Source organism: Phyllopteryx taeniolatus, chromosome 13, assembly GCF_024500385.1.
Source record: "Phyllopteryx taeniolatus isolate TA_2022b chromosome 13, UOR_Ptae_1.2, whole genome shotgun sequence".
Classification (NCBI taxonomy): Eukaryota; Metazoa; Chordata; class Actinopteri; order Syngnathiformes; family Syngnathidae; genus Phyllopteryx; species Phyllopteryx taeniolatus.
Window position 1 is genome coordinate 14,912,753 of NC_084514.1, and position 72,089 is coordinate 14,984,841.

Genomic DNA, 72,089 nt, shown 5'->3' on the forward strand with positions numbered 1-72,089 from the left:
ATGACAACTGACAACAGGCAGCCAGTGCAGTTGTGTCATCGGACTTTCCAGAGTTACCAACCAGCCTCTGTTCCCGCCCTCACCTACGGTCATAAACTTTATGTGGTGATCGAAAAGACGAGATTGTGGATAGAAGTGGAGGCTGCTAGGAGCTGGGAGAGGTGGCCGGGGACAGGGAAGTCTGGCCATCCCTACATAAACTGCTGCTCTAGCGACCAGGACCTTGATAAGTAGAAGAAAATGGAGGATGAATGGAAGCTGTACCTGTGAGGCAATATGTCCCGCCATATACTGCCTGTAATTAAGCGGCGCCATGCCACACCGACTATCATTGGACGACTTCTGGCAACTTTTAAGAAAGACAATATTGACTTTTTTTTTTAAGTGTGGTACACACATACCGATAATCAGGCATAATTTAAGCATTTTTTTCCTCCTCTGATCAGGGGCCTGATTATAGGATGTCCTGGATGTGTGTTGAGTGAGAGTGAGTTAAACAGATTTTGACATTTGACCATTGTACTGTACCTGTAAGACCCACGTCATTAGAATAGTTTAGTAATTCAGTATTAATAGACTGTGATTGACTTGATATCAATCCCATGTGTACTGTACTGCTTTCCAGTCTGCTGGGATGCAGTCCAGATCACCTGTGACCCTGAACCAATAAAGCGGGGTGCACACGTTACTCGTGGTGTTTGACTCTGCACCATGATAGCCTTGGAGTTGGACTCTGTTTTATCTCAACACCCATCAGCGAAGTCAGCACAAAAGCAGACATCTTCTTATCAAATGCGATCACATAACTTGTAACTTGTAACTTGTAAGTCAATCATTTGATAATGCAGTCCGAATGCTTTTTTTTTTTTTTTTTTGGGAAATCCAGAATGTATAAACACCATATGATTGACTCTACATTCAATTCCATATCATATGCCTTGTATGGCAAGGGCTTGGCAGTATCATGTCTCAGCTGGAGACTACACTCTTGTAGTCGAGCAGACGGAAACAATGACACACCACAATGACTCACACGAGGCTGTCATCCACATGTGCTCCCTCCCTTGTACAGCACAAAGAAGGGCTCTCCTCAAGTTAGATGATAGAGGGAAACCATCAGGCCTGCTTTGTTTCTCTTTTTGGGATGGATTTGTCTGCCTCGGAGAAAGACACAGTAAGGAGGCCTGTGCAGGGTCAAATGGGGGTTGTGAAAATACACACTCACGCTGGGTGCGATGCAAGCTCAAACAGATTTTCTGGTGAAGCGCGTCTTGCCACACAAATACATCATCCTCCTCTCCACGGCCGACGTTGGGAGCCATTTGGGTCGTGTCCCCAGGCAGTTTGAGATTTTCCCATTTGATTCATCTTTGTTGTTGCGGACATCACCCCTGATGGTAATAGATGTCTGCTGATATATATAAGTATCTGAATGAAAGCATCAATCTTGGCAGGAACTCCTAACCACACTAGCTTATCCTGAACGCCTACAGTAATACTTTTACAACATTCAGAATAAATCATAATACAACCAGAATATATCATATCATAGTGACACAAGCTATATATATCATCTTTCCCATGTTGGTCCAGCTAGAGTATTCATCTCCTTGGTTATGCAATAAAGCCCATCCTGTAAAACCTGCTGGCTGTCCGTTGCTTTATTTTGCAGTCTGGCACAAGCAGTCCAATGACAATATTGTATGTTTATCCCATCAGAGGAGGAAACAGCGAGAAATAAATTCCTCTCCTTCACTTGCCATGAGGACAGACTACGTGCCGATCTTACTCCTCTTCAGCCACACTAATGGGAATTAAATGTTCTCATGCTCAGTGGCCCTGAGGTTTGATTTACTGACATGAAACCTACGCCGAATCCAGAAGCTTCGCCTTTAGCAGATGCTGACTTGCCGCTGAAAGATGCTCTAAGATTGCCACTCGCCTCTGTCACATTCAACCTTTTGTCCAACTCGTTCAAAAGCTCTGTGTGCATTTGCCGCACTTAACGAAACTCTCACTGCATTGTCAATACTCCCTCTTAAATTAACCTGTGAGCAGAGTGCTCACCGAATTGACAATATAGGTCAATGCTAAGGGTGCCACAATTAAAAGTAGTTTTTACTACGGTATTAACGCAAATTCAAATGCGTAATCAACCCTTTATATATCAGATTGTACAGTTACAGTTAATTGTTTTAAACTATACATCAGTTATGGTACAGATTCATTTTATAATTATTATTAATGATATGAAAACTCCTCAGCATGCAAACTGCAGATTACTGCTTCTTTGCAAGTGCTAATCTATATGCCACTGTAATGACAATAAACTTGTATCTAGTCTAATATGCATTTTAGGCGGATAAAAAATACATTGCATAGCATACACTACCAGTCCAAAATATTAGAACACCCCAATTTAAAAAAAAAATTATAAATAAGATGGATGGAGTTCAGTGGAATGAAAGCATAGAACACGTAAATAATTAAAGTTACAAAATAAATAATGGAATCAATTTATAAAGTGAAATGTATTCTGAACTTTTGACTCATTAAAGTAGGCACCTTCGGCAGATACTGTGTACTGTAACAGCGGAAACATTTGAAGGCATTCTTTCTGCAACGGAAATCAAATATTCTTCACAAAGTTCCTCCCAACTATGTTGGAGACATTCCAATAATCATGTGGCACTTTTAGGTTGCTCTGCTTTCGGTCTTCTGTCCATCTCATCCCAAACCTGCTTGATGGGGTTTAGGTCTGGAGACTGTGTCTTTTTGTATAATTCTGAAATGTAAATTTTTCATTGATGGGACTTGAATTGCTTGGCTTTCATTCATTCATCTTCCGTACCGCTTATCCTCACGAGGGTCGCGGGCATGCTGGAGCCTATCCCAGCTGACTCTAGGCGAGAGGCCGGGTACACCCTGAACTGGTCGCCAGTCAGTCGCAGGGCACATATAGACATGGACAACCACTCGCACTCACATTCACATTCACACCGTCACTGAGTGGGAAGTGAACCCACGCTGCCGACACCAAAGTCAGGCGAGTGTACCACTACACCATCAGTGACCACAAGATGGGTATGTTCTGTCTAAATGAAGCTACGGCCGTCATGTTAACAGCGCTTGGCAACAAAATGTCACCAGATGGCCACAAAGCAATACTATTTAATTTATGATACTTATTATAATCTCTCAATGGGAAACTCAATTTAGACACTGCTGTATACATGGAATGGGTAGGTTTTCCAGCAAATAACGAAGGATATGTTGGGGAACTCTTGTAAATAGATTCAAATCCCCCAAGAGGAAATGTAACTTACAGTTTGTTTCGTGTTATACACCACACACAGAGCCAGATCACACACATGCTGGCATGCAAAGAGGGATGTTAGATTGAGTGTTGCGCACAAATAGTGGTGAATCTCTTGAGCTAGGTTGGAGGGGGTTCAGTGCCAGGCTCAAGAACACTTCAACAATAGTCACGAATTAGACCAGCAACAAGTTGTTTGGTTTGTTTACTTATTTTATCCACAGTGGGTCTCGGATCAATGATCCTCTGGTTCCACAACCAAACAACAAAGACCATACAGATTAGATACAGCAGGGAAGAAATTGCTCCTACACCGAGAGACGAACAAGGGCCTCCTGGGTGAAATCCAGGAATCCAATGCTCAATTTTAATTGGCAAGCAATTTTCATTCTTGTAATTGTAGTTTGCAGTGGTGATACAACTACCATATACAATGATATTTTGATTGCCTTATTTAGCTATACTTACAGTATCTTTTTTTAATCGGACAAAATCCTCCTGCCAACTCTTGAATCAGGTAATGCAGACACACAGCTCTCAAGAATCTCTATTATGTTGCCAAGCCTGCCATCTAGTGTTTTCACTGTGAAGGTTTTTGTTCAACTCTGCTGCAGTGCACAGCCTGGAGGGGAAATTGAGAACAGCTACTGAAACGTCACCATTTGATAGTTTGCCAAACACAAACATCCAAGAAGGGTGTATGATATACTGTACTTATTGTATTAAATCTTTGTGGGAAAACCGATATGACTAAATTTTACTTCAATCCATATCTGATTGTATCCATTCCTGAGGAAAAGTTAACTGAATTCTAGTCTCACACTGTTGCCATTATAAAACCTTTACAGGCAATGTTTTAAGGAACCTTTCAACATTTTGAACTGAAATACACATTTAAAGTTCACCACTGTACAATACAACTCAAAGAACCTAAAATTACTCTCCCTTTGAAGACACTTGACAGAGATGACGTAATTGATATGTCCAATTGATATTTGATGAATTGGATTGCTCGCAATGGACAGCCCGACACTTTCCTTTGTCACAATAAATTACCTTTACGGTCCAAAGTTTGCCTGTTGCACTTTTGATGTATTTTTCTGTGAAAATGTTAGGTGGACTCCAAATTGTTTGACTTTTCACACATTTGACTTAGGAGGTTCAACGTTATCTATTAAGCAGTGGGAAAAACATGATACTGCTTTTATGACCGGAGAAATAAAGTGCTGGTCTGGAGGATTAGGTGAATGGAATTATGCTGTGATGTGGACTGAGTGGAGTGTATTGAAAATTTTAAAGCAACATTGTCTACAAAGATGATGCTTGATTACTCTTCAGTGATGAATCACATGTGCGTGTTTCCTCTACATACTGTATATCTGCAGGTCAGTCTGCATTCCTTTGGCTCACTGTTATATGACGTGCCTTTGACACATGGATAAAGTTGAGCCATGTGACCATGTGAGACACATCAAATTGAATCGGATCGAAATAGGTAGGTTGTGAATGTTATTTTATTCACTTTCTTTGTAGAAAGGAAAGTCAGCAAAACAATCATGCATGATTTGCAGTGTATGGCAATAACACATCCATCCATCCGATGGCAATAGTCCTTGTCCTCATTAGGGTCACGGGTGCGCTGGAACCTATCCCAGCTGATTGTGGTCCTCCTCGCCCCCCACATCCACATTTAATTCAAAAGCCTCCTGGTCTCTGGGATGCCCGTAGTGGTTCTGTGTATAGGCTTTGGTCTCCAGGTTGTAAAAGACATTCATCTGGAAGGATTTATGCAACATTTAAGTCATAAAATATTAGATTTTATGATAAAATGCTTTCGTGTAAAGGCCGATACCGGTGCCAACGATTATACAGGACACAAATGCACCACAAAAACTATATAACGTGTAGGGAAAGTTGTTGCGTTGTAATCAAGGATTTAAAATCCAGCGTAATGAATTACAGACAGCAAAACAGGTGGAAGGGCTCTGAGATGGAAGAGTATTGCTTCGAAATTGGACAGGATGAAAAGATTAACCTTTAACCAAAGTCTTTTAAGTGGAATCACGTGGAGACACTAATGCAAACAAAACTCGAAACTACAAGATGTGTTCCAGATGTTAATCGGCGGGAGGCCATCATGCTACATTTGCATTTAGCTGTTTTTTTGGTATTAACAATGTAATACATTGTCTCATGCACAGCTGTAGCATTCAGTTGACTCAGGTCATATTCTGGTAATCAAACGATAATTTATGTAGAGTTCAATATGTTGGAAACATTCCCACAATCTGAAGGGAACCTTTTTGGGACATGGCTGGATTCATGGACACGCAAGGATTCATTTGAAGCTGTAAATTGTGAGAAGTGCTGTCATTGTAATGAGAGGACGAAGAGAAACAATACATGATTGCACCTATAATATGGCAAATCCTCTTCCTTCAATGTATATATTTTGATGTATATCTTTGTCAACATTGATCTGAAAATGAACATATCAGGCTAAAAAAAAATCCTACTGTCATATGAAGTATTGTATGCATCATGATACCGTACAGCATATATATATATATATATATATATATATATATATACACAAGTTTGATCATCAAGTCAGCTAGTTCATGATTTTTTTTTTCTCCACGAATAAAAGTATTTTTTTTCCACAAATAAAAGTACATTTAAGTAAGTTTATTGAATGCGTCAAAACAAATCAGAACTTGAAATTTGAGAGTGAAAAATATTTTAGGATTACTTTTGCCATTTTCAGAACTTCACTTATTGACTGATGGATTCACACCATCAACAGGATACATTTGACCTATTATTGATAAAATGTCGACTACAATACACATCAAATGTCGACAAATACACATCTCAGGGTGACAATTGAAAAATGATGAAAAAGCATCACACCACGCTATCACACGTCCATCATCATGTAGAAGAGAGTACCAAATCTCCTAGTTAGAGTGAGGTTTTAATGAACATAAAGGATTTCACGACTTGTTCATGTTAGTTACTAAACTAAATTCAATGGTTTTAGAAACTGCATATTTCGTATGTGTAGTGTGTGTTGCTGTCACCTGCTTGGAAGTCTCCTTGGAAGTCTTCTATTTGGGTGATTTTAGTGCTGCGATGTGAAACTTCAGCCTTGACTCTGACAGGGACTTCGGAGAAGACGGTTACAGCCAGCATAGATGGTGTCCCAGCAGGCAGCCCCTCAGGTCCTGTCAGCACAAATAATGTCCTGGCACAGAGAGCACAGTCAAGGTCAGTGGAACAAGAAAATAAACAGCAGTACAGTACAGTTTTATTTGCAATGACACCATGGATTGAGCATCGTTTTCATGTTACTGACGCGTGAGTGGAGCCAGTTGCAGTGGAACAAACTCCCAAACACACAAGGGCCCAAATGACATCCATAATTCTAATGCCTGCTACAACACAGATCACTGAGTTCTCTGTTTAACTCCCAACTGAAAGTAAATGCCACCAGCAAGCTCAACTGACCTGAGCCTGCATCAGACAAAAGGGCACCTCTTATTCCCTGGGGAGGCTCTCATGTGGTATTGCACACAAGTACCATATGAATGTACCATATAGTCACACAATGGATCTGAGCTCACGCCTTCTCACCATTCTGTTATATGTATGTATATGTATTGTATGTATTATATTATATGTCAAGCCAAGGAATACTGTGAATCTCATGCAAATCTATAAATGAATGTGTTACATTTTGTCCGAAACCATGTCCTGTGGTCTGATGAGATCAACAAACTTAATTGGTTTAGATGGTGTCAAGCGTCCCCTCCTTGAGTGTGTGTCCCAGTGATCCTAGGAGCTAAGTTGTCTGGGGCTTCACGCCCCTGGTAGGGTCACCCATGGCAAACAGGTCCTAGTTGAGGGACCAGACAAAGCACAGCTCCAAAAGCTTCAGGAAGACGTTTTCCCTTGTCCGGACACGGGTCGCCGGGGCCCCCCTCTGGAGCCAGGCCTGGAGGTGGGGGCTCGAAGGCGAACGTTTGGTGGCCGGGCCTGCACCCATGGGGCCTGGCCGGGCATAGCCCGAAAGGGTATCGGGGGTCCCCCTTCCTGTGGGCTCAACACCTGTGGGAGGGTCCATAGTGCAGTGTGAGCTGGGGCGGTGGCCGAAGGCAGGGACCTTGGCAATCCGATCCCCGGCTACAGAAGCTGGCTCTAGGGACGTGGAATGTCACCTCTCTGACAGGGAAGGAGCCCGAGCTGGTGTGTGAGGTCGAGAAGTTCCGACTAGATATAGTCGGACTCGTCTCCATGCACAGCTTGGGCTCTGTTACCAGTCCTCTTGGGAGGGGTTGGACTCTCTTCCACTCTGGAGTTGTCCACGGTAAGAGGCGCCGAGGGAGTTGTCCACGGTAAGAGGCGCCGAGCAGGTGTGGGTATACTTATTGCCCCCCGGCTTTGCGCCTGTACATTGGGGTTCACCCCGGTGGACGAGAGGGTAGCCTCCCTCCCTCCGCCTTTGGGTGGCGGGACGGGTCCTGACTGTTGTTTGTGCCTATGCACCAAACAGCAGTTTGGAGTCCTTAGAGGGGGTGCTGGAGAGCACACTGGGGACTCCATCGTTCTACTGGGGGACTTCAATTCTCACGTGGGCAATGACAGTGAGACCTGCAAGGGCGTGATTGGGGGGAACGGTCCCACCGATCAGATCCCGAGCGGTCGTGTCATCGGACTTGTGGCCGCATGTCTTGGACACTCGGGTGAAGAGAGGGGCAGAGCCAGCAGCTGATCATCACCTGGTGGTGAGTTGGCTCAGATGGTGGGGGAAGATGCCGGTCCGACCTAGCAGGCCCAAACGTATTGTGAGGGTCTGCTGGGAATGTCTGGCAGAATCCCCTGTCAGAAGGAGTTTCAACTCGCACCTCAGACAGAATTTTGCTCACGTTCTGTGGGAGGCGGGGGACATCGAGTCCGAGTGGACCATGTTCCGCGCCTCCATTGCTGAGGCGGCCGACCTAAGCTGTGGCCGTAAGGTACCTGTCATGGCGGCAATCCTCGAACCCATGGGTGGACACCAACGGTGAGGGATGCCGTCAAACTGAAGGAGTCCTATCGGGCTTTTTTGGCCTGTGGGACTCCTGAGGCAGCTGATGGGTACCGGCTGGCCAAGCGGAATGCAGCTTTGGTGGTCGCTGAAGCAAAAACTCGGGTATGGGAGGAGTTTGGTGAGGCCATGGAGAAAGACATCTGGGCGGCTTTGAGGAAATTCTGGTCCACCATCCGGCGTCTCAGGAGAGGAAAGCAGTGCACCACCAACACTGTGGAGATGGGGCGCTGCTGACCTCGACTCGGGACATTGTGAGTCGGTGGGGAGAATACTTCAAAGACCTCCTCAATGCCACCGACACGCCTTCCCATGAGGAAGCAGAGTCTGGGCTCTCCTATCTCTGGGGTTGAGGTCACCGAGATGGTTAAAAAGCTCCTCGGTGGCAAGGCCCCAGGTGTGGATGAGATTTGCCCGGAGTTCATAAAGGCTCTGGATGTTGTGGGGCTGTCCTGGTTGACACACCTGTGCAACATCGCGTAGACATCGGGGACAGTGCCTATGGATTGGCAGTCTGGGGTGGTGGTCCCCCTTTTTAAGAAAGGGGACCGGAGGGTGTGTTCCAACTACAGGGGGATCACACTCCTCAGCCTCCCTGGTAAGATCTATTCAGGGGTGCTAGAGAGGAGGGTCCGTCAGGAAGTCGAATCTCAGATTCAGGAGGAGCAGTGTGATTTTCGTCCTGGCCGTGGAACAGTGGACCAGCTCTACACCCTCGGCAGGGTCCTCGAGGGTGCATGGGAGTTTGCCCAACCACTCTACATGTGTTTTGTGGACTTGGAGAAGTTGTTCGACTGTGTCCCTCGGGGAGTCCTGTGTGGGGTGCTTCGGGAGTATGGGCTTCCGAACCCCCTGATACGGGCTTTTCGCTCCCTGTACGACCGGTGTCAGAGTTTGGTTCGCATTGCCGGCAGTAAGTCGGACTCGTTTCCGGTGAGGGTTGGACTCCGCCAAGGCTGGCCTTTGTCACCGATTCTGTTCATAACTTTTATGGACAGAATTTCTAGGCGCAGCCAAGGCGTAGAGGAGGTCCGGATTGGTGGCCTCAGTATTGGAGCTCTGCTTTTTGCAGATGATGTGGTTCTGTTGGCTTCATCAAGCCGTGATCTCAAACTCTCACTGGAGCGGAGTGTGAAGCTGTTGGGATGAGAATCAGCACCTCCAAATCTGGTCCTCAGTCGGAAAAGGGTGGCGTGCCCTCTCCAGGTCGGGGATGAGATCCTGCCCCAAGTGGAGGAGTTCAAGTATCTTGGGGTCTTATTCACAAGTGAGTGAAGAATGGAACGGGAGATCGACAGGCGGATTGGTGCAGCGTCTGCAGTGATGCAGACTTTGTATCGGTCCGTTGTGGTAAAGAAGGAGCTAAGCCGAAAGGCGAAGCTCTCAATTTATCGGTCATTCTACATTCCTACCCTCACTTTTGGTCACGAGCTGTGGGTCGTGAATGAAAGAACAAGATCCCAGATACAAGCGGCCGAAATGAGTTCCCTCCGCTCAGAGTAGAGCCGCTGCTCCTCGACATTGAGAGGAGCCAGATGAGGTGGCTGGGGCAACTTGTACAACAACATTTCTCTCAATATTTTTTTTATTAAAATTTTTATTAGATTTTATACTCTGCACAATAAATCCATCATAATACACACCATACACTACAATCAAGCATAATACACAGCATAATTTCACAACTTGTTGTGAAATGTATTGCGTAAGTAACTAGTAAAATGTTAGTGTCCTGCTGTGCAAATTGTTGTTCAGTTTAGTTTTTTCGTTTTCAGTTTTAAATGGTATTGCATAGGAAACAGGCCAACAGAAAAGCATGGGGAGTTGACTTTAATTGTAGTGGCACAGACTTACCACGAAGTGGTAGTAGAGACCATGCGAATCATCATTAACCAAAGCTCCATTCTTCCTGCCCAGTGAGCTCAAAGCTAACTTGCTGAATTGTTGCATGTAATAGTTAGCTGAACACCCATATACACTGAATTGACCAATACAAGAGCTGAAATGTCTCTTTTACAATGGTTCTGTCTCAGTATGATGCAGTGCACTTCTACACCACTATAAACTATGACTGCAAAAATAATATTTAAGATTTTTTTTGATACAAACCTTGTGTTGGATCTCATTGAATTGTGCAGATCCACCTAATGTTGTGGCCAGTGAGTGAGCTTCTTCTTTTTCTAAGTTGCTGGGTCGGCTGTCCTCGTCTTTATCTTCCTGGAACTCCTGTTTTGCGCATCCTCTCCCTTCACAGTGGAGCAAATTTTGATGTACATTATCTTTGCAACTTTTCTTTGGGCTTTGGCCCTTCTTTGAGTGTAAGCTTTTTCATCAAAAGTAAAGGCTGAATAAAACACAAAGTCAGGCTTTAATATTTACTTCATATCAAGATTTTATTCCTTTGGTATTAACACTAGTTACCTATTAACATTTTACAATGAAGGTTTGTCAAATATTTGGTATGTACATATTACCACCAGTACAAAGGTCACTTTCACCAAGTAAGAAAGGCATTTGGTGTGTCAGTATTAGTGTGATGGACATCCAAGCGTCTGCTGCCTTGTATATGACCTCCCCTAATGCACATCCCTGAGCATTTAACGCAGTCAAACTTTCAATAGAGTCACTTTTACATTGTGATCATTACCATCCAGGCCTGGACACTTCAACCTTGGATAGTTCACTGCTCCTGCAACCAAATAAGTCCATGTATGACCACAACAGCAGTCAATATTTACAACAGATTCTCAGATAAACAAAGTGCTGGCTTAAGTGCACATTAGGCAATAGCTAAAGGTTTCGGCTAAGCTTTACATATGTCACATGATAAATCATACAGTCAGAAAATAACATGTACACAATAACATCTGCATGCAGATCTGTGGCGAAAGCAAGCTGAAATACAGTACTTGGTGTGTGAGTTAAGTGCCAGTATGGAGACATTCACAGCAAATGTGCTTTACACTATATCAAAGGGCCTGAACCATGGGAATTGTAATAAGGTAACTTTCACTCTGAACACAGTACAATGGCACGTCCTGAATAAAATGAAGTGTATTCATTATGAATGAACGATTCATACATTGTACGCAAACTGAGATTTGAATCACATTTACAAAACATGCAATTAAAAAATGTTTTAATCGACCAACACAATCAAACAGGATTTGACCTTAGACTGCATTATAACTACTTTAATCGCAGAGATAATTTACCTTTTTTTTTCTGGTGTGTTTTTTTCTACTATTTAAAAATGACCTGACAATATTGAGGAAACAATCTGTACCAGCTTTCTAAATGGTCCTGGCAACTTCTGGCATAATTAATGTATTTTAGTATTAAAAACAAAAACAAATGGACTTCAGCGTATCCATCTTTTTTTTCTCTTCGACAGATATCACAAAAATAGTGATCAGTTTGAAACATTCTTTTTGCTTTTTTTCTGTGTCAACATTTTATGTTTTTACAGTGTTACAAACAACTTGGATAAACAATGACATTCAGTATACACGAGGAAAACATTATACTGTATGTCACGACAATGCACGTAGACACCAGACATAGCTTTTTACATGAGCCAGTCTCTACAAAGTCACATTTCTTCACATTGGATTATGTTTTTCTTCACTTGTAAACTTTTTGTGAATAAACCAAGTACCAAGAACAAACTAATAAAGCCAAGCATTCACCAAGCCAGCATCTTCTTGTTATAGTTAGTTTTGGCCTTATATTACAACTCAAGCAACAGCACTGACTTTTAGTACCTTCATCAGTCACATCTCAAAGTGACGATACATGCTTTCCACATAGCTTAGGACTCTTTGCCAGTCAGGACCACCTGCACGCAGCATGTCATCAACAGTCTGTTAAACAGATAGTTTAACAGATAATTAGTCTTTAAGCACCTATGTGTTTGTCATACAGAAGAGAAATTATTTAATTGACCATATATAAACACAGTCAGCCTTCTCAACTGGTAGGGACAACGACCACTCGTCTATTCTGGATCCGTTTCTTACCAAAGATTGGGCAATCCCGACAGTCTCGCCTGTTTTGAATGCGAGACTGAGATTGTGCCTCTGCAAAGAAAAGAAATGAAAAACGATGAACCAGTGGGATATAAAATAGATTCGTTCCATTATTTTAACAACTACAATTGGTTAGGCGATCAGGTGTTGGAAACGGTTTGATTCACCGATTCATTTAGCTGAGCTAAATTACATGATCTGATTCACCCACAATGGATAGTTTCATTCTTTTCCCCCCAAAAAATAGATGAATTCTGTAGCTGAGACTTACGTACAGTGTACTCCGCCTATTCGTGAGTCGCTACTCGCGAGTTTCTCCATTATTTGCTAAAGAAATTGTATATTTGCTATTTTTGTGCTGTTTCTGAAACACCTTAAGATGCTAAAAGATGTCTGTTAATAGAAAAATAGCTTGTTTTTTACTAGACAGGGATTTGGCAAATGTTGAAGTGACAGCTCAACTGAGAGACAAGCGTTGCATGTTGGGAAGGAGCTAAGGTTAGCCTAGGAGGCAGAAGAAGTTACTAGTGCGTCATCGGCGCATTTACATGTGCACTTCGGGTGCATCTATTTGAGAGCAAATCATTTGTAAACCATTTATTTTTAAGTGTAATGTAAGATTAATTTGAAATGATCATAGTTTTCTGCTATCCTGTATTTACGGTTTAAACTATTAGTATTAGATTTTAAAAATCTTTTTTGGGGGGGTGTCCCTATTACTCTACACTCATCAACCACACACTCTCACCATGTCCTGAATAGTATTCCCAAAGACTGAGTTATTGGAGTTGTGTGCAAGGCAACTAAAGCATAAATGTATTTTCAACAACATTATCAACAACATCCAAAAGGACCAAGCTTACCTTGTTGTCTGGACTGAGGCTGCTATAAGGAATATGTGAGGGGAGGTAGGTGTGGTAAACAGCACAAAATGCAAGGCCATCCACCCAGCTGCTGCTAAAATTGGTAATGTCAATATTCTAGAGAAAAAGAAAACGACATGGGAATGCCCAAGTTGATGTGTAATGACGTAGTGTAAAATGGCATAATGGAGAAAAAAACACCATCATGCCCTTGAAATGTAGACAGTCAACTAATATTCAGACATAGCATTAGATATTTCTGCACACCATGTCAATGCGTCTTTTTAAAAAAATCTGTCATGAAAGCGCAGGCTGGAAACTGTGAAGCAGGAGGCAGAAAATACCCAATTTATTATGCCATTTTAGTGAATGAAATGCCTGAAGTTATTTCTAAAGGCAAAAATGGTAAATTTAGTAGAAGGTTTTCTTGTATGCAGGCAAATTTGAAATAGTGAGTGAGAAAATGTCCCCCATACTAAAAAGAAAAAATTGTAATGACGTTTGAATAAGGATGGATACATAATATAATAGCTGGATAATACATCCAGTAAATCCATCCATGTTATAGAGCGCATCTCCTCTTCAACGTTGGAGGGGGGAATGGAGTCTAGCCTAAAGGATGGACTGCTCCTTAGACTGCTCACCACTCAATTTTAGGACAACTGTGAATAATGATTGACCAGGAACAAAACACGAGCGAGCAAGTCAGCTATGTGAACTACTACCCAGCCAAAGGCTGATGATAGGCCAAATACAAATGATTTCAAACTCAAACTCAAATACTCTGTCTGAATAGCTGTAAATGCAAGCTAACAACTTGTAAGGATTTACAATTACAGTATATAGTTGTCCATCCATTTTCAACACTATTGAAACTATTCTAGTTAGGGTCACAGGGCGCTGGAGCCTATCCTAGCTGACTTCGGGCGAAAGGCGGACTATACCCTGAACTGGTCGCCAATTAGTCGCACTGTCCTGTACTACTAAGTACTAGATCGACGAATATTCTACTCCATATCAAAGACAAGTCTTGAGGTTTACTTGGTAGCCTTGGGTTTGGCTCTGACACCAACGTAATAGTGAGTTCCTCTTTGAGCCTCCATGGCGACGCAGGAGCAGGTTGAAACCATCCTGGGACCTGAACGAGACCTTCTAGTTAGTTACATCTTGTTACATCACTTACTCTGACGTAGAAAATAGCACGTGACACAAATGTTTTGGCTTGAATAGTGTTTTCGTGCGTACTCCATTCACCTGGTTGATGGCAGGTCAGAGAGAGTTGAGTTATACTTGTTCAGAGTTTCTTCACGTTTCCCTGCAATAAAAAAGTACTTCATTACCTGACAGGCAATTAAATAATAATAATAATAATAATAATAATAATAATAAAAAAACATCTAAGCTCCGCCACACAGACAGTTAATTTAATTTAATTGAATTACACAGTGCTGAAGCGTGCAGAACAAAACTTATTCTGAAGACAGTCATAGAGATTATGTAAAACATATACTTAACATTGACAAAATAACTTTGAAATTGTCACACCTGAATCAGTGTTTGACCTGCTCTCTTCTTGGTCCAGACTTCTTCGTCCTCTAAATTGTACCAAATTCTTTAAAAAATATATGTATTACTATTATTTTGAAGTATATGTCTTATTTAAAAACTCTATGAAGACAAAGGATCTCACCTTATTTGCTGATTCAGGTGTTGTGGAAGTGGTTGACTGGGAAGTTCCATTCTGTAATGTGAGGGAGTCCGAGTACGCTGGTAATCTGGACAGGCTTCTGTAGAAATGTTTGATCAGATGAAACATTTTTTGTTGTTGTTATAAAGCTATTCCTACGGTAAATTGCACCATGCAAACCGGATTAATGTGGCAGCAACAAACCTTTGTCTTTGGGTATGACACTACACTGCAAACTCCAACCATAAAAATAAAATGATTCGATACAAATTGCAGTTCCTTCACAAATTGTGTGAGATGCTGTCGCTAAGCTAAAACAGCACTGAAAGAAATCCACTGAGGACAACAACATACAATAGCATAGTAATTCCCAGACAAATGCAAATAAATCAGGAAATTTGTGGTTGGTAGATCATTTCTTTGTTTTATAACAATGCTTTTTGGCAATAAACTACTATAGTGCTGGAAAGTCTGTTTATTACCCTTGTAAATGGTGCCACTTTTGTAAGGAACATGTCTTTTTGGGATGAGCAGCAGAGCTGAGTATGTGAGTTGCACCTATGAGCATTGGCCAGATCTTCTCTACCAGTGCCAAACAGTTTATTTTGCTGTGCCATTGACTCTTGTTTTGAGCTTCTGGAACCCCCATGTACTCGTCAGCATGGGTCCTGCTACAGTGGTCAGTAGGTGTGTGCTCCAAGAATACTACATTTCATTGATATGGATAGGGCCTGTGCTTTAGGCTTGTGTTCTGCAAAACCAAGATGTGGCATTGTTGGGAGTCAGCCCTAGTACCAGCTCCAAACTGGTGGGGCGTGTCAGAGACAGGCCATCAAGTGTGCGTCCAAAGATCACACCCCAAGAAGACACCCTATCTACACTGAGGTACCGTAGGCTGTCTTCTACAGAATAGCACTCAAGGTTTGCAGAATGATATGGCCGATGGCTCTCTGCCTAGACAATCAGAAACAGACTAGACGCAGTCAATCTCTGGTCTTAAAGGGCTGCCAGAAGGCCTGCCATGGTAGGCCCATTTGTTTTGGCGTCGGTAACACGTGCACTGGAACCTGAACATGTTATGTTCCGAGAGGAATCCAGATTCTGCCTACTGTAGTTGGATCATAGTTTCAAAGTGTGGAGAAGACGTTGAAAATGCTATGCTGCTGAACTGACAGAGTAACATCTGAAGGCAGCATGATGGTGTGGGGCCACATTTCCTTCACTAGAAAAATGAGGCTTGTCATCATTGAAGGCAATCTCAAGGAAGAGAGAGGTATCAAGATTACATTTTGCAAGCGGTATTACATATTACCACAGTCTGACCGAACTCTCAAGATAACAACGCTCGACCCCACAGAGCAGGGTTTCTCAGAGACGACCTCCAGAAATTAGAAGTAGAAAGGATGTAATGTTCTAACTTCCAACCCCATTGACCACTTGTGGAATCAGCCTGGGCGTGCTGCTTGCAACACAACCATGTTGGCTGACTTGGGACTAATGCTGTTTGAAGAATGGGATGCCATCCCACAGCAGTGTATGACCAGACTACAGTAGTAACCAGCAAGAGGAGGAGGTGCCCGGTTTTTGTGGCTGTGTATATTTCTTCCACACCATACTGAGGCTCCTGTTTGCAAACTTAAATCATTCAAACCACAAAACACCAAATGAGACTCAATGGCAACAGCAAAATATTTATAGTTTGGCATTAGCAGAGACTTTGGTATTTTTCATGGGCGTAATCCACAAACTTACTTACTTACTTACCAATGTGAAACCATTATAAAAAAAAAAATTAAAAACAATAAAAAACTCAGCTCACTGATACAAATGTTACTTCAAGAACCACAGCTCTGTGATGTCAACAAAGAGAATAATTTAATTATCCTAAAACAATGTTAGGCTTAAATTGATTCTTCAAGGGCACCTTGAGATTGAATTTGACTCTATTACGATAGTTTGGGAAAAAACCCAAACTGGTCGCCATCTGACTGCAGGGCACATATAGACAACCAACCATTCGCACTCACATTCACACAATTTGGAGTCTTCAATTAACCTACCATGCACGTTTTTGGAATGTGGGAGAAAACCCACACATGCACGGGAAGAAAACAAACTCCACACATTGAATGGACTGGTTAATGGTGAAGTGCGCCGTGCTACGTGCATCGTGTGAAAAGGCCTTTACTCATCCAGAATGAGCTACACATTTTGTTCAGTGATTCTGTGACTATGATATGCTTTTTTACTACTTGAACAATGTCCATTTACTAACTAGTAAGCACAAATCGAGGAAGAATGTTTGTTATTACCTCAGCATAATGCATTGATTGGTTATATGATTAGCAGAATTCCACAAACCAATACACAACCAAAAATTTGTAGCACACGTACCAAAGAAGAATTGATTATGTTTTGTGAGGATCTGGATGACTATGGGATCCTATCCATGCATTCACTTTTTTCAACTCACAGCACTAGTCATGCAGCTTCACAAAAAAAATTGGGAAAGAGGTAGTGCTTAGGACAAGAAAAATGGATATATTTTTTATGATGAGACTCACAAAAAGGTGTGGATGTAATAATTTATAGTTTGAGTCTCGATGCAACAGAACCTTTCAAAGCATTTAGAAAAGAAAAACAAAAATCACACCAATGACCCTTTTCATCTTGCATCGTCCTCCATGATCCAGGAAGTAGGCTGCTAACTAAATAACTAAGATGGATGGACTGTTTGGCCTTGGTGGAGATCTGACACTTTCAAGGCCTAATTTTCATATAGCTCTTGCATTGGCTCTCAATAGCTAATGTTGTGTTAGGTAATGATGTGTTTAAATGACTATAAACTGTTTATCTCACCTTGACCTCTCAGTGGTTGCTGTTCTTTGTGCCTCATCCAATCGCACGTCTTTCCTCCTCCTTCCCTCATTGGTTACATTTCTCAGGTATTGTTTAGTGACAGCCACACAGTCCTCTCTGACAACACTTTTCACAGTGTCATTCGAACTCCCCGCCACCCGGTACACACCTCTCTCCCTGCCCCTCTGACAACCCTCTCCGCTGTCAGAGTTCTTCAACACTTCGGTCTTCTCTCCTTCTTGGACATTAGTTTTGTCTGGAGTCTGACTCAGAGTAGCCAGCCTCTGCCTGCTCTCCTCCAGCTCCCCTCTCAAAGTGACAAGTTGCATGTCAGCCTCCTTCCGTCTGTGCAGGGCAGCAGCCAGTTCCCTCTCCACATCTTTATGAGCCGTCTGGAGTGCAGTCAGCTCCTCTTCAGCCTCGGCTCTTAGACGCTCAGCCACTGACACTGCAACCTGAAGGTCAGCCTGGAACTGCAGCCATTCCGTTCGCTCGCTCTGAAAGAACAAACATACTTTTAGATTCTTTCATGCTTTCAGATGATGTGGCATGAATCAGCACAAACACTTTTAATCTTTGTTTGATTGTTAACAATCTCACCTTAAATGTACTTAACAGATTTATTGTGGAAGGATGTGGCATGTGCCAAGGAAATAAAGAAAAAAACTAATTTGCTGAAACTATTCAGAGGTAATTCATCTCCTCATTGTTGTCCCGCCCACTAGCTTGTCTCCATGAACACTATGGTTTGGTCATACGCCACAATACCTTTGAACTACTGTATAGCCACTATAGCTTTTTTTTTTTTCTTTCTTAATGGCCAGTTCCAAATTCAGAATCAGAATCAGAATCATCTTTATTTGCCAAGTATGTAAAAAAAAAACACACAAGTAATTTGTCTCCGGTAGTTGGAGCCGCTCTAGTACTACAACATACAGTCAATTGACAGAGAACACTTTTGTGACATAAAGACACTTGACTATCTACACAGATAGAAGTGTAATCTAAAAAAGAATAGAAACAAAAAGGTTACATGCAGCTCACTGGTAAGAGGTGCTTCTTTAAGAACAGCAACACACACAAAAATAGATGCATCTCACTTATTTTTAGAACAGGCCCAAGGGCACCATGTTAGTGACCCCTGTTCTACATTGTCCATAAGTGTGAATATGTGAATGATTGTTTGCCTGGATGTGGCGTGTGATTGTATGGCCACAGGTACAGGATCTACCCAGCCTCAGGATATACCCTGCCTCGCACCCAAAGTAAGATGGCATAGGCTCCAGCTCACCCGTAACCCTAATGAGGACAAGCGCTATAGAAAATGAATGGATGGATGGCTTTGTATTTTTTTGTTTTGTTTAGTTTTTTCTTTTTAAAAAGAAAGTTTGAAAATGTCTTGCACATCTTAAGTAAAGCTCTTTGTTTTTTCTTTACAAACCAGTATTACATTACGCAACCACACAAAGAGAGGAGATCAATGTGAATTCAATGCTGTACTGTACCAAGCCCTGACAGGCAAAATGGGGGGCACATCTTTCTGATATATGAAACCAACTATGCAAAAACTGTCTGTGAAACCACAAAATAAAAAAAGTTTGACAAATGATTAGGAGGAAGGCGAGGAACACATGACGTGTCATTAATACTCCATCTAAATCGGGGGTTTCCTCTCTTTGAGGTGTAACCCATTTTGAGCTACAGGGTTTGACAACAATCATGCTGAAATAGTTTCCGTGTTATGTTTGTGTGATACAACTTTGAGAGCTATCCCTAAGGCGCTCACAAAAAAAATAAAAAATGCCCCTCTTGATATCATGAGCGCACCGAGCAGTGATAAAAAAAAAAAAAAGGAGCAGTCACCAGCATAAAAGCAGAGCTTGAATGAGAAATAAGGGAAGAGGGGTACATATTTAATGGAGGCAGCAGACAGACGGAAGCAATTTCACCCAGATGATTTTGAAGTTCAGTGAAGGAACAGAGGGGAGAAAGGTGAGTAATTACATGAACAACGGACGAAGATGTGGAGAAGGAAGTAATATCGGAGCCAAGTCAACGCTCCTTAGTCTGACCAGTGACTCAGGACCACAGCTGGACCCCATTATACTTTACACACAAATCTCACATTTCTTTTCTCTCCCCCCCACACACATTCCTTACTCGTTTTCCTCACCACCAAACTCCATGATCAACTGATCTGACTTTTCAGTTTTGTGCAGTTTGACACTCTATCCAGGAAACATGTTAAACAACCCGATTAAGACCCAGTTCTATATTAAGTGCAAACAGAACAACAACAAAAAAAACATTGCCACTTGAAGGATTTTCACATAGTCTTGGTTATCTGGGTATGATCACTCCAACTGGAGCAAGTCTGTTTAAGGAAACAGGAAGGGGCGCTCCTCCGCTCACACTGAGATAAGGGTGTGGATTGTCAGGATGAACACACAGACACAAACACAGTCCCGGAAGAGCTGACCCGTGGCCCACAGCAAGACCAGATGTGATGCAAATGCACACACACACACACACACGCACGCACGCACAAACTACACACACAAATACCTAGTTTGACATCAGAATTTCTGGTGAGTCTCAGAAAGTTATTGTTCAATCCATCTGTCTCTAGTTGTCTTCTCCACCCAGTTTCTCACCCTCTCTTTTGACACATTCTTGGAGAAACATCTAAACTGTGAAAGTGCTTCTCTCTCCAAGCATTCTTTAGTCTACAATATGGGCCCAAAATGATTGAATACCTTCTAAGTAAACTATATTCCTTGTACCTAGAAAGAACCCGGGAGGTGAAACAAGCTGCATTGAATGCACATGGACATCAAAGTGAAAGGGGGCCCAAGCCAATGCCATGTATTCCACACTGCATAATTCAGCACAGTGTTCAGATTCAACATCACCACTGCCTCCTCATAGTCTAGACAAACTCAATACTTTTTCATTCCACACAACCTTTGCAACCTCAACATAAACTTCAGTTTAGCTTAGGGTAAGGGAGCAGAGATCCAAGAGAGAATTCCTGGGAATGTCTAGCAGCGGTCACCTGGAACTAATGCCAAAGTTGTGTTTTGAAAAATATCCAGAAGGGAAACAAATATGATTACACAGGCAGATATTGAGTATTTTCATTTTTGTTGATTAGGACAACTGAAGACTGATGGTGCACATACAGTAAGCACAGACAGATTGTGTATCAGAGGATCTACTTAGTGTTCATATCGCTAATGAATAAGAATTCATTTTATTAACATTTTCTTTATCACTGCACTAAAAATACTGTCCATTAAAGCAGTTTGTTTGCACTTACACTATAGGGATAAAAGTATTGGTACAGGTTTCCATTACAGCAGGTGCAAATGCAAGAAAAAAATGGGAGTTGCAGCTATAACAACCTCCAACCTCCATTTTTGCAGTGTGGGAATGTTTGTCCATTCATCCAGAAGAGAATGTGTGAGAAAGAAGGAAGAGTAGAAGGGAAGATGCAAGTGTAGTGGACCAGGAAGTAGCAATGATTAGTAAAAGGGAAGTTAGAAAGGCACTAAAGAGGATGAGAACTGGGAAGGCAGTTGGTATTGATGACATACCTGCGGAGGTATGGAAGCATCTAAGTGGCTGTGGAGTTTTTGACCAGGTTGTTCAACAGAATTCTAGTGGCTGAGAAGATCCCTGAGGAATGGAGGAAAAGTGTGCAGGTGCCCATTTTTAAAAACAGGGGTGATGTTCAGAGCTGTGGGAACGCTAGAGGAATAAACTTGATGAGCCAAACAATGAAGTTATGGGAAAGAGTAGTGGAGGCTAGTCTCAAGACAGAAGTGAATATTTACGAGCAACAGTATGGTTTCATGCCTAGGAAGAGTACCACAGATGCATTATTTTCCTTGAGGGTGTCGATGGAGAAGTACAGAGAAGGTCAGAAGGAGCTACATTGTGTCTTTGTAGATCTAGTGAACACCTATGACAGAGTAACCAGAGAGGAACTGTGGTACTGCATGCACAAGTCTGGAGTGGCAGAGAAGTATGTTAGAATAGTACAGGACATGTACGAGGGCAGCAGAACAGCGGTGAGGTGTGCTGTAGGTCTGACAGACGAATTTAAGGTGGAGGTGGGACTGCATCAGGGATCAGCTCTGAAGAGGTGATGGATAGGCTGACAGATTAGGTTAAGACTGGAATCCCCGTGGACCATGATGTTCGCAGATGACATTGTGATCTGCAGTGAAGGCAGGGAGCAGGTGGAGGAACAGTTAGAAAGGTGGAGGCATGCACTGGAAAGGAGAGGAATGACTATTAGCCCAAGTAAAACAGAATATATGTCCATGACTGAGAGGGGTGGATGGGGAATAGTGAGGCTCCAGGGAGAAGAGATAGCAAGGGTGGAGGACTTTTAATACTCGGGGTCAACAGTCCAGAGCAATGGTGAGTGTGGTAAGAAAGTGAAGAAACAGGTCCAAGCAGGTTGAAACGGGTGGAGGAAAGTGTCAAGTGTGTTATGTGACAAAAGAGTCTCTGCTAGGATGAAGGGCAAAGTTTATAAAACAGCCATGGTGTAGGGATTAGGGACAGTGAAGAGACAGCAGAGCCGCAGGTGGTGGAAATGAAGATGTTGAGGTTCTCTCTAGGAGTGACCAGGTTGGATAGGATTAGAAATGAGCTCATCAGAGGGACAGCCAAGGATAGATATTTTGGGGACAAAGTTAGAGGCAGCACACTTTGATATTTTGGATACGTCCAGAGGAAAGATAGTCAGTATATTGGCAGAAGGGTGGTGAGGATGGAGCTGCCAGGCAAGAGAGCTAGAGGAAGACCAAAGAGAAGCTTAATATATGTAGTGAGGGCAGTTGGTGTTAGAGAGGAGGATGCAGGAGATAGACTTATGTACATGGAAAAGGAAGACACGCTGTGGTGACCCCTAACGGGAAAAGCTGAAAGGGAAAGATGTTTTTTTCAGCTGGTATGAGAGCAATTAGAAAACAATGTGGCAAGAATAATGACGATCATGAATAATAATTAACGCCTGAATGTTCACATTTCTAATTTAAAACAAACACAAGCATTTTCATAATTTAAAAGTTTTCATGTGTCTCAACATGTCTAGCATTTTTTCATCAAACTACCCCAAGGATCAAAAACTTTATACATAATTTTACAGCATATTTCTTGCCGTGGTGAAACTGGATGGATTTAGTGGCTGATTTGTCTCATGCAGTGCGCCCTCATTCTGCCCATGTACTTCTGAGCCAATGGCGGGCCTAGTTTTCATTCAATTGACAACCAGTGGGCTGCGTCTGAGCGGCACATTCTTGCCAGCGTTTGGCTGTCTCCTCTTCCACCTTGCTCAGCATCGAGTGTTCATGGTGACCAAATGGACACATCGCTAAACACAAACACCCACGCACTTCTTAAAAGGGCCCATTTTAGCAGCTAATGCTTTCATAAAGCTTATACATTGTATGCATGTCATCGGCTGAGAAACTCAGTGTGGGGGTGGTCATAATGTTAATTATCCCCACTGTTCCACAACGGTGGGGCAGAATAGCTCGCTCATAGACACATTTTCAGAATTGGCAGCTAACTAAACCTTTACTTGGTTGTTTAATGTCACACATGATGGGTGAGCAGGCGCTCCAGAGACCAAACCTGTCATGGGTGTGTGTTGTGCTTGTTGTTTTCCCCGTCTCGTACACACCTGCTCCCGAGAGCATCTTCCCCACCTGTGCCTCGTTTACCCTAATTACCCCATGCATTTAACCTCGTGTTTCATTCTTTCTGGTCGCCAGTTCGTTGTACCTTGTTGTCACGTTCCAGCATTCCTTGTTTCCACGTCACCGACTCATAATAAGACTAGAACCTGTTCTGATTTTTGACCTTGCCTCTTTGCCTCACGTTTTTTGGATACTGTTGCCTTTTCGGATTGCCTGCCTGTGTATCGACCTCTGCTCGTATATTAAACCTCTCTTTTTTGAAACTGTCCATCTGTATTGAAGTCGTGCATTATGGGTCCTGTCCTCTGTTCCGTTCATGACAGAACGGACTGGCCATAACATCGACCCAGCATACTCGGACCCGGTGCGCAAAGCCCTTCAAGCGCAGGGTCGACACATCTCGAAGCGGGATGAGCAGCTTGCTGCCCTCCACCTTCACCTAAAGGGACTGTCGGAGCATCAGGACACTATGATGAGACAGGTGGCCTCACAGTTTGAAGTTCTAATGAATATGGTTCAGAAGAATGAACCAGCTGGCACAGCACCCGATGCCGCCACTGTACCACCGTTTCCATGTGAAGCAGTCACCATGCAGCCACCTGCCACCTCCGCTGCTGTCTGCCCACAGCTCTCTCGACCGGAGAGGTTCTCTGGAGATCTGTATTGGAGTCGTGCATTTTGGGTCCTGTTCTCTGTTCCGTTCATGACAAAACCATTCATATATAAACATGGGGGAAAAAAGTGTGAATGTTTTTAAATCCAGGTTAAAAACTATTCTCTCATGCTTATGATTGAGCTCTTTTAAAGCAATTTAAAATCTTTTGTTTTTATCTTTTACTTGCACTGCACGTTCTTTGTGTGATTTTAGTAAACGGTTTTCTCTTTGTTTTTGTTTTTCTGCTCTTTGTTTTTAAATGCACATAAATTTAAGTACATTTGAGTTACCTTGTGAATGAAATGCGCTATATAAATAAAGCCGCCTTGCCTTGTCTTTAAAAGTCAATTTTCCATGTTCACTTTAAGATGTTTTAAAGAATCCACAGACACTTTGTAATAGATTGATTCATTGACTAAGAGGTATATCGCAACACTTGTTGAACTACCAATTAAAATATGAAAAGAAAAGGTTTCTGACAAAGGCTGTGGTTATGTGAAAAGATCTTTGTAGGTGGAAGCACAGAGTAAAGATGCAGGCAATAGAGCTGATAGAGAAAGGGGGAAGAGGTGAAGAGATCACTGCAGAAAAAAAGTTGCACTTTGTCAAGCTCTCATGCGCAGGAACGAGTGGTCAGCTCTCTCATCGAAGAATTGAAGACAATAGAGAGGCACAATAGGGGGAGAAGTCAGTTCACAAAGTAGAAATCATCTGTGCTCTCCGGTGCATTAGTGTGTGTATTTGCGAGTCCCCTGTCTCACGTGTGCAACAGGCATAAAAAACAAATGGCCAGTGTGATCAAGCGCGTCAGCCCTGACCCCCTCCCATTCCTCAATACACTGAACAAAACAAAACAAGTTTTGTCTCCTGAACAGTCGATTGTGAAACCCCACCTCTGCACTGTTATTCCCACCTCCTCCTTCCACCAGCTCCCCACAAAAAGGCTCCCAGAACAGCCGAGCAGACTGAGTGGGTTCAGAAAGTCAGGCCTTGCAACTTCTATTGGCCCAGCAAGTGCTCATGTAAACAGTGTTAGATTGCCTCAAATTCAAATACACTGCTCCCTCTCAATGCTTTGGTCTCCCTGTGGTCCATGCTGGCCTATGCAGGGATTACATTTGCAAGCCTTTTTTGGCATATGGGAAAGTGGAAAAGAAAGGAAAGAGACATGAAACACAAAGGAGAGACTTCCAAGAAGACAAATACCGTATTTTCACGACCATAAGGTGCACCGTATTAAAAGGCGCAGTCTCAGTTATGGGGTCTATTTTTGTATTTAACACATACATAAGGCGCACCGTATTATTGGGCGCAGGCATGGTAAAACATACGCTAGCTTAAAACATACTGCAGCATGCATGCACCCTAAAACAATGTTTTTAAAAAGGGAGCTTGAAAAAAACCATAATGAAGGTTTTGGAATATGGGGAGAGATCCATTCATCCATTTTCTTCTGCTTATCCGAGGTCGGGTCGCAGGGGCAGTAGCTTTAGCAGGGAAGCCCAGACTTCTCTCTCCCCATATTGGAGTGGCCTAGTCAAAGTCCAGACTTAAATCCGATTGAAATGCAGTGACATGACCTTAAAAGGACGTTCATGCTCGAAAACCCCTCCATTTTTGCTGAATTCCAACAATTCAAAATATCTCCACAGAGATGTGAAAGACTCATTGCCAGTGATTGAAAATTCAGTTGCTCCTGCTGAGGATGGCCTAACCAGTCATTAGGTTTAGGGTCTCATTACCTTTTCACACAGGGCCAGGTAACTTTCAATTGTATTTTTTTCCTTAATAAATTAAATCACCATTAAGAAAAAGCATTTTAAGTTTACTTGGGTTATATTTGTCCGACATTTGTTTGAGGATCTTAAACATTAAATAGGAGAAACTATGCAAAGACATAAGAATTTGAGAAGGGGTCAACACTTGTTCATGGCTCTGCAAATGGAAAATATTTTGGGTCACATTCCATCTGTTGTAACCTGAAGGAAGCTGTGAGCCTCAAGCTGCTGTCCTAAGGGAGTGGTCAGAATTGGAAACAGGAAATCACAGTAGATTACAACATCTACAGAGGAGCGGGAAACATATAAGCAAACAGGAATGCTTGTGGAAATTCCTCACGAATATGATGCAATTGTAATAAGACAAAAGTTTCCTTCACTGTAGAATTGTGCATTCTTGTCAACTATTACAGTAAATCTGTGTTCACTTAACTCCAAGAGTATGGTCGATGAGACATTGAGAAGCTCATCTTTTCCCTTCATGGTCCTCAACAGAGGACAGGAAGAGAAAGAGTTCCAGCTCTCAGGACAGTGAGCAGGGCCAATTCCATAGCCTATTGTGATAGCGTAACAGGGTGTGTCGTGGTGTAATCTCCATGATGTAACATTTGCAGTTAATTAGAGACAACTGTGGATTGAACTCGGGCCACCTAAAACACACTGCTTCTTTTTGTAACATCATGGGAAAGTCAAATGAAATCAGCCAAGATATATACTGGATATATTCCAGTCTAAACATTGGAAAATGTCTAACATGTACAGTAGTCCAGTGTTGGAATACATATACAGTACATATATAGAAAAGGGCTTGAGGGATCATTTAAAAACATCTCACCTGCATTGCACTCTTCAAATTCTTCACTTCTGCCTGGAGATGTTTCAGCATTGCTAATGGAGGAGAAATGTCAGATGATGTCACATGAATGCAAAAGTAGAAAAAGAAAAAGGTCAAAGAAACAGTTTTCCCTTCTCAATACAAGAAAATAATGAGCCTGTGATGAAACAAGACATTATAATGACCACACAAATGCGTTTCAGGTCTTACCTATTACATCTGTGGGCCCATCCTGACGTTCAGAGGTCCCTAATGTTGTCCGCCACTCGTCCAACAGCCTTGTCAGTTCCTCGGACTGGACATCTCTGGCCTCAGGACCTGGCAACAAAGAGTGACTCAGACCGCTGTCCCTTTCTCTCCATTTTGGCCCAGAGGAGCTGCACACAGCCGGTGAGGAGCTACACGAAGAAGAGCTCGTCGTAGGGCTGACAGGCACACACTTGCCCTGTGAAACCCCACTCTGAGGTGTAGAAGTAGAAGGAGCCTCATTTCTGCCCAAAGTAATGTGTCCTTTCACTGCTACTGTACTTTCTGGCTTGGTGGAAACTGGACAGACTGCTGAGAGTGTTGCGGATCTGTTTGAGCTGAGCCGTGGAGGGGGAGGCCTCCACTCAGGAGAAGGAATGGCAGAACTTGGCTGTGATCGTTTCACAGAGGAGGATGCGAGCACCGAGACAGGAGGTGAAGATAAAACTGCACAGGGAGATTTAGGTGATGTGGGGGGAAGGAGCTGGGGAGCACCAGGTACAAATCCAGGTTCGTCACTTTGTGGGGAAGCAGGAGGAGTGTGGAAACTATCCAAGTGGTTCCCTGGAGGAAACAACAACAAATTCAGTGGCATGCCAAATCTTTCCATATCGCTATTAAAACACACACTGTACCAGAATCAGTGTTGTCAACTAATTTTGCGGGGAAGGTGGATCTATTTGCTCTATTATAGTTTCAAAATGAACTATTCTAGTGTGATACAAGGCCGCGGGCCACCCTAAAATCCTGAAAAGTCATACAACTAGTTGCCTTATCACCTTTAAAAGAAAGCTGTGATGTGCAGGAGATATAAAAAGTCTAGAAACCCCTGTTCAAAGGCCAGGTTTGTGTGATGTAAAAATCAGACCAAAATAAATCATTTCAAAATGTTTTTCACCTTAACGTGATCTATAAGTTGTACGACTCAATTGGGGGATGACACACCTCTGCTACCACATTACCTCAGATTTTTGTTTTCTTTTTTTTTTTTTAAATTGAGTTATAGAAGTTATAGGTAACATGGTGGAAAAAAGTTTTGAATTTGTCTAACTGTATCTTGGTTCATTTGTTTAAATCACGAACACTGGCATTTAAAAACAGGGGTGTTTAAACTTTTTAGATTCACTGGGTATTGTTCTTAGCGTGGTTGATAAATTAAAGTTTAAATATTTCAAAGTGGGCTTTGCATCCATCCATTTATCTGAATGTGGCCCATGGAGGAAAACATTTGGAGACCCCTCGTCTAATGCAAAGATTTCCGTTTCCATTGCCTTATATAGCCTTAAAACAAACATGTTTTAAGGCTATATAATGCTTAAAACAATTTTAAGATATATTATTCATAGACACCCTACCTACATTCTTTTTTGCCAACAAATTGAAAAAAATGCTTTCGAAACAATGGCACCAAACTTTAAGTTTACAATTTTACAAAGCCAATGTTCTCAAAAAAACACATCCACATTACACATAAAGCAGTACTTTTTAGGGAGTGTGAAACCAGTTTGAGTCGGGTGGAATGAAATTTAAAAAAAAAAGGTTGACAAGGGCCAAATGAATGTCTGGATCATCGGGTAATGATGTCATGGAAGAATCACGGGACAAAAACATTTCAATGGTCACTCCTCTGGCATGTCACTGAAAAGAGCATTTAATGAGCTGCCCATGCCAGTGGGAAATCTTCAACAGTGAGATTGCACATTGACAATGTTGCAGCAACATCGACTAACCACATCATTCTGGAACAGACAGACAGACGACAGAAGCATTTCAAAACTTTACAAAGCTCGGGCCTGTTATTTCATTGAGTGTTGCTTAGCCCTCACACCATGCCACAAATCACCAAGTTATACAGAAAAGCACTGAGCTCCAGATGTCCTCGTCCTTCTCTCTTTTCCTTTTTTAGACAAAAGCCTCATGGCTTGTAAAAAAAAAAAAAAAGAAAGGATTTCTTTTTAAAAGATGTGAAAGCAACAAATATGCACCAACTCATTGGGAAAGAATGGGAGGATTGTTTAATAACTTTCTCAAGCCTCCCTTCCCATTTTATTTCTTCATTCCAGACCTTAATGTGCTCGTCCATCCATGCACATGGGTGGCAGACTGACGAAATGAATGTGTGTGAGTGAGCGTGGATGTCAGATAGCATTAAGCCTCTATGATTAATCCGCTGCCCTTGTGCTCAGCCGGGGAATTCTGCCGATTCATCACAGCTCGCCCGAATGTATCACATGGGGACGCGAGGAGAATGACCACTCGCTGAGCAACACACAGGAGGGCTGCCAAGATTCCTGCCTCCGCATCCACGACCGTTCCACTTGCTTCCCCTTTTGTAACCTTTCTCTTCCTGATGAGCCCGCACGCATCCTTCTCTCTAATTTATGCATCACGTCTAACATCAGCTCAAAACCTGTCGTGTGTGTCAGTGACCTACCGGAGATTCCATGGCTGTCCTTGCTGGAAAAGCTACCCATCCTGCAGTCAGTTTGGCCACAGAAGGGTCCTGCTGGTACTTGCTGCTCTCCTGCCCAGCCCAGATCAAAGTGGCGGTGGGGGTGACCCGCACATACAGCACATCCGGCCCAGCTGATAGATGAGGTCCTACCACTTTGGCACTGTAGGCAAACTGAAAAATAACCCAGTGACTTCAAGCCTCTTTAAAACATTTCTAAACTAATTCCCTTCCAACGACAGTGACCTTCAGATGTGACTGGTGCTTCTAATTAGGATTTAAAAAGAAGAACTCACATCATCAAGGATGAGATCAGAGCAACTGCATGTGTTTAAATCAGGGATGTCCAAACTTTGGTTTTTTTCAATGAGGGCCATAGGAAGGAAAATGGAAGAGGGGGGCTACTTCACCATCTGTTTAAGAAACACGCTACAAACAATACCAACCAACAATATGCTGTAGGTCAACGTATGATATGTAGTTAAACATATTTAATATAAATATCTTAATATGATATATTTCATTTTTTTTATTTAAAATAAAGATATCAACATTTAAATTTTTTCTCCTACCTTTTTCCGCAGGTCGTGTTTAATTTCACTGTTAGAATATGGAAGGAAAAAAAAACACTGCGCGCTGCAAATGACCTTTGAAGACATCCCTGGTTTAAAGCATTTCAATGAGAAACTGCTCGCAGTGTGCCAAAACTAAAGCATGTGCAGACACAAGTGCACTCGTTTAAACCCTTCAGATCATCTATTAACAAATAAAACTTCCTGAATAAATATGACAAAAGTGAACGTTGAACTACCCTACTTGAGGAAAGATAGCATGCAACTTGTTTGACAGCTTGATCATGAATGGACACAAACCCTTGCAAGCGGACAAACAAATCCAAAAATCCGGTTGTCGGTAGTTTGGTAAACTCGTCCCCACTTTGCTTCCTTCAGCGCGTCTCCACCAGGCGCACTGGCTCACCGGGTCTTCTTCAAGTTACTACGTCGGTTTGAAACACACTTCAATTCCTGTTACGTATTTGAGAATAATCTTAAATATGAAGGAAACTCCTCCTGTAGCGAGACAACGAGCTAAAACGACGTAAACCGAAAAGTGCCTGTGAGGAGTTCTCCCGTATACGTCCACCAGAGGGCACAGTTAAGCTGAGCTAATAATAATTTAAAAAAAATAAAAAATAAATAACTTGTTGCTCTTTGAGTCATCTTCTAATTTAGCGGCCAACGTCCCTGAGGTTCACTAACACGATCACCCGAGCCGTCAAGATGAAATCATGTCACACCCACTTTCCATAATGCTGCAAATGACACGCTGTTCCCATTGAGAAGTCATCCATTAATTCGATGTAAGAAGAGTACGTATAGCAATTAAGTACCGATACTTGTGTAAGACTGATTCGACCAACGTTTAAAAACAAAAGAAGCCAGAAGAAGGAATTGGAATATTAAAAACATTATGTCTAGTTTGTAGCTCTATTAAAGAATAAATAAGTAGTTTATAAGGTCACCTTTTGATTTGAGTAATAGACAACACTGTTGGTTATGTAGTATATAAAGTACAACAATTAAGAAGACAAAGTCATTATCATGCAATAATGATTCCCCCCCCCCCCCCCCCCCCCCCCTACAGTCTCACCCGCACCTAGCTGACTTCTTTGAGAGAAAATAAAAAAATCTATCGAAAAGCATTTGCAAAGAGTGTTTCATAAGGTGCCCTGTCGTAAACTAGCATTTAACTAGATTTAGCACATGTGAAAGCGACCTCATACTGACAGCGTTTTTTTTAAACTGAAAATAAACACCCACACTGCAAAGGTCAAACTCTTAAAAATAAGACTCATCACCTTGTTTTTAGACAATTCTCACTTGTTTCAAACAATTTTTTACTTGAAATAAGTAGACAAAAAGTTTGCCACGGGGTGAAGTTATTTTATTTTACACTCCACTGGCCATTTTTTATTTTTGCGGGTAATTGTAATTAGTTTTGACTAGAAATAAAATATGATTGGTAAGATTTTAAGTTTTGCAGGCAATGTCAACTTTTTCTGCCCCATACTCTTAGAGGCGGGGTGAGGGGGTAGTATGAACACATCCTATCTTGGCATAAGATACTTTACGGAGACATTTCATATCATATCTGATACACTGGGCAAAAACTCTTTGCTATTCAATTAGCTAGCGATAGCTACAAGTGCCTAATTAGCTTACTAACTAATCGCTACGCAGTAAGCACCCTGCCCCTGCAGAGTCAATGCCGACATAACATACAGCAATTCAAGAGGAGGTATTGAAGCAACGCCGTGTGGTCAACTGTCATTTCATAAATTATGTCACGGTTGTAAATCAAGCAATACCTGGTGAAAGTGTGTGTAGCGGTTCTGACCATAGATATGAAGAAGCCAGCACGCTGTAGCAGCCTTGCTAACCGACGTGCCTAAGTCATAATTTGCTAATTTCTCAACCGATTTTCGCTTTTTTGTCAATGCCAAAGTGTGAGCTATCACAAGCAGAACATAATATATAGACAAATATATATATATATATATATATATATATATATATATGTACATAAATACACACATTGGCTGGCGACCAGTTCAGGCCGGTAACCATAGCTTGGCATAGTGAAATTAAATGTTTCTTTTAAACAAGACCTGTGTTTGCTCAGGATTTTATATTATCAAAATGTGTTGACTAACAGAAAAATGGTAAGTTTCCTAATAACTGGGAAAAAGAATCCTACCTTTATATTTTTCTGTGAATGTCAAGCTGGTTTTCAGTCTAGCACAAGACAATCCATTCACCACAAATCATTCCTATAGCCAACAACATAAAAAAAAAAAAAAACGTAAAAAAATTAATCTATTAACTATAATAATAATAAATAACATATAATAATATAAACATTGGAATAATCAAAAGTCATTTCAGACTCCCCTGTTGCACAGCAAAACAGTTTTTGGTTTTTAAGTCCTCAACATCTCATTCAGTCAATCAATCAAGAGCTCAACCGCGGTTGACTTTACCTCTCTCCAATTACATTTCTTTTACGTCATGTCGTCTCTGTGGAGTTTGAAATGATACATTTTACACCTTGTTGAACACTATACATACTTGTTAAATACTTTTGAATCAAATGTAATTAAATGTAATTGCCCATGACCCTAGTGAAGATAAGCAGTATAGAAAATTGATGGATGGATGGAAAAAACGTAATTGTGGGGCACAGTGAAATAGTGGTTTGCATGTCGAAAGCAGAGTTGGGCAAAGTATGGCCTGCTGGCCACATTCAGCCTGCTCCTTAGTTTTTAATCAGGCCCATTGGACATTTACATTATTATGATTCACGGCACGGTGGACGACTGGTTAGAGTGTCAGCCTCACAGTTCTGAGGAGCGGGGTTCAATCCCCGGCCCCGCCTGTGTGGAGTTTGCATGTTCTCCCCGAGCCTGTGTGGGTTTTCTCCCACATCCCAAAAACATGCATGGTAGGTTAATTGAGAACTCTATATTGCCCGTAGGTGTGAATGTGAGTGAGAGTGGTTATTTGCTTGTATGTGCCCTGCGATTGGCTGGCAACCAGTTCAGGGTGTACCCCGCCGCCTGCCCGAAGATAGCTGGGATAGGCTCCAGCACGCCTGCGATCCTAGTGAGGAGAAGCGGTGAAAGAAAATGAATGGATGGATGGAAAATAAATGTATTTAATAATAAATAAAATTGAAAAAAAAAAATGGTAAAACTTTTACATATTGCTGGCATCAGGCAGAAAACCGTCACTTCAGGAAACCAAAAACACGTTAGTTGAGCCATTAACATTGCATTTACCTCATCCACAAATTAGTTTGGAATGTCTGTCCATTATAAAAATCAAAACTGGCCTTTGAGCACACAAGTTTGCCCATCCCTAGTCTGGTGGACATGGCTTTGTATCCGCGGGCTGCGTGGAGTTTGCATTTTGTTGTGTTTGCATGTTTTACAGGTCCTGCAGGATCCAACCATATTTAAAAAACATGCACATTTGGTCCATTAAAGACTATATTGAATGGTTGTTTATCTTCACATGTCCTGCAATTGACTGGCAATCAGTCCAGGGTCTACCAGCCTCTCGTCCAAAATTAGCTAGGATAGGCTCTAGCTTACCCGCAACCCAAATTAGAACGGGTGCTATTGAAATGTGCAGGTAAACCATTATGCTTAATGGCAGCAAGCTAGTGCATCAATATACAGTATCTCAATATGTCGTTTTTTTGTTCTTTGTGCATGTTTTAAGGCGTGTGGATAATCAGGATATCACAGTACTAGTGTATACAAAACAACCACTTCAACAATCACTGAATACAATTTTGCATTAATAACATCCTTAACCAGGTGTACTCATTAAAATGACAAGTAAATGTATTCCAAAGTATTCATTTCTATTAGGGATGCACCGATGCCACTTTTTTTTTTTTCCAGACCGCGTACAAGTAGTTACAAGTACTTAAATTTAAGTATGTTCTCGCCAACATGAGTACTGATACTTGATAATGCCATCACATCTTACAATTGTGATGAAAATTTAATTGAATCAAATATTGTTCAAAACACAAACTTTTCTTAACATGGCATAAAGTAATAACTGTCATTACTGACATTTTAACACTCAACAGTCTTGCCACACATTTCACTTAAACGTAGCCTATAACTTAAGGCATTTCCGTCATTGGTGAAGGGAGCACATACAGTAGATAGACGAAGAAATAAGATGAAGAACAAAGTAGAGTCTGTGGGATATACAACTAGGATAAGGATGCCATGTTACCTCTATGTGTTACCTACAAATCAAAATGAGTAACAAAACATGTGGTTCTTAATGATTGTTATAAAACTGTAACAGGCCAACTGAAGTGATGCTTTATCACAAGATTGCTTACTTGTCTTTACTCGAAGTGCCAGGCTGCAGCGACTTCGTGATGGGAGTACGGCTGCCTCAGTCGGAGCCGAGCAGTGCAGTGCGAAGCTGACAACGGGGCTTGAAAAACTTGGTACATGCCATACGGCCTACAAATTTATATTTGGCCGACAAAGTGTTGTCATCCGTGTTTACCTTAAAGTACCGGAGATGGTTCCTACTCGACCTGCCCGGAAGGTATATGCCAGGCTGGTAAATTGGCTTTCATGTGTTAGTGTCGGAGTGTTTTTTACAGACACACACTACAGTATCGGCGCTGATACAGATAGTGGTATCGGTGCATCCCTATCCCTAATTTGTATTCTATACATGACTAAATATTGTAACACACACCACAAATTGTACAAATTTTACTTTAAGGTGTAGTGAATATTTTTGTATGTTGAAAAAATGAGCTATAAGCACTAGTAACTAATTGCATCATCCATCCATCCATCCATTTTCTGAGCCGCTTCTCCTCACTAGGGTCGCGGGCGTGCTGGAGCCTATCCCAGCTGTCATCGGGCAGGAGGCGGGGTACACCCTGAACTGGTTGCCAGCCAATCGCAGGGCACATAGAAACTAACAACCATTCGCACTCACAGTCATGCCTACGGGCAATTTAGAGTCTCCAATTAATGCATGTTTTTGGGATGTGGGAGGAAACCGGAGTGCCCGGAGAAAACCCACGCAGGCACGGGGAGAACATGCAAACTCCACACAGGCGGGGACGGGGATTGAACCCCGCACCTCAGAACTGTGAGGCTGACGCTCTAACCAGTCGGCCACCGTGCCGCCCTAATTGCATCAATCACTCAAAAAAATGCGAGCTGCAGGCAATAGCAAAGCAAGGAGTTTGCTGAACTACTTTTTATTTTATATGAATTGTTTTCATTCCATCTAACGTATCACTAATGGAGCAAAACTGGCATCTAAAGGGAACAGATATCACATATCATACACATACAATCCATGGAGTTAACATAATGTAACAGATAAAATAGGGGGGGGGGGGGGGAATTCTGCATACATTCCTTTCTTTCAGTGCACATCTTTGGCAGTAATCACTCATAAACAGAGGAGTGGCAGGTGAAACAGTGTTAACTGGATAGAGGTGTCACCTAACTCTCCTTCTCCTCCTCCCCGCTGCATAGAGGTGTCATCCAATTCTCCTCCTCCTCCCCAACTTTAATGATTGAGATCGATGGGTCTTTAAGCTCTGTGCTCAATGTGCAACACTGCAGTGCAGGAAAAAAAAAACCTACAACCCACCCAATATTGATTACATACTCCTGAAAGATCATTGCCCAAACATGAAAGTGGTTGTGTCCAGTCAGAGTAGGGTTTATTAGGACATGTAGGGATTCCCCTCAGTTGAACCTGTTGTTGGTTACTACCATCTTTGGAATCCCCTAGTGTGAATAGAGTTCAGGAGCAAGGCAACTGTCTTTCTACATTAACTCCCAACCTGTCACAAATAAGTTCGACAGGAAAGACTTGCATGTCAGCAAGGAATGGCTTCTGCTCATATAAAGAAAGTTTATTTCTAACAGTTTGACAGTTAGACCCTGTGCTCTCCCTAAGGCACAGCACACATTCTCAACCACGCTCAATGCCTCGCCAATTTGAACACAGACACCAATGCTGCATTGTCCACACCAATGCATGGCAGAGAGACAAATGGTGGACACTGCAGGGAGAAAGGTACAATTTGGGGGCACAGGGACTGCCCATCTATGATGAGTAAGAAGAGAGACACGCTAAACCAGATTAGTTAAGGGTGCGGTTTTCCAACTGCATGGGTTACAGAGATTGCAAGTTTAAGAAACAACTATCCACCATGCGTGCTACCATCATATAATCTGCCGTAAACAACAGTGCACTGCTACTTACTGCTGAACGTCATCATCCTGACCAAGCTTTGTGACTAAATTAGTAGCCCATTCTTAGAGGGCTATTAATTGAGTCACAAAGCCAACCTCCCACATCCACATTGTCCTTAATCGATTGTTTTGGTAAGAGGTTCTGCTCAAAGATGCACACCTGTTCTCCTCAGAGGTATCATGGGACAGGCTGTTTAATACTTTCACCTCTCGTTGGGCAGGTGAGGCCACTGAGAAGGTTTTTGCATACCATCTGTGTATGAAGGATCACTGCCAAGCGTCATTCCTTTATTGTACCATCCAAAACAGACATAAGGACTCTAAATGAAACATACAGGCTACATTCAGTAGTTCTGTGAGGGAAGTTCTGATATCAGTTTATTTATACTGCTAGTGCTCACACAGTAACTGACTATTGCAATGCTGTTAGAGATTAAGACATCAATTTTACGACTCCAGAGAACTAATGTCACATCCAACATCCTGCCAACACAGGTTGAAACATTCAGATACCTCCACTAGCATGTTAACAGAGAGCACATGGGCCTCATTGACTCAATGGGCCAGCATAGCTACAATCTTTAACATGCAACAGTGTGGTTACTGAGAATCAACCTATGGTGGCCAATCTTTGCCCAACCAACGCTCATATTTTAAACGAACTTCTGGCCCACAAAGAAGGGAGGTGGGATTTCCTGGCACGCTCCAGCCCTGCGGGTAGCATCCAGGTAGGGGGCCCTGAGTGCCGCTGTGCCCGCCATGCTGGCATCGGTGTGCGAGCCAACTCTTTGCAGCACACGACTGGAAGGTCGGTGGTAGAGAGCCAACTGCCTGGAGCTGTACCCGCACATCCCGATCCCCACGGCCCCTAGAAGCATGGCCATGCCAGGCATGGTCTTCTCGGGTGGAGGCACCACACACACATTGTGGTAGGCCTGAGTCTGAGAGAAGAAACAAGACAAATCAATTGATGAACTTGAACAGATGGTGACAGGCTATCTGCAAGCTTCAATTTCAATATATCATGAAATGTTCATGTACGTAATACTCTATGTAACAACTGATATTGTTACCCTGAGATTCAGTGAGTCCGGGTTGTCTTGTAGTTTTTTGTCAAACTATTTCCCACATTGCATGAGATTCATCTCAGTCTTCCACACTGTTCAGTGCTCCCGCAATGTCAACGACAATTATACCCACAATCTTCCTTTTACCATATCTCTTTCGATAAACAAACATTTTTTGTTCTCTTTTGCGACATGGGCAATTTCCTGTGCAGACCTTTCACAATAATAAAGCACCGCAAATAATAGAAAACTCATTTTCCAAGAGTTGTATCACAGGCAAGTTAAAAAGCCATTTCTGAAGCTCACTCACCCAATTCTCATTCCCATTTACAACTCAGTTGGGTGTCATAGGCTTACATTGCTTCATTGTTTGTCACTGAATAGGCAATTATGTGACATGAGCTAAAACAAAATGCATCCAATAATTACAGAAACTGTAGCATGGAATGACTGTGTGTATATAGTATGTGTGTGCATTTGATTGTATTTGCACAGTTGAAGCAGTTTAGTCACCAGGCTACCTGATGGCAGAATAAAGCTTCGTGAAATAAAGTTGATGTATACTTAGCCTCAGGCTAAGCTGTGCATGCGCCTATAAAACCACTACCTTGAAAGCAGTGATTACATCAGTCCTAAAGAACTACGCCTCCAAGGACCAATACAGAATAAGCAAGCACTATGCAATCTGAACTTTAAATCTGGGATACAGTTTTCATATGTAAAGGGGTGGGGGTCTCATTTTTGTTATCATGGATCTATTTCAAAATGAACTCCTTGACACACCCAGGCACATTAAAATCAACGCAGCAGCATACTGAAATACACCATATAGCCTATACCATTCATTTTGGTCGTATGTGCATATATGAAAGTAACACAGAGCCTTTATTTAGCAGTTACTCATCTATCTGACTGAATAAACAGCAAACAGTAAAACAACAGAACAATTAAAACCCACCTGCAGTAACCTGATGTAGCCTGGAGTCAGTCTTGGGAGTCTGAAAAACATTTTGCCAGTGCTATGGATGGATGAACAAAGACCTGGGTCTCTGCAGCTCCCCTTCCTGGACTCCCAGGAGGGGCAACCCGCTGACAGAGGGCCTACACGAGTGCGTGTGGTAAATACAGCCTGTCTTCAGACATCTGGTTGAAAGCAGGCTTGTCGAGCCTGATAATGTCTCCTTATATAACAGGCTTCGGCAGTTGGTGTTTCTAATGGGATTACAAGACTTGGCATACAGGGACAAAGAAGTAAACAGAACCGAGACTGATCCTAGTGCAGGTATACAGTAGGTGCCACATAAAAAAATAGATGGCGATATCTTGCCAATGTTTTACAACAATCGGTCGAAATGTATTCAAGGGACTACTGCCAAGGGACCCGTCCTCCCACCCGAAGGCAGAGGGAGGCTACCCTCTCGTCCCCCGGGTTGAAGGCCAATGTTCAGGCGCCGAGCCAGGGCGCAATAAGTATACCTACACCTGCTCGGCGCCTCTCACCGTGGGCAACTCCAGAGTGGAAGAGAGTCCAACCCCTCTCAAGAGGACTGGTACCAGAGCCCAAGCCGTGTGTGGTGGTATATCTAGTCGGAACTTCTCGACCTCACACACCAGCTCAGGCTCCTTCCCTGCCAGAGAGGTGACATTCCACCTCCCAAGAGACAGTTTCTGTAGCCGGGGATCGGATTGCCAAGGTCCCCCGCCTTCGGCCACTGCTCACACTGCACCCGGCCCCTATGGCCCCTCCCACAGGTGGTGAGCCCACAGGAAGGGGGACCCACGTTACCCTTTCGGGCTATGCCGACCAGGCCCCTTGGGTGTAGGCCCGGCCACCAAACGTTCGTCTTCGAGCCCCACCTCCAGGCCTGGCTCCAGAGGGGGGTGACCCGCCTCCAGGCAAGGGAAACCTATGTCCATTTATTTTGTTCGTCATAGGGGTTGTTGGAGCCGTGCTTTGTCTGGACCCTCACCTTGGACGTGTTTGCCATGGGTGCCTCTACCAGGGGCGTGAAGCCCCAGACAACTTAGCTCCTAGGATCATTGGGACACACAAACCCCTCCACCACGATAAGGTGACGGCTCAAGGAGGGGAGCAACAATAATACAAATACTTATTTGTATTATTTTGTAATTATTTGTATTATTGTATGATAGGCTATCATTTGCAAATATATGTATATGTATTTGAAATAATTTGTATAGAAATTAAAGCCTTTATTAGGCTATTATGATAGCCTGTAGCGTGAACCATGATGCCATACCTGCCAGTCTATTTGAACACAGGGTCATTAGTAATGTTACAAGCTACAGAATGTGGTAGCCTATATTTGAACTTTTGAACTGTGAATTAGGGGGAAAACAAAAGTCTTTTTAGAACATTAATGGGTTAGTACAGTCAGAGGGCGCAACGGATGGACGTCCACGTACATTTTCGTGACAATTGATGGCAGTTTTCTGACATTAATCTACGTTAAGGTTTTTCTCTATAATAAGCATATAGATGAGTCGCCGAAAGGTCTCCAATGAAATTGAACATGTTTGATTTCACTGCGACTCCCTGGCAACCTGGTTAGTTTCCAAGAGACTTCACAGAGACAGATCCGCAACCAGCAGAGACTAAAATCGCCATCAGGTTGCCAACTCGTCTCCAGGCAAGTGAGATAGGGGTCTTACGTTTTGCATGGTCATCTTCACTCCACAAGACAAGATCTTACATGGAGCTTCAGACCAAGGGTAATTAATGATCTCTGTGTGTCTCCCATTTAAGAAAAATGACACCAGTAGTCATCACTTACTCACCAAGCCTTTTGCTGATTGTTTTGCAACCTATTCCAGCCTTGTGCAAGTCTACAATCTTACCCTTATTCTTTTGACAGCTCTTTAGCCTTGGTCATGGTGGTATGGAAACTGATTACTAGCAGACGTGTTCTTTTATACGTGATGAGTAAAGCTCATGAGTATTTGTAATTGGTTTATTGTACATAGCTATGCGCCACATGGGCACCAGCCAGTCTATGGGAGGAAGAATTGTAGCTAAGTTGTAAGGGATCAAATACCTTAGTTATTTCATTCAATACAATGCACATTTTACAACTTTATATTGTGATTTGTACGCATTTCTGAGTGATATTCTGTCTATTACGTTAATCAATAAACAACTATAAAGGTTTTTTTTTGGGGGGGGGGGGCAAACTACAAATTCAACAGCTGGTAAAATAATTATACCCCCCACTGTATGTAAATACACAGATCATTCAGATTGCTGCACTGAGTGGTCAAACGTTCCGTTCTGAAAAGACAGCGTTTACTCAACATGACACTTCCCAGCCATGATAATTCTCTGTCCTTTTCATGAGCTCCTCCCCTGGTAACAAGCTTTGGGTCAATGAACTAGAATAGAATACAGCTAGCGTCAGGCTCCCCAGGGGACGATGGTGCTCAAAGTCCAACATGCATCCAACATGCTGTGTTTCTATATTAAGTATAAAGTTAGATAACTGCAACTAGTGTTTGTGAGAAGCAAGTTACTGGATTAGTTTTCTGTTCTGAATCATTCACCCCCTTGAGTGATACAAAGACTGAAATTTGAAATGTGATATATTATGTAAACAGTCAGGATTTGGGTTTGAAAATCACACATCACGGTAATTTCAAATTGCAACAGTGTTTTGCAGACAGTTGGGATGTTCGAGAACCTATTTGGTTAGTTGGGTAGTTTTAAATGTCATGACAGCAAACAAAACCCGACTGCCTGCAGTGCTGACATTTGCTTTGCTGATAATTGGGGGTAAGATAAGATGGAAAAGTGTTACCAATATTCATTAATTTGAAAAACAAACAAAAAACAACAATGAGGTAAATAACAGATCAATAAAAGTCCAGTTTCTTAATTGGGGTGAACAAAATGCTTTGTTTTATTCCTGTATCAGGGAAAAATAATTCCACAAACTAAATAAAAAAACGTTATTGACATAGTATCATAGAGGGACTAAGACAAAATAAATTATTAACAATTCAAAAAGGAAGTAGCATAGCATTCATCCTTACACAGTGTTGCTGAATGACTAAGTCTCAGAGAGTTTAGTCTCCTTGCCGCCCTTCATGGGAAGAATGTCTGTTATCCAGTATTGGAACAATGTTGTAACTGCAGTGGTTTCCTCTGAAACATAAAGACAACAAAGTGTGGTACTTGAACATAAATCAAATCTTGAAGCACAAATACTTGCATGGCGACATTAACGCAGACAAACTGTCAGTAAGAATTCTATTTAGGGGTGCATAAAATGAACATGGGGCGTGGACCAGTCAAGTAGTTTATCAGAGGAACGAGAGGGCGTAGAAAAATATGCTGAAGGGGAAAGCTGCTTGGGACTTGCTATCAGAACACTTCTCTAGAGACATATGGATTATTGGATTGAATTGGAGTGGGTTGAGTTAGAAAATGGTATGTTCGGAATATCAAAACTCATAAATGTGATGAATTCCTTCAAATGATTTTTTGAAAGAAAAAGATGAGGCAAAAAAGAACCATCAAAGCAAAAGAAAACAAAAATCCAGAATTTCTTTTTCTGAGTTTGATTCATACGCTGCTTCTTTGATCAAATCTGATACGGGTGTTACATTATGAAACACTGATAATAAGAATGACTCATGCAACCTGAAGACTGTGGGCGTATTTGAGCAGCTTTCATGCAGTTCTGGAACAGGTGCACAGAGAGGAAAGGAATAGCTAAAGCAAGCTTGAAATAAAGACTGGATTTTACAAGGGCCCATCTTAGACAGATATGTATCCAGAGGTTGAATAATCTCCTTGTTATTGTCCCCTGCATGGCCCCTCTGAGACACACATAAACAAGCAGACCACTGACGAGTCTCTGCTGATCCTATTATGCCACCATTTAACCAATCACACGCGGATGAAAACGTGCTCTAGCTGTTGACAAAGAGTTAAGGCAAGGTTAACAGGTTTAAACGTGTGAGATGTGCGGTTAAGTTCAAGTGCATGGTTTTGCAAATGAAAAGCATGCAATTGCAGTTGAAGGCTGAGGAGGGCAAGTCAGGGCAGATTTACGCAGATGAACCATACATATATATATATATATGAGTGTGTATGGCATGAGAGGCAAGCATGGGCTGACAAAGGCAAGTATACACTTGAATGGACCAGCCCATGATGTGCCTGAGGAGCATCCAAGCAAGATGAGGCCATTTTGGACCATTATAGCATCAGCACTTTTATGAGCTATACGAACAACAGTATTGACACAGATCTCTGAATAAAATTAATCAGTCAAGGGTCGGAAAAGAGTTATTAATACCTTAACAGGCAATATACAGTCCCCTCCAAAAGTAATGGAACATCAAGGTCAATTCCTTTGTTTTTGTTGTATGCTGAAGACGTTTGAGTTTCAGATCAAAACATGAATATGAGGCTTTACACGATCAGGATTTTTGGGTCCAATCGCCGATCAGCGAGTTTAAAAAAAAAAAAGATAACCGATCACAAGATGGAGCAATGTGTACAGGACATCCTCGAGTTACGACGCACTCGTCCTACAACGTTTCGACTTTACGACGCCCGTGCCTCGTCCGCCATTTTGTCCCAGCACCATAATGTTTCTGCTTAGGTAGTGCATAGTGCTTGTCTGTGTTTGTGCGCCAGGAGTATCTTTTCCTTTTTCGCCCTCCTTTTTTCACACTCTCAGCAGTAATGGTAAGTACAGCATCATATTTTTTTATTTTAATGTATTTTAGTTTCATTATACGAAGTGTTAAGCTTTCCTGCTACGGTCACCTGGCCGTGGTCGGGAGACGCAAGGGTTACCTCCCTTCTCTCGTTGCACAGCTGAGCTGGGTGGCGGCAACAATAAAGGCACGAAGCACCGATTTGCTGCTTTAATTGCTTTATTAGCTCCTCTGCACATTCAATGTCAACGGGTCCTCCGCTAATCGCTACTCTTCCCCGGTCGCCGTCACTACACTTGCTACTGTACACACTCGCACCGGCGCGCACTCCTTCCTCCTTCACTGTCCCGCCGGATGACGCCTGCGCACTCCGTCTCACTCACACATCGACGCACACGCCCACACACACTGAGCTTGCTGTCACAATCACGTGGGACAATACCCGTAACAGAATTATTTCGCCATAAATTTCGACTTTAACGGTGCAATCCGACTTACGCGGAAATTCGTGTTACGCCGCCAGCGTAGGAACGGAACTCGTTCGTAAATCGAGAACTTCCTGTATTTAAATGACTTGTTCATTTACTGTATATACTTGTGACTGTATATTAAGTTATCGTCAAAAGTATTCTCCTTGTCAGGTCATTTATTCTAATCAGTCAGGTCAAACCAACATTACAACATGATTGAATGTTGGGAATAACGGGTGCTAACTTACTGTAGTTAAATTATTGTAATTAAATTACTTCACACACACGGAAACAGAGCATGTTTCAACAGAACGCTGGCATATTTACGTACAACCCTTAGTGCTAGCACTAGCTTGCTAGGCTTCATAACGTTTTGTTGACTGCTTGTGAGCCGTATCGTATTAAAAGGATGTGACTATACCTCAAGCAATCCTTGAACGAATGTCTTCTCCCGAGCGCCGGTGACCACCACCACACGTTTTCTCCCCCATTTTGTTCTTTTTTGACCAACAATTGGGTGAGTGAAACAATAAAATATGTCTATGCCAACATTGAGACAGCCAACAAGGTAAACGGTTGCTTGCACTTTTGCACTGATGGTTCTTGGCATTTATTTTACTCTTCAAACCAAAGTAAACACCGATGACAGAAAAAAAAAAAAAAGCTTAACATTGAGCTAAAACGTCACCGTAACGACTTTACATAACAATGAATTGGGACAAATTCACATAAACGTCTCACAGTATCACAAACACTAACCTTGTGCATCATCGGTGTGTAGGGAAAGGAATCAGCGTTTTATAGCATTTGGTTCCATCCATTTAAAAAATAATAATAATAATCATCATAAAAATCACCAGTGCCGTGTGAAGTTCCGGTGCGTACCTTTCAAAATGAAAGACTACAAGCTTAAAACAGGAAGTCAAGTTAAAACTTGCACATATAAACCATTTGACGTGATGAAACAGTGCCAAATAACTATTTTAACAATGCTATATTTAACTTTTAGCTGAAACATTAATTAATTAATATTAAGTCAATTAGGCTAGTTCCACACACATTGCCTTTTAGTTCATAGGTTTGATATTGACACTGGTTATAAAGAACCTTGAGTCAAATGTTCATTTTAGTCTATGCTGCGGGCTGCTAAGAAAATGGATGTTTATAATTTGGACACCTTTTATTTAAACCATGCAAACTTTTTTGACTCAGCCCCCTAAAAGAATCTGAATCAAGAATCGTTTGGAACTGGAATTGAAATAAGGAATCGGAACCGGAATCGCTTAAATTCAAACGATGCAAAACCCTACCCAGCCCTCTAAAAGAATCGTAATTGAGAATCGTTTGGAACCGGATTTGAAATAAGGAACTGGATCCGGAATCGGTCAAATTCAAACGATCCCAAACCCTCTGCATGAGCTGCACTGTGACCACACTAGGTGTGTGGTTAAGAGCATAAGGCAGTTACAGTTCTTGTCCCTCACCTAATAGGTTACTCATGCGAATCCTAATAATTGTCCATCGTATGACATTACAGCACCTGCATTTCCTTATCATCATTTATCAGGCTAGTTTTGAATTGAAGTCAAGGAAAAATGGTGGCAAGTTTTCACCGGCCACATAAAATGATACAGAGGGCTGAATCTGGCCCACGAGCCTTGAGTTTGACACCTCAGCATCAAAACAATCACTAACCTGCTGCCATCAGGGTGTTGTTACAGAGGTCCTGCAGTGCCTTTTCCAGTGTGTCTTTTTTCTTGTGTTGAATATATAGCTGGAGAGTGTAGAGATGGTCCAAGAGAGAGGCAGGCCTGCTTCCACTGTTGATACTACTCAAAAGATTCTCCAACACACCAGACAGGTGAGGAAGCTTCTCTGCATGCAGTAAAGCTGAAGGACCACAGAATGGCCCATTACTTCATCAAAGTAATTCCATCAAATTCACACTTTAATAAAAGACCATGAGACTGTATGAACATTTAGAACTAGCTTAATTGGTGTCTAGCATATTGAATAAACAGAAGAAGTTTGATCAGCAAAGCTCAGCACTCACAATCTGATTTATAGATTTCCATTGTGGTCCAGAGGAAATTTGCCACCTCAGCAGCTCTAATCCCATCTTCTTCCTCCTCTTCCTCATTGTTTTCTCTTTGATATGTGAATTCCAATGCAGAAGCCCGAGGTATCAAACCCATCGAGAGCATCTTCTCTTTGTGCCGTTTCTTCTTCAGTTTCCTCTTCTTGTTACGGCTAATGCGCACTCCTTCCTCATTCATTGGTGTCCCATTCTGAAGAGTACTAGACTCTAAAGTTGGAGCTGTTCCATCTTTCTCACCACTAAGTTTCAGTCTCTTTTTCCTTCTTCTTTTCTGTCCAGTTGCTACTACCTCTTGGTCCAGGTCTTCACTGCACTCCTGTACGGCGTGTTCTGCAGGTCATAGGTAAGAAATTGTTTAATTGGGCAGGGTGGCGGCGTAAATCAATAGGCATCATATACAGCGGCTGAAATAAGAATTTAACACGTCAACATTTTTCTCATTAAACATATTTCCAAAGGTGGTAGTGACATGAAAATTTCACCAGATGTTGGGAATAAAGTAATAAAGTAATTCATACATACAAAGAAAGTAAAACAAATAAGTTCAGAAACTAAGTTGTGTGCAAAAATGTGAAATGACACAGGGAAAAGGTATTGAACAAATGAAGAAAATGAGGTGCAAAAAGTCATGGAAAGCCAAGACAACACCTAAAATCTATAAATAATCAAACAGCAATCCAGCCCCTTGTCAATGCAAATGAATATCAGCTGGTTCAGTCCTAATTGATGGCCTACAAAAAGGGAGCTGTCTCAAGACCATCGCAAACTAATTGTTGCAAAACATAACGATGGCATTGGTTACAGGCGCATATCTGAGCTTCTGAATGTTCCAGTGAGCACGGTTGGGGGCATAATACGCAAGTGGAAAGCCAATCATGCCACCATAAATTTGCCTCGATCAGGTGCTCCTCGCAAGATTTCTGACAGATCAGTGCAAAAAATAAGGAGGAATGGGCCAAAATCACACCAGAGCAATGCATACCACTATTTTCTCCATACAGGAGGCATCTTGAAGCAGTCATTGCAAACAAAGGCTTTTGTACAAAGTATTAAATAGACATTACGCCGATCTGATCGGTATCGGCCGATAATTAGCATTTTACGCTCATCGGCTGATCGGCTTTCATGTCATAAGTCGGATCGGCTTCGCACAAGACATTTACTCTGCGTCGCCGTCGCGTATGAATCCAAAAGCTAGTTTATTTTTAGCCTTGTCACAAGCCTTGTCTTGTGGTGCAGTACTTTAACTATCTCACGGCCAATAAAGTTTTTTTCAATCTTATGGTGAAAAAACATGTCATCGCTGTGGGACTATTTTGCGGTGTCTCACTATTTTGCGGTGTCTCAGACAAACAACACATAAGTTATTTGCAGTCTGTGCACAACTGAAGTACGTCATGGGGAATGTCATCTAAATGCTTCAAAACAACAAATTTGATCGGGCATGATCAGCAAGCTGCGTTCAAGCAACGCAGCGTGGGGGGGGGGGGGGGGGGGGAACAATCAAGAAACAAATAAATAAATTAATTAATTTAAAAAAAGGGAAAAGTCAAACGGCCACAAACTCTGGACAACATCCGTCCATATAGCACAGTGAGAAAGTTAGAGTAAGCATGTCATTAACAGTTTTTATTAAAGTAATTTAATTGCAATAAAGGAATTTAATTACAGTAAGTTATTGATGTTTTAACTTTTGTCTAAAATGCTAGAGAATAATTTTGAGCTGGGATGGGCTCCAGCACGCCCGCGACCCTAGTGAGTATAAGCGGTACAGAAAATGGATGGATGGATGGATACAGTACTCAGTATACAAGTATATACAATAAATGAACAAGTCATACAGTACACAAGTATATACAATAAATGAGCAAGTCATGTAAATGGACACATTGCTCCATCTTGTGTTCGGATCGGTGATCGGTTATCGTTTTTTTAAACATGCCGATCGGTGATCGGCCACAAAAATCCTGATCGTGTAAAGCCTAGTATTAAATAAATACCAGTTGGTGTGTTCAATACTTTTTCCCTGTGTCATGTCAAATTATTACATACAACTTAATATCTGAGTTTATTTGTTCTACTTTCTTTGTATGTATGGATTACTTGGGTTGCTCCCAACATCTGGTTAAACTTCCATGTCAATAGCACCTTTGGAAATATATTTGAGAAAAATGGTGACATGTTAAATACTTATTTCAGCCGCTATACCATATTCATTAACTCTAAGCACAAAAGATGAGATTGAGACATAGCTGTTCATTAAATAATCTCCAGACATCTGATGATTATAATTATGATTGTACAGTACGGCACTACACTATTGGGAAACATATACTGACCAACATAACATTTTTCAGAACACTTTCACTTTTTTCCAGAATATATTTGATTTTCCATTATGTCCAATTGTGGTAAAGAACACAAAGAATCACATTTTAGTGATGAACAGGTCAAAAGACTTACAAGTGAACCCTTGACTGAGTTGCCTCAATGCAGATGAAAAGAAAGTGAGGTAACATCACAATCAAACAGCTGTATTTCTCACTTCTTGATATCAATACATAAGACGATAGATAAAATCACACTGTTGAGTGTCAATTCTGACCACTGTTCTCAAACACATTGAACGCAGCTAAAACATGAAACCTAAGTCCTTTTCATACAGTAGATTATATTTTATTCATTGCTTTATGAGCGACTTCTAATAAAAATCACTTCAGCAAATACACCCTACTGCCACATTTTGTACACCTAATGACTAACATTCATTCACTCTTTCATTCAAAGTGAACACTGTATCAAACATTCTGATTAGTTTTAATTGACTCCTATTGTACAGGGGACGCTAATGAACCCACAGATGCTGTCTTGAAAGCTAATCTCCTGTTCACTGAGGTAAAAAAATAAAAAAATAAACATCAGATGGGGTTCAACATTAATTTGGATGAGTACAGAGCTGTGAACTGAGCAAACATTGTAATTAAAATATGATAATTCTGACACCTTGTGCAAAGACTGCATAGGCACTACTTTAAAAATGTATTGGTCAATTTCAAACCCATATATCCATGACAAAACATCACATAACCACAAGAAATGGGGCTTTATTGGTACACTACTTTCTTCTACCCAACATCTAATCAGCAGGCTTAAAACCATGTTTTGCATATAAGGAACAAAAAAAATGTCATGGTCTTCTTCTCAGAGTTTTACCGAGTCAAATAATTTTGTGTAATTTAAGAAGCAATACCACCTGAAGGTAGCTTTCTTTTGTAAATCCAACTGATCTTTATGGTACAAATCAAAACAATATAAGATTATAGTTGTTTTACCAGATGGACCCTCCACGTTATTTATGCTCTCAAGCTCGGGTTGTGTGACAGATTTCACTGAATCAGCCCCATAGTCTTCAGGAGGAGGTAGAACTGTGTACATTCGCCTGGTTTGAATGCCTGCGCTTGGTGTCATTACTGGATTACCTTAAAAAAAAAAAAAAAAAAAAGAATTTAAAAATAATGCAAACAACACCAAAGGTCAGGAAATACAATGAATCTTACTGTGAGGAATATCCTGATGAGATGTTTTTCTTTTCACATGTTTTTTCTTTAGGAAAGCATCCACTCGTATGGATGGTGAGGAGGGTTCCTTCTCCAACTTTGGGGCAGCAGGGTAAAGCTTCTGGAGTACCTTGGATTGGAATACTGTATGGAATGCACACTAACTGTATTATTATTTTTTTTATCTAATACACAGTGCAATAGACTAAAACTTTTAATGAAGGATGAACTACAGCTGCACGATTATGGATAATAATAATCACGATTATTCTTGATTTTCTAATCACCATTATTAATCACTGGCGGCCGACTGGTTAGCACATCCGCCTCACAGTTCTGATTAGTGCTGAGAAATTTCTATATTTAATTTTACGCTATCCATTTTAATGAAATCGCAGTTACCATGTTCACCCTTAGTTTCTTAATGTGCACTGAAATCCCCTTTGAACATGCAAACATATTGTGGTTACAATATAATATACTGTGCACGTTTATTAAGAGAAAAACAAAATTTTCTTTATTTTTCTTAACTGTATTTCAAAGTGGGTCGCGACTTTACAACAATAAGGTAATGCGAGTGCTACGGTGACAATAGTTGAGAAGCACGGCAGTACGAGGCTTTTTGTCATTCATCCAGTTATTTAGGCTACCCTCATTTTCTTGTGCCAGGATCTGTCACAATGAGTCATTCAATACGAACGTGCGTGTAGTTTCCCGTAAAACTGCGAGTATTTCCTACAGTGATTGCCAGTGAAGTCAAAATCTGACTCTTCTGCGAATACCAATAAATACAGCCTCTTCGTCGATATGCTTGAGACAAGGGAGCACGTGCATTTGTTTACAGCTAGAACCTCGAAACATGGCAAGCAAGAAACGTTAGCTAGCCACTTACAAACGAAACAATATCGTAGCATGTAGTATAGTTAATCATGGCGGCACATACCTTCTTTCCTGTGTGCCATGTCAAAAGGGAATGACTCAAAACAAAGAAGCTAACTTGTCAATTGTAGCGCAGTAGCATCGAGAACAACACTGTGTTAGCTAACTTAGCTAGCTCTCGGGCAACTCAGCCTTGGCATTAGCTTGCCACATTAGTCGTTGACCCATTCACAAATGAAATAATGCCAAGTGTTACATTCATGCAACTAAAACACTAGACGTTATGACTAAAAACAGGTCGGCGACGCGTGTGGCTGTTCCCCTCCACTCATTCACTCACTCACTCACTCACTCTCGACTACAGCGAAGGAAGGAAGTGACAGCAGCAACTGGAGTTACAGTCAGCCCAAACTCCATTCACTATATTAGCATTTGGATGCTGACACAAACGTCAGAAAAGCTCCGCTCAGTTTTTTTATTTTATTTTATTTTATTTATTTACGTATTTATTTTACCAGGACCAGCACATCAACATTACCTGCCACACGTGTGCTACGATTCGGCGTGTAAAGCAAGTGTACACATTAATGCTACATGATGGCAACTTTGTATTTTGATGGGACAAGTCAGTCAAATACGTGAACCCAAAAATCTACCTTCACTAAAAAGGCGTCTTCCTGGCCACATATATTGGACAAGTGAATATTGTAATGACCGTGTAATTTACTGTATAGTACAACCTTTCTGAACATACAGTACAGTACTGTATTGTGCACCACAGCCCCACCGGTGTTTGAAAGCGGTAATGACATTCGTCGAGCCAGCTTCAGGGCTGGAGTGAGGAGGGGTAGAATGAGGAGAAAATTGTGCACCTCGTGGCTCAGCATCAACACCATGCAGGCTGGGTGGGGTTTGACGGACCTTCCAAACTTGGCTGAGGCTTGCAACATGTAAACGGACTTTGGAGAAGGAGGATCTACCCAGAATGCCAGCTTTTAAGAAGGTAAACCCCTCCCTCCTTGAGAGTAATCTGAGTATTTATATACTACACATTGATCCACACACTATTATTATGTGCAGGATGTATATGTAAGTATGCACAATATCAGATACACAAATATAGTATTTGAACTACGTGTAGAGTATATGTATATATGTTTAGGGCTCTGATTAGATAATGAGACTTTGGCATTGCTCTCTTATCATTTACTGTAAGAACATCGCTAACGTCTCTCTCATTTTGAGCCCAGTAAAAAAAATGCTGGTGGGTTTTATTTATATTTGTATTCACATGAATATCCATCCGTCACCTTTCTGCATTTACATTAAATGATGGAGAGGAGATACGGATGAGGAGAAACTGAGGCAGAAAGAAGTCTGCTGAGTACAAGGTTAACTTAACACAGAACCTTGTGTTTTTCATGTACATAGTCGTTGTGGGTGGAAGTGCACTGTCGAGTCCTTGCCAGGTCTGAATAAGAGTGGGGCTACCTTTAGTGTCACAAAAAAGGCTCTGTGTGATTTGAGGACTCAATGTGCATAAAACAAGTTATTATAATTTGCATTTTTTTAGGCTAATTCCCCACTTGCATACCGTTAAAGCAAGTATTGGTTCACTCTCACTGGTGTTGGGATTATGCCTATTTTATTTGTTGTTTCACGTTAAATATTCTTCTTTGTACTGTATGTCAGAAGGATCTATGTGTAAACACGAAGAATTTTTTTCCGATAAAAGAGAGGAGAAAGTTGTATAGGATACCAGTTTCAGCACAGCAAAAACACACTGTGCACAGCACACATTATGACTCTTTAGCACTTGCTGCCAGCTTCAGATCATCAGACATCATAATTAGAGACGAAGCATGCGCAGACAGAGCTTTTCCCGGCTCTATTCTGAGTGACGCTGTACATGCCGAAAATGTATTTCTGATCGGTTTGACAAAAGGAATATTACACCCCTGTGAAACCAAATGAAGTGTCATTCAGATTCGGCCTGTTTATTCCGAATTTGAGATTTATATGGATCATTGTCATTCAGTTTGGGCTTCTAAACCGATTATAATTGGAATAGAAGGCTCCAAAAGAAAACAAAATGTACCGGCATTACCAGATAACTAGCAACCCTTAATTGCTCAGTGACTGTTTCTTTTGTTTTTTTTGTCAATGTCTTTATGTCTCAAAAGTCAATTGACTGTCTGTTGTCGTACTAGAGTGGCTCCAACTACCGGAGACAAATTCCTTGTGTGTTTTTTGGACATACTTGGCAAATAAAGATGATTCTGATGTAAACCAGGCTAGTCTTGCAGCTCTTTATTATTTATTTCAGACCCATGGGGATCCACAGCACAGAGTAAAAAAAACAACAATTTAATAGAGAAACAAGAAAGGAAATTATAATAATAACAACATTAATGATTTAAAAGCAAAAAATAAAATAGAATAATAAAACAATAATTACGGCAGGCCTTATTTTTTATGATTTCAGAGGCATTGAAAAACAAGAAGATTATTGTTTATCGGAATATCGATCCATCCATCCATTTTCTTCCACTTATCCGAGGTCAGGTTGCAGGGGCAGTAACTTTAGCAGGGAAGCCCAAACTTCCCTCTCCCCAGCCACTTCATCCAGCACTTCCGGTGGGATCCCAAGACATTTACAGCCCGACGTGTTCAGGGTTGTCCCGTGGTCTCCTCTCGGTGGGACATGCCCGCAACACCTCACCAGGGAGGTGTCCAGGAGGCACCTTAATCAGATGCCCGAGCCACCTCATCTGGCTCCTCTCAATGTGGAAGAGCATGCCATTGGCACTAACACAGCCCCATACCATCACATCTGGCTGGCTTTTGAACTTTGCGTCCATAACAGTCTGGATGGTTCTTTGGCCCGGAGGACACGACGTCCACAATTTTTCAAAAAAAATTTGAAATGTGGACTTGTCGGACCACAGAAGACTTTTTCACTTTGCATCATTACATTTTAGATGAGCTCGGGCCTAGAGAAGCCAGCGGCGTTTCTGGGTGTTGTTGATAAATGGCTTTTGCTTTGCATAGTAGAGTTTCAAGTTGCACTCACAGATGTAGCGCTGAACTGTATTTACTGACATTGGTTTTCTGAAGTGTTCCTGAGCCGATGTGGTGATATCCTTTACACATTGATGTCGGTTTTTGATGCAGTGCCGCCTGAGGGATCGGTGGTCACGGGCATTCAATGTTGGTTTTCGGCCTTGCCACTTAGATGCAGTGATTTCTCCAGATTCTCTGAACCTTTTGATGATATTATGGACCGCAGATGATGAAATCCCTTAATTCCTTGCAATTGTACGTTGAGGAACATTGTCCTTAAACGGTTGGACTATTTTCTCACGTACTTGTTCACAAAGAGGTGAACCTCGCCCCATCTTTGCTTGCGAATGGCTGAGCAATTCAGGGAAGCTCCTTTTATACCCAATCATGGCACCCACCTGTTCCCAATGAGCTTGTTCACCTGTGGGATGTTCCAAACAGGTGTTTGATGAGCATTCCTCAACTTTTACAATTTAGTGCTTTATATCAATGCATTCAATTAATATGCAACACAATTTTCTCTACACTACATTTACTACATTTATACTAAATTTTCTCATATGGCCCCTTGGCAAAATTAATTAAGAACCCCCACTTTAAACGAAGCAATGATGCTGACCATGTTAGCTTGACAGAATCCTTCACTCATAAATTAAGCATCATCAACAGGTATAAAAGATTTTAGCTCCTGTAAGTGCACCAATTTCATCGAGTGGTGTACAGTAGGACATGCTTCTCTCCAGGAGTCCTATCAAGCAGCTATCAAGGACCAATTACTCAACATCATATAATATAGTGGAAAATATATGAACTCCTTTTGGAGCTCAGTGGTGACATTGGTAGGCAAGTATGAGAAAACTGCCCTCATTCTGGCTGTGGGAGAGAATGATACATTTGATAAAGATGTTTGACGCTTGGATGCAACTCAGAATTTGAGCTCAGCTGCAGAGAAATAGGAGTTATTTTAAGAGGATTAGATGTATTTTCAGCATAGTTTGAAGATTACCTTTAGGGCGGGTAAAAAGCTTCATATTCTACATTTGATCATAAGGAAATATTCACAGACCATAAAGTTCCAGATTTATATAAGCAAATACAGTTGGTAAGGATAATTATTCCACTGCTTAGACTATAAAAGCATGTGCAACAAGCTATTTAACCCAAACATCTACAGTGACTAACTTCTCATTCCTTTAACAACCTGAAAAAACATATTCCTTGTGTGACTCTTACTCTGATTCAGAAAGGTCAGGTTATTGATCTGCAAAAGATTGAAATGATCTGTTCAAATTTTTTTAAAGATAATAGCTTAATGCACAGGTGCCAAACTGTGTTAAAATGATGTGGCCCGCAAACAAATCTTCCATGATTCTTGCTAAAATAAAAAATTTTAAACTCTCATATGTAATGAATAATAGCATTGAGATATTGCAGGCATTTCATGTTACCAAACATCTTTTACAGTAACTTGAACAATAGTTAAACAAACTATTATCCTTGACCTCCGATTTCAAATGTAATTATCCATCAGTTTGTTGTGTATATGTAGTATATGTATATGCAGTGGGGGCCATCAGAACCTTCTCTGCTGGCCTAACCCTCATCAAAAGCACTGATCTGCATTAACAACTTAACATAAAATGTTTATTCATTTCATAGCGTGTATATCGTCTGAGCAGTCTCCAGTCGTTTAAGGGTTATTTTTTTGTGGTCCAATCAGAATTCCGCTTCCATTTGTGTTGCCATATGAATGTAATCGTCCAAGGGCCTTCAGACTCAAGTTTGTTGGCCCATACCAAATATACACAATAGAATTGTCAGTTTTTTGTTTTTGTTTGTTTTTTTCTTCTTTTTACAATCTGAGCCAATTAGATTTCAGATTGAATAAACAGCGGTATCTAGCGGGTCCCTGGTGACGGAATCTTTCCGTTCTATGATTGGTTTAAAGCTAATCGAGTGGAATTACTCTGCATTGCATGAAGCCAGTGGCTGGGCAAGGTGGCAAACATGACGGAAAAATTATTTTTCAAGGCGGACTTTTCAAGACAAACTGGACACTATGACAATATGTCGGACAATGCTTATCGCTGACTGGCATGCTTCAACCCAGTAAAGGATTTATTTGCCACTTCAACAACTACATAGCTGGTGAGTACGATTTTTTTTTAATTTAATTATTTTTTTTATATTGAACGTTTTTATTTTTTTCATGTTATTATAGATAACAATGATTGAATGTATGATTGTGTACAGCTGTATTGTAGCGATTTGGTGTCAGAACCACAGAAGCACTTTTGCTTGCTAAAACAGCACATTTGACTTGCGTATTCGTGGTTTATTAAAAACTGTGTCAGGCTGAAAGTGTGCAGATTCGTTTTTACCTTATTAACTGCCTTTGACATGGATTCCAACAGCAGTGTCGCAAGTCTAACGGGTACTGCTGCTAAAATAATGCCGGTGTAACACTGGAGTCAGGCGCCGTTTTACAAAATTTTAAACACTGGCATCAAAATGAATTGGCCCAGTAGGCAGAGTTGAATGTTGTAATGGAAAATAAACAGGGTTTGACATCAACTTACTTTTTCTCACTTTATTTCTGAAGTGGCGCCGGCACGTTGGGGGGACTGGTTAACACATCTGCCTCACAGTTCTGGGGACCGGTGTTCAAATCCCAGGCCCGCCTGTGAGGAGTTTGAATGTTCTCCCCGTGCCTGGGTGGGTTTTCTCCGGGGACTCCAGTTTCCTCCCACATCCCAAAAACATGCATGCATGTTTGCTCCCTGTACGATTTGCGCTGCATTGCCGGCAGTAAGTCCAATTTGTTTCCAGTGAGAGTTGGACTCCGCCAAGGCTGCCCTTTATCACAGATTCCGTTCATTACCTTTATGTACAGAATTTCTAGGTGCAGTCATGACGTTGAGGGGGTTCAGTTTGGTGATATCAGTATTACAGCTCTGCTTTTTGCAGATGATGTGGTTCTGATGGCTTCATCAGGCCATTATCATCAACTCTCAACTCAACTCGTGAACTGGAGCGGTTCGCAGCCAAGCGTGAACCGGTTCGGATGAAAATCAGCACCTCCAAATCTGAACCCATGGTCCTCAGTAGGAAAAAGGTGGAGTGCCCTCTGTACAAAGTGGAGGAGATCAAATATCTTGGGTTCTCGTTCACAAGTGGGGGAAGAATGGAGCGGGAGATCGACAGGTGGATCGGTTCAGCGTCAGCAGTAATGCAGATTCTGTATCGGTCTGTCAATCTACGTTCCAACCCTCACCTATGGTCATGAGGTCTTTTGACCAAAAGAACAAGATTGCGGATACAATGAGTTACAATACAATGAGTTTCCTCTGCATGGTGTTCAGGCTCTCCCTAAGAGATAGAGTGAGAAGCTCAGTAATTTGGGAGGGCGTCAGAGTCGAGCCGCTGTTCCTCCACATCAGGAGCCAGATGAGGTGGCTCGGGCATTTCGTTAGGATGCCTCCTGAACACTTCCCTGGTGAGGTGTTCAGGGCATGTCCCACTGGGACATCTCTCATCTATCTCTCTTTTTTTCTCTGCATGTGTAAAATGAAAACTATTTAACAAGGCGGTTGTAAAAAGTAGGAATACAAGAATGAGAGAGAAGCAACCGATCAATCGGAAAGAGCATGATGGATCATTGATCATGGGGACAGCGAATCAGTAATCCATCCATCCATCCATTTTCTGAGCTGCTTCTCCTCACTAGGGTCGCGGGCGTGCTGGAGCCTATCCCAGCTATCATCGGGCAGGAGGCGGGGTACACCCTGAACTGGTTGACAGCCAATCGCAGGGTACATACAAACAAACAACCATTCGCACACACAGTCACACCTACGGGCAATTTAGAGTCTCCAATTCATGCATGTTTTTGGGATGTGGGAGGAAACCGGAGTGCCCGGAGAAAACCCACGCAGGCACGGGGAGAACATGCAAACTCCACACAGGCAGGGCCGGGGATTGAACCCCGGTCCTCAGAACTGTGAGGCTGATGCTCTAACCAGTCGTCCACTGTGCCAATCAGTAATATGAAATCTTATTTAAAGATTCTGAGTCCATTATAAAGGGCTCTACTTTAAATATCTTTGAGGATCAACATATTTTTATGGATGTTTAGCAAAACTGATCAAACGTAAGTAAACTGGTGGACTATAGTGGTTTAATAAAACCACTTAGTTGCGATACAAGTAAGTTAGATATGAGGGTATGTGTGCATAATGTAAAACTAGACTTTTCATAAAATGTGATTCAAATGATCCATCTTTTCAAATTGATGATTACTGTGAGAAAACAAATTGCATTTCAGCGGCCCCAAATATAAATGTCCCACTTATGTGTCCCTGGGATTGTCCATGTGTATTTTGTAATTGTGTCTGTCATAAATCCTCCCTGCTTGAACAGGCAAAACACTGACGCCTGAATCACTGATGTATGTAAAATTAGATGGCTTGTCTGTAATCCTTTTAACAAGGCAAGCTCTGTGTGTCTGAGACACAGATGAGGCACTGACAGTTTGTTCTCCACACTCCTCCATAGCTGCCAACCAGCATCAATTAGAAGTGCTTTAGTCACCACAAATCAACTCATGCATCCGCTGTGTTGAAAGGCTATTCAACTCTAGCCACCACGTGTTTCACACTTGACTACTGAGGTGAAATTTGTGGCTGAGTTGACCTATGAGAAATCATGGAGGTAACCTTTACTCTGTCATAATTAGACAGATAGAAAGATGTTCTCTTGTATCACATTAGTGTCCGTCTATCAATCTATCTATCTATCTAATCTAAAGAGAAATTCTGATGTACAGGGGGGTATACTATCGTCTGCCCACATGCAGTCAAATGCTACAGAACTGAAAGGACAGCACTTCACACAAAAGATGAATGACTGACTGACTCTCGATGTAGAGGAGCAGTGCCCTCTTGCCCCCTCCCAGGTGACTAGGCATCTCAAAACTTATTTCTTTTTCTTTCAGTCACTACCCACAGCTCGTGACCATAGGTGAGAGAAGCAATAAATATCGAACAGTAAATCGAGAGCTTAGCCTTCTGACTCAGCTTCTTCTTCACCACAAAAGACCGATGCAGAGTCTGCATCACTGCAGATGCTGCACTAATCTGCCTTTCAATATCCAATTCTAGAACTCCATTTGGGGCACTCCACTCTTTTCTGGCTGAGGACCATGGTCTCAGGTTTGGAGGTGATTCACACTCTGCTGCAAACTGCTCCAGTGAGATTTGAAAATCACCCCGTGACTGAGGCTACCAAACCACAGATACCTTTTGTCCATACAGGTTATGAACACAGAATCAGTAACAAATGACAGCATTCATTGAGTCCAACCCTCACTGGAAACAGATATGACTTTCTGACTCTGCGGACCAAGTTCTACAGGGACTGAACAGGGTCCAGTCCCCCTTTCTCCCACAGCTCTCCCTGAGGGAAATGGTCAAACATCTACTCCTAGTCAACATAACACATGTAGGCTGGTTGGGCGAACACCCATGCACCCTTCTGGACCCTACCGAGGTGTGTGAGTGAGTGTGTGAGTGTGTCGCCTTCCCAATACAACCTCCTCTTCATAGGGGGCTGTTAGACCTTACCAGGGAGGCTGAGGGAGTATGAATCTACAGTGCAGATGGACAATGACCCAAAGCATACTGCAAAAGGACTCAAAGACTTTTTTAAGGCAAAGAAGTGTAACGTTATATAATGGCCAAGTCAATCACCTGAATCCGATTGAACATGTATTTCTCTTGCTAAAGACAAAACTGAAGGAAAAATGCCCCAAGAACAAGCAGGAACTGAAAAAAGTTGCAGTAGAGGCCTAGCAGAGCATCACCACAGATGAAATCTATTATCTGGTGATGTCTGATACGTTTCAGACTTCTGCAACTGAGACTGAGACTTGTCAATTGACTGCAAAGAATTAGTAACCAGTATTAGTTCGTAAAAGTTTGATTTATGATTGTTAATTTCTGCCATTACTGTTGGGCCCTTAGAAAGTGGGAGGCAAATAAATATACAAACTGTTGTAATTCCTACACCATTCCCCTGATTTGGATGTAAATACCCTCAAATTAAAATTGAAAGTCTGCAGTTAAAGGGACTATAAAATCATTTTTGTTTTGTTTCTTAATACATTAAATATATTTGAAGATACATGCTGAAAACGTGCAAAGAGAACATTTTAGTTCGGAATTGTTGAATATTGTCACAACCGCGTGAACACGCAGTGAGTTGAACCCTCAAATGCTAACAACAAAAAGGCTGACATGGGAAACAAAGAAAAAACAACCAGTAGGGAGTGAAATAAAACATGATATGACATATATAACATGAAACCGTTTTTCACAATCTCAGTTGTCCTCATTTTTGCTTTGGGCGGGACTAAAAACTAGCCCCATGGCGCATACAGGCTGGGGCGTATACTTTCTGCCGTCTCCTGCATTTTCTCAGTCTGGCCTATTCCTTGTCTTGAGCGATACAGTACCTTAGTACACTGCTTTACTTCATTAAAACAGACACTTATCAGATCATGTCTCGTTCATTTTCAGTTAGCACTAAAGCAAATTAGATTTCTTAGAGCCAATGTAGAGGAATGTTAGCATTAAAATCATAAGAGTAGGGGCAGTCTGTCAATATTGCTAAAGGAATCTTTACAACAATGGATCTGTCATTCAGTAGCAAGGACAAAGGGGAAATTGATAGCACCTGCTGAGCCACGTTATTTCTTCTCTGGGCTTCTTTCTACTAGAAAGCCGTTTGAATACTAATATTGATAATCAGTGTCACGCACATACTCAAACAATCCAGTTAACATTGAAGGTAATCTAAGTCGTTTATTGTCCAATTCTGCACTTCTGCATTTAAAAATGATGTGGTTTCAAAGTAATGTCCTCAGGGGGTCAGATTATTATCAGCTAATATGGTATTTTATATCAATTAGAATTTTATATTACCCTACTGGGTAGATGTTAAGCTTTTATTATTGATTAGAATGAGGAGCCTCGGGCAAATAAGCAGTTCAATAATTGGCTCTTGTATTTGCTGTTTCAACTTCCTGGTTCTTCAACATTTGTTGAAGTGATGCATATTGTTACCCCCTCTACTTTTTAAATCTTACTGCATCAAGAATGTATGTTATGCATTCTTCATGTTCTGTTTAACAGATCACTGACTGCAGACTGAAATTTGCAAACAGGATGTTGTTGGTGTTCAGCTACTCAGATAATCTTGTTGAAGATTACATTAGACTCACAGGAGGAGTTAATGTCAACGTGTAAACTGCTGTGTTCCTATATTGCATCGTTGTAAATTTTAAATTATTCAATCCTCTTTCTCTTCTTGGAGTTGCTAATAATGACAACTTGTTTCATGTTTCTTCACAGGTGCTGCCAGGCATTCTTCAGAAGCATTGCTGTATCTTCCTAAACAGGAATATAGGTAAGAACAAATATATATATATATATAGTTTTTGTTTTAAAGCACACACAAAAAAACGGACCATCTCCCCAAAGCATATGAGGTATGGTGACGTGAGAATATGAACTAGATGCAACACATTATGTCCATGCATTAGTTTGCTTTATTTCAAATGTGACTGTATTATCACCATAGTGACAGCTGCCACTGCAGAGGGAGAGTGTCTGCTACGTCTTTCTGTGTATGGCAGGATTTCTAAACTGATGACTACTTTCTCGGAGCTTTGGTTCTTGCGCAAAACATTTTCAGAAGTGGCACTAAGGCAGACTAGCAAAGGGCGCATCAACCTTGCTGAGGGAGCCTGAGAACGTTAAAACGTTTAATGTAAACTGTCCTGCATTTTGAAAGATTGAATTTGATGTTTAATTAAATAATGTTATTTAATATTACATGCAGTATACAGGAAAACACATTTAATTTAGTCAAGTCACTTTCTCTCCAGTTATCACAATTACCTTGGCATCCTGTTTTAATGACAGCACACATTATTCGTGAATACAGGCGTGGGTCCGTCCTCATTAAATGACACGCGGTGGCAAATGTACTAAATGATTGAAGTCCAGTAAGAATTACTGAAAAAATGAAGTACAAGTAAGATGAGAGGAGACTTTAAATGTAATGTCTGCAAAAAGATTGACATCTGCAGCTGGGTTTTTTAATTAGCTACGCGTGCGCGTGTCTGTCTGTACGTGTGCGCACGAGTGTCCTTTGCGCGGGGTCATTCAATTGAAGAAAGCGCTCCCTCTCCTGGGCAGGTTTTGAGCACCTATAAATCCATCACCGACTTTGAAAAAGACGAATCTCCTCCATCTGCTTGCCATCTCTAGGTCACATCTGTTTGTCATATTCATAAGATTGTGCAAAGAAACTGTGGCGATGCGGCTTGTCAGTATCGTATCGTACACTCTCTGTTATCAGTGTCTCCCTCCACTTCTAATTTTAATATACAGTACTTCCTCTGCTTAATTAGCGCGTTAGTATTTCATCAGTCTCATCATTTGTCTTGTTCATGCTGAAATTGTGGCACCGTCCTTGACTATAGGTATTGTCTTGCTCTTGCATTTTACTAATTATTAATGTTGTAGATAGAACACTTTTAAAATTTTATTTTATAGTGTTTACAATGTCACACAATTTTTCTAAGACTGAACGAATAACTGCTGAATTCTGGAAGGAAGCCCCTCTATCATATTTGCATTTTTTTGAATTTACTGTTTTGCCTTCATAATCTCTTATTATCATACCTTGCTTGAGTGACCGAACCATACTGCAGTACTTCATACATAGAGTAAATAGCCATAGCTTCCGTTATCCATTACTTCCGTTTCCAGTTACAAAATTGGCCATTTTTATTTTGGAGTGTCAATTCATCTTTACTATCATCATTGAATAATGAAAAACAGAATGATACTCTTATTGCATAGCCATAGACCTAACAGGGGACGCTTTTGTATGAGATCTAGTATACTTTCATGAACATTGTAGAACAGTTGGATTCACATGGGAATTTCTTGATAAAAATCATTTTAAATAGGCAGTTAACATTCCCCAACTTTTTGACTCTAACATCTGAAGTGTATCAGTCCAAATGTGCCTTTCACATGAGTCTGAGGTCATCCTTTTTTTTTTAAAGAATTATTCTGAAGTTAAGCACTTTATTAGAACACTTAATACGTTATTTTTATTTACTTGCTCTTATTTTGAAATTCACAGCCCTACTTTTATTTAGTAAATGAGAAAACACACAGTTGTGCTCATATGTTTGGTTACCCAGGCAGAATTTGTAAGATGGATACAATTCTTTAAAGAAAACATGAAGGACATAGCTAGTGTTGGCATACTAGAATGAAAGTGTACACCTTTTTCATAACCTCTAGGTGGCAATGGCATATTGGAATTAAAGTGTACAGCTTTGTCATAACCACTAGATGGCTGCATACATTTATGAAATGTGATGGGTTTTTTTATTTTTATTTTCTCTATACCGATGTATAATGAGCACTATTGACTTTTGACAATTTTTTTTACACAAGAAATTACAGTACACCTTTATGTTAAGGCAGAATCTATGATACCCTCCTGACTATTAGGGAAAAAAATATTGTCCTTGTGAGGTAATTAGAATACTGAAAAAAAAAGTTTTTGTTTTTAACATTGTGTTCACACGCACACAAAAAAAACTGAACAAAATGGAGGAAATAACCACAAATGTCCACTACCAGAGGACAACAAAAGACGTATCACAAGTAGGCACAAATACATTTAAAGTATAAACTGCTTCATGGACATGAAGGTTAACAGACAAGTACCACTGCATGATATGAAAGACGGAGTCACAAGGGACGGAGTGTGAGCTGTTACATTTAAATTGAGCAGATTTGTAGTTGATTGTGTGGTATGTGTTGGTGTGCATGAGTTAGTGACTCTCACAGCTCCTTACTTCCACCTAACTCTCAAGTGCGGTGGTTGATAATGAGGGCATTATCTCTCCCGCTCAGGCCTTGTGCCCTGGACTTTCTACCCCACCCTTTCCTACTCTCTCCCTTGAGAACCCTCCAGTGCTATCAAAGCAGAGCCATTGAAGTGTTACAAGGGACCAATTATATGAACAATACATAGTGCATATGTCTCACGTGGTAGTGCAAATATCTGACGCAGGACTCATGGGTTAAGGTATGGCTTAGCGGACTATTCTTGATCATATATCATGACATTTTTGAGAATTAATTTACCAGAAAGTTGGTGAGCTGAACATGGAGAATGATATGCGATTATGAGACATTCTGAGAGGGATGGGCAGGATTCTTGTGTTCTGGGGCAGCGGGCAAATACCATTGTAATCAAAATGGCTCAAAGTGAAATTTATCTACGGTTGCCTGGAAGTACAAAACAATATAACAAATTGTGAAACACTTACTGTACACTTCAGAAAACAAATTAACAAAAGCCAAAACACTTCTACATTTCAGAAAACAAACTAACAAAAACCGAAAGACTTTTACATTTCAGTAAACAAATTAACAAAACACAAAACAAATTACAATTGACCCCAACCGGAAAGGGGTTCCCGTATGCATTCTTAGGATTCCCACCCCCTGCTCCAATATTACTGGCTCCAGGACACACGCTGATGATTGGCTGGTGTATCACAGTAGATCACGCCCTACTGCTTCTAGACGGTAAAAAAGGTTAGTGATTTATTAAGTGTGGCGGCGTTAAGATTAATGCCGTTAATGCGCAATGTGGTCGAACCCAACTGGACCGAACCATCGCATAAAAATAAGACTTCCAGACGCACCCCCACACATTGAGCGATTGTACACATTGACGCTCTGAACACCGAGCCTGGATAGGCATTTGATGCTGAATATACAATATATTGTACTTGATCACATTTCTTAAACCATAAAAAGATAGATTAATAAGGAAGAAGTAGGTTGCCAAAGAGAGAGGATGTTGGTGAGAATGAAAAGGGAAGGTGTGGATGTTTGAAAGGAAGCTAGTCGGCTCCATTCATAATATGTACCGAGCGAGGGATCTACCTTGCATACATTCTGGTCACAAGCTACGCTTTTTCATCGACAGGCACATTATACATTATGAATATAATTTAGCGTTGATATAAAACAACATTTGATGCTTTACGTACTATTTATATGGCTTGAGCCGAGGCGACGCGGTATTTTCACAGTGAGGGAAAGCCTCTGTGCGTTTTGATTGAATGTAAGCTGCGACGTTAAGACACTGTGCGAAGACGATTAAAATGTTTAATTCCGGCAAAATCAGTGGGCAACCGATCCACCGCTCATGCAAACACTGACCAAACCACGCACACTGCGCCTTTGTTCAATTGGCTGCGGCGGTGGCGCTCGGTGTGCACCAGCCTTAACTACCGTAATCCTAACCATAACCCATCCTAAACTGCCATAAACCAAACCCTAGTCCTAAATCTAACCATAACAAACTAATTTGTTTTTTATTTTATTTTGTACAACTGTGATACATATTTGGGATGGACATCTTGGATGAGCCAATCATGTTGAAGCGGGGCGCGTCTTGCCAAGAAAGGGTGTGGGGATCATAAGAATGCGTGTGGGAATCACTTTCCGGTTTGTGTCAATTGTAATTTGTTTCATCTTTTGTTCATTTGTTTCGGGTTTTGTTCATTTGTTTTCTGAAATGTAAAAGTGTTTTGTTTTTTTGTAAATTGTTTTCTGAAATGTAAAAGTGTTTCGTGTTTTGATAATTTCCATCTATCCATTTTGTTTACCGCTTATCCTCACTAGGGTCGCGGGCTGCAGGAGCCTATCCCAGCTATCTTCGGGCGGGAGGCGGGGTACACCCTGTTTTGCACTTCCAAGCCATCGTATTAATCCCTGTATCCAGATCTTCACCCAAACATGGGTTCAGTTCTCTGCAAAGTTATGGGGATATCTGTTATGTTGTCCTTGTGTAAACATGCTAACTAACAAACAAACTAACAGCAATCAAATACTGTACAAAACCTCTTACCATTGCACCTTTGCTTTTGGTGTAGGCACTTAACATGCACACTCAGATTTAGATTATATCGTGGCCATTGAGCGTGAAATCCAACAGGTTTATCCCAAAAGATAGAAAAGCTACAACCACCCGAGTGTACTCAGATAGTTGCCTTCACGAGTGCCGGAAATTGATTTATCTTGCTATTGATTCAGACAAAGAAAAGAAACCAACAGTGAGCAGCAAAAGAGCTGTGTGCTGTTAAAAATGCAGACATAGTGTTGATTTGATGTCCTGTGCAGTGTTACCTGCCCAGGAAAGTAAAAATGTGAGTGTAATTATTCTTGTATGTCCCTGTAGGGACTCCTGTCAGTGAACTACACAGCGCCTGGTGGGGTGACACCTGCTGTGTGTGGTTTGTTTGCCTCAGCTTGTCCCTGACAAAATGAGTGATCGTGAGATGAAGCGTTGATTTACCACAGTCACTCTCTTACTTCATTAATGATGGATGGTGTTTGGGGGGAATGAGATAAAAGGTAGGGACAGTATTCTAACCATATTTTTTATTGGTATTTGTGGCTGTGTTGACAAATTTGTCATTCGCTCTGCTTCTTTCTGTGTCAGTACAGTTTTATTTTCATTCTGTCCTTTCTGTATCATCACTTTGTCTCATTCACAGTTTGCTCTCATCAATTCACAGTACACTGCTTACACATCCCATGCTGTCATCAGTGGTCCATTTTGCTCACATGTTGAAAGAGCTATAAATGACATCCTGACATACAAAACTACCACTTTAATGCTGTACTTGGTTTGGGGACGAGCGCTGGAATGAGACACCAAAGTTATTTTTTTTAAGCTTTCACTGTAGTAAATGAAATACAGTATAAGTGATTTGAATAAAGTCATTTACAGTAGTTGAATACATCCATCCATCCATTTTCCGTACCGCTTATTCTCACTAGGGTCGCAGGCGAGCTGGAGCCTATCCCATCTGACTCTGGGCGAGAGGCAAGGTACACCCTGAACTGGTCCCCAGCCAATCGCAGGGCACATAGAAATATACTCACATTCACACCTACGTCCTTTTAGAGTTTTCAATTAACCTACCATGCATGTTTTTGGGATGTGGAAGGAAACCGAAATACTCGGAGAAAACCCACGCAGGCACAGGGAGAAGATTTAAACTCCACACAGGCGAGGATAAATTTGAACCCGGGTCCTCAGAACTGTGAGGCATATGTGCTAACCAGTCCCCACCATGCCACCTATTTGAATTCATGAAATACAAAGAATATTTTATTGTAATTCTTCTCAACTCAGTCCATGATGACCTGCCTTTGAGACTGGATCTGGGTCGAACTTTAAATCCTGCTGTAGATGGTAAAAAAACAAAAACAAATGGAAAATTGGGTCTAGTTTTGGTACTTATGCTAGTCTGCTCTAGAAAAAGCCACTAACTCGCTGCAGTGTTTGCTTCTTGTCTTTACAGTATGGCGCCCAAACCTATTATTTTTCTGTAAGAATTCATCTTCAGCTTAATCAACATAAGGAAGAAGGAGCCTTCTGTGTTAAAATTAAGTCTCAATTTTTCTTTAAGTCCCAACCAAAAGACAGGAGACAAACTATTGCCATTGTAACTGTCACTGCTCTAACATCATTCATTCATTAATGACTGTAGATAAGTTGAGCTTTAGGACTGCAAATTACAAAGTAGGACAAAATTGTACAATTTGCCAATTGAATTGATGAAGCAGCATCATTAAATTGAGATTTCATCACATTGGAACTATACTTAATATTTCTCCATGCAGCTAAATACAGACAGCCACTCAGCTCTCAAAAAATAAAACCTAAAAAAGAACAATTTCAGTCATATATGAGAGTGTATATATAAGGAGGCTATAACTCACACCCAAATGAAATGTTTTATTCTCCTATCAGCCAGCATTGCTGTCTATGACATTTAGCACCACTCCATAGTATTTTGTAGTGGGTGTGTGTTGGTTCATGCTTTATTGTTAGTGTGAGCTTGTCAGGTTACAATAGCAGTTTCTTTTCATTGGAAAGTTCTTCTCAACTGTGAAGCCTGTGCCTCAAGAGAAGCTAAAGATTTGATAAACTGTGACCATAACAAATAGCCTGATGACAATAATCTGCCTTCTTTGAATGCCAGTCAACACTGAACCACAATGTTAGGGGGTTCACTCGGCTTCAGTGCAGGCAGCGTAGGTTCGCTTCCCACTCAGTGACAGTGGAAATGTTGAGTGTGAATGGTTGTCTGTCTCTATATGTGCCCTGCAATTGGCTGGTGACCAGTTCAAGTTGTAGACTGCCTTTCGTCAGAAGTCAGCTGGGATTGGCTCCTGTGAACCCGTGACTCGGAAAAGATAAGAATAAGATAATGAATACATTGATGTTTTGTTTCATATTCAAAAGAGATGTTTTCTCTGTGACAGCCTTGGGATTTATAACCGGTGCAAACAGCCCTACACGTCAACGGTTCATTTGGTCTTCACTATGTCAAAAAAGGAAAACTCATAAGTTTATTTTTATTGCGAGAGCTTTGCCGGGCAAACTGCTGCAGTGCGCTGAGGCTTATTCACATGTCGCCCCAGAAGCCAGAACACCAGATCATCAGAGAAAATTATCCTCACATTTACAGCCAACGGCATGTTAGCATGCTAAATCAGATTTTTGCCATCCTGTTCTGCTAGCCTGGAATGAGCAGCTTGGCACACTCAATTTGAAGAATTAATCAATTTGCACAATGATAATTGGCATGTCTTCCAGGGTAATGGCAAGATCTTATTGTTATAGGTCTTATCATTGTTTTACAGTGGACCATGTTACCCTTTCCATGAGTTTGACATTTGATTTGTTATGATTCCAAATTAATTTTCCCTATTAAAATAAATAGAAATACCTGTACTATTGAATTCATACGTTCCAGGAGGCCAAACTTTAATCGCTTATCACCACTAATGCCGTTTTTGAATCCTGTATAAACACACACAAAAAAAGCAAATGCAAAAGCAAAATCTGCCATTTTTGTTTTTTGTTACACATTGCAACATAAGACAAAGATAATGACATTCAAACAAACAACAATACAGGAAATAGTGAATATAACAAAAACAGCCACAATGCAGAAAATGATGAACAATCAGCATACATTTACACACACACAAAAAGATTGGCTCCTGCTTCAGTTTAACGATCTCTCTCTCTCTCTCTCTCTCATCATATATTTAAAAATGCAACTGTCAAAGATGACATGTTTTGTCTTCTGAGAAAGGTGATATTACTTTTTGATGATATTATGGACCGTAGATGATGAAATCCCTAAATTCCTTGCAATTGTACATTGAGGAACATAGTCCTTAAACTGTTCGACTATTTTCTCACGCACTTGTTCACAAAGAGGTGAACCTCGCCCCATCTTTGCTTGTGAATGACTGAGCAATTCAGGGAATCTCCTTTTCTACCCAATCATGGCACCCACCTGTTCCCAATTATCCTGTTCACCTGTGGGAGGTTCCAAACAGGTGTTTGATGAGCATTCCTCAACTTTCTCAGTCTTTTTTGCCACCCGTCCCAGCCTTTTTGGAACGTGTTGCAGCCATAAAATTCAAAGTTAATGATTATTTGCTAAAAACAATAAAGTGTATCAGTTTGAACACTAAATATGTTGTCTTTGTAGTGTATTCAATGAAATATAGGTTGAACATGATTTGCAAATCATTGTATTCTGTTTTTGTTTGTTTAACACAACGTCCCAACTTCATTGGAATTGGGGTTGTATTAGAGTGCCACTGGTCTCTTGTGTGGTGCTATTATGTTATTAGTTTTTCCTTCAGATTTTGCATAAATATTCTTTTACTACTGGCCAGGCATTACTCTCTATTCATGAAGCTAAAGCATGGCCTACTTAATTTTCTGCACCAGCAACCCATTCATTTCTCTATTAGTTTAACTGGAGCCTGCTTTCATTCAAGGTGACATCTTATCTCCCCCTTCACTCTGAATCACAGAGATTATACAAGCCTCAACTCAGAGTCTGAACTTGATGTGAAGTAAAATAAAGGTTGCAGCCCTATTTTATTTTAACAGTGGGTCACAACAGTTGTTCACTGATCGAGATCTACAATGTGGCATCTATCGTTGTGGTGTGAAGTATTATTATGTTTCTGGCTTAATTTAACAGAAGCAATACTTTGGATTATTAAAGGTGGAAGTCCTTGTCTTGAAGTGTTTATCACTTCAGCCTATGAAATAAATGTGCAATGCTGTTGTGTGATTGGAGTGTGTGAAATGCTACAAATCATCCCTACTTTTTAAGAGGAGTGCTGGGTCATGACCACGTGACCACCCACACTGCTGCTGGCAGCCAACAGCTCCTCGAAATATAAATATATATAATTATACAGGCTACAATATTTAACAAGCTTTATACAATTGTCAATGTATACGCTCCAAATAAAGATGATCCAGCCTTTTTTCACATGCTCTTTTCACACTTGTTAAACTTGTCAGCCACTTCTACAATTATTATGGGAGGTGATTTTAGCCTTACACTAAATCCCCTTATAGATCGCTCAAATCTCAAAAATAGTAATCAGCCACAATGCTCCAATATACTAGAGCAGTATATGGAAGACTTTGGTCTCGTTGACATATGGAGGCTGAAAAACCGTACAAAAAGAGAATACACATTTTTCTCGTCAGTTCACCGCTCTTTCTCAAGAATAGATTTCTTTCTTTCAAACAATTCGGCAGCTCAAAGAATTAATCACAAAATACATCCAATCATCATCAGCGACCACACACTGATTTCTCCCAATCTAAAAATTGAATCAAATTTGGGACCCCCACCAACATGGCGCTTCAACACGTCCCTATTGAAGGACCCAGATTTGGATTCTTTCGTGAGGAAGGAATGGGATGAGTTTCTGAAATTCAACGACTCCCCAACCATATCCCCATCTCTGTTGTGTGAAACCGGGAAAGCTGTTTTGAGAGGTTGAATCATATCATATTCTTTGTATAAGAAAAAACAAGAAAAAAATTGGAAAATGGAATTGAGAAGAATATGCAATTAATCCGATAGATACGCTTAGAAACCAACTTCAAAAGGCAAAACATCAGTTAGACATTATTTTATCAAAAAGAACAGATTTTCTACAACAACAGTTAAGATACACTAACTTGGAGTACAATAATAAATCGGGAAAATTCCTTGCGAACCAACTTCAGCGCAATAAAGAAAAATCATTAATTACAGCCATTCAAGATTCAAACGGCAACTGTAGACAGTCACCGTTAGAAATAAATGAAATGTTTTACAATTTTTATAGTTTATAGTTTATACGCATCTTCGAACAACCCAGATCAAAAAGAAATTGAAACTTTTATTAAGGATCTAAACATCCCTCAATTAAATACACAAATTAAAGACAGCCTTGATGTTCCTTTAACCATCACATAATTACATAACGCATTAAAAAATATGCAACCGGGACGGGCACCTGGTCCAGACGGAATCCCTGTTGAATTCATTAAACATTTTTGGCCAATACTAGCGCCTCTATTTTTCAGAACAGTCAATGAGATAAAGGATAAAGGTAGAATTAGTGTGGTGTGACAGGAGCGTGTCTGCTACAATAGTTTTAAATTAGTTTTATACATCAGTTAGGATATCTTTGAGCTGATTGAGAAAATGTTGTACTCTAGCTAGCATAAAAGTGGGCCATATTTGCTGTGGGTGGTAATACATTCAATATGGTAGCCATGGGGTAAGTTACTGGCTCAACGTACCCCATCTAATTTATTTGTGTATTTTGGCTGTATAGCAACGTAATGAATTTTGAGCTCCAGGAAAGTTTGCATCATTGTGCATTGTCACAATACTTCACCTGCCCAGCAGGGGTGTAAATAAACAAATGGCATCCCTCTGAGCTACAGTATTAATAGATTACACTCAGTAGGCCCTGGATTCGGACTGCTTTCTATGTGTGTGTATGTTTGAGAATATTATCTGGAGTTTCTATTTCTGAGAATAATACCCCGCGACCCTAGTGAGGATAAGCGGTACAGAAAATGGATGGATGGATGAGAATTATACAGAAGTACACTGTTGTTAGGGCATTTTATCATGCAGTTTCGATCTAGAAATGTGATTTCTGATTGTCAAATTATCACTGTAACCATGAGATGCTACATTCCCCAAAGGAAAAATATGGTGACATGATTAAAGTGGGCAGCACGGTGTTCGACTGGTTAGAGTGTCTGCCTCACAGTTGTGAGGACCGGGGGTTCAATCCCCGGCCCCGCCTGTTTGGAATTTGCATGTTCTACCCGCGCCTGCTTGGGTTTTCTCTGGGCACTCCGGTTTCCTCCTGCATCCCAAAAACATGCATGGTAGATTCAGTGAAGACTAAATTGCCCGTAAGTGTGAATGTGAGTGCGAATGGTTGTTTGTTTATATGTGCCCTGCGATTGGCTGACAACACAATCAGGGTGTACTGCGCCTCCTGCCCGAAGATAGCTGGGATAGGCTCCAGCACTCCCGCGATCCTTGTGAGGATAAGCGGCTCAGAAAATGGATGGATAGATGGATGATTAAAGTGGCACTAAGCAGGCCCAAAAATTGGCATGTAAATTCGACACACCACAGAGAAGAGTAATGTTAACAAGCCTGCCAAATTTGAATGAATGAAAAAAATTGCAAAGTATATAAAATCAGGTTTCAAAACTTGAATAATAAGGGCCACCTCTCAGCTCTCAGACGCCATGGGCGTGTCGAATGGATGCGCCAAAAGGAATCAAACATACTGAGGGGTTGATAGCTTATACGATGTTAAATCATATTAGGAGGCTCAACTTCAAAATGTAATGGTTATTGTGGACTATAATCATAAAAATAAGCACACAAGTC

At 41.2% G+C, this 72,089-nt stretch overlaps 2 protein-coding genes across 10 annotated transcripts; both read right to left on the bottom strand.

Annotated features, from left to right (window-relative positions):
• Positions 1-4,905: 4,905 nt before the first annotated feature.
• LOC133487665 (cytospin-A-like) lies at positions 4,906-32,404 on the bottom strand. Of its 9 annotated transcripts, XR_009791419.1 has the most exons (16): positions 30,395-30,677; positions 29,505-29,696; positions 27,035-27,634; positions 26,825-26,877; positions 17,843-18,339; positions 14,987-15,083; positions 14,842-14,908; positions 14,551-14,611; positions 14,338-14,434; positions 13,297-13,413; positions 12,425-12,484; positions 12,170-12,268; positions 11,053-11,094; positions 10,515-10,651; positions 6,400-6,563; positions 4,906-5,091 (listed from the first exon to the last, which is right to left on the bottom strand). XR_009791419.1 is itself a non-coding variant. In XM_061794618.1 (13 exons), the coding sequence occupies exons 2-12, from the start codon at positions 29,542-29,544 to the stop codon at positions 12,179-12,181; spliced, it is 1,779 nt and encodes a 592-aa protein (XP_061650602.1). In that variant the 5' UTR covers positions 29,545-29,696; positions 30,395-30,675; the 3' UTR covers positions 10,780-11,094; positions 12,170-12,178. The 9 variants fall into 9 exon arrangements, 8 of the variants coding, with proteins under 8 accessions (XP_061650602.1, XP_061650603.1, XP_061650605.1 ...); XM_061794618.1 differs by lacking the exons at positions 4,906-5,091; positions 6,400-6,563; positions 10,515-10,651 and having other exon boundaries at positions 10,780-11,094; positions 30,395-30,675; XM_061794619.1 differs by lacking the exons at positions 4,906-5,091; positions 6,400-6,563; positions 10,515-10,651; positions 30,395-30,677 and adding exons at positions 29,819-29,951; positions 30,095-30,170 and having other exon boundaries at positions 10,780-12,268.
• A 2,916-nt stretch (positions 32,405-35,320) lies between these two features.
• LOC133487667 (glutamate-rich protein 1) lies at positions 35,321-50,496 on the bottom strand. Its single transcript, XM_061794625.1, has 7 exons — positions 50,169-50,496; positions 49,226-49,369; positions 49,001-49,147; positions 45,624-45,998; positions 45,266-45,460; positions 41,463-41,574; positions 35,321-37,289 (listed from the first exon to the last, which is right to left on the bottom strand). The coding sequence occupies exons 1-6, from the start codon at positions 50,185-50,187 to the stop codon at positions 41,480-41,482; spliced, it is 975 nt and encodes a 324-aa protein (XP_061650609.1). The 5' UTR covers positions 50,188-50,496; the 3' UTR covers positions 35,321-37,289; positions 41,463-41,479.
• Positions 50,497-72,089: the final 21,593 nt, after the last annotated feature.

Excerpts from the sequence above, each read along its gene's own strand:
- LOC133487665 (XM_061794620.1), bottom strand. The coding sequence starts at position 29,544 with ATGGGTAGCTTTTCCAGCAAGGACAGCCATGGAATCTCCG. Across the intron at positions 26,878-27,034 it reads TGGGCCCACAGATGTAATAG|CAATGCTGAAACATCTCCAG; the intron begins GTAAGACCTGAA and ends CTCCTCCATTAG. Across the intron at positions 14,435-14,550 it reads TCTGACCTGCCATCAACCAG|GTCCCAGGATGGTTTCAACC; the intron begins GTGAATGGAGTA and ends GGTCTCGTTCAG.
- LOC133487667 (XM_061794625.1), bottom strand. Across the intron at positions 45,999-49,000 it reads TAACGTGGAGGGTCCATCTG|AACACGCCGTACAGGAGTGC; the intron begins GTAAAACAACTA and ends TATGACCTGCAG. Across the intron at positions 41,575-45,265 it reads CAACACCCTGATGGCAGCAG|AGGAAACCACTGCAGTTACA; the intron begins GTTAGTGATTGT and ends TTTATGTTTCAG.